Source organism: Symphalangus syndactylus, chromosome 14 (genome assembly GCF_028878055.3).
Source record: "Symphalangus syndactylus isolate Jambi chromosome 14, NHGRI_mSymSyn1-v2.1_pri, whole genome shotgun sequence".
NCBI lineage: Eukaryota > Metazoa > Chordata > Mammalia > Primates > Hylobatidae > Symphalangus > Symphalangus syndactylus.
Window position 1 is genome coordinate 40,241,869 of NC_072436.2, and position 69,447 is coordinate 40,311,315.

The 69,447-nt window shown below is 48.2% G+C and overlaps 1 protein-coding gene across 7 annotated transcripts; it reads right to left on the bottom strand.

Annotated features, from left to right (window-relative positions):
• Positions 1-4,716: 4,716 nt before the first annotated feature.
• On the bottom strand, positions 4,717-50,584 carry PSD4 (pleckstrin and Sec7 domain containing 4). Of its 7 annotated transcripts, none has more exons than XM_063616616.1 (17): positions 50,201-50,584; positions 24,445-25,488; positions 22,893-23,018; positions 22,525-22,600; positions 21,710-22,088; positions 15,330-15,506; positions 14,782-14,862; positions 14,541-14,653; positions 14,261-14,319; positions 13,964-14,053; positions 12,137-12,180; positions 11,601-11,761; positions 10,288-10,358; positions 10,009-10,172; positions 9,048-9,192; positions 8,706-8,849; positions 4,717-6,791 (listed from the first exon to the last, which is right to left on the bottom strand). In XM_063616616.1, the coding sequence occupies exons 2-17, from the start codon at positions 25,375-25,377 to the stop codon at positions 6,534-6,536; spliced, it is 3,021 nt and encodes a 1,006-aa protein (XP_063472686.1). In that variant the 5' UTR covers positions 25,378-25,488; positions 50,201-50,584; the 3' UTR covers positions 4,717-6,533. The 7 variants fall into 7 exon arrangements, with proteins under 7 accessions (XP_063472686.1, XP_055097398.1, XP_055097397.1 ...); XM_055241423.2 differs by having other exon boundaries at positions 15,330-15,539; positions 50,201-50,501; XM_055241422.2 differs by having other exon boundaries at positions 15,330-15,539; positions 50,079-50,501.
• Positions 50,585-69,447: the final 18,863 nt, after the last annotated feature.

A 69,447-nucleotide genomic window follows, 5' to 3' on the forward strand; every position in this document is an offset into this window, starting at 1 on the left:
AATATGCAAGAAAGTAGAAAAAGAACCAGGAGATAGTTTTGAGATGTGCATTCTTTCGACTCTAGATATTGGGCCCTGGGGAAGCAGTGGAAATCAACAATCCCATTTCCTGCCCACGGAGAGTTTATGTTGCTCTGGAAGCAGAGAGGCAAAAAGAAATGAAGACGGCTGGGTGCGGTGGCTCACGCCTGTAATCCCAGCACTTTGGGAGGCTGAGGCAGGCGGATCACAAGATCAGGAGATTGAGACCATCCTGGCTAACATGATGAGACCCCGTCTCTACTAAAAATACAAAAAAATTAGCTGGGCGTGGTAGCGGGTGCCTGTAGTCTCAGCTGCTCGGGAGGCTGAGGCAGGAGAATGGCATGAACTTGGGAGGCGCAGCTTGCAGTGAGCCGAGATTGTGCCACTGCACTCCAGCCTGGGCGACAGAGCGAGACTCCGTCTCAAAAAAAAAAAAAAAAAAAAAAAAAAAAAAATGAAGAGGAGAGAGGAGAGGAGAGTTACAGAGTTTCATGTGATAGAAACTGAAAGAGGAAGACTTAGGGAAGACTTCCTGGAGGAAAGGGCATCTGCATATTAGTTGGTTTTCTCCCCATCATCCATTCCTCCTACCCTGTCCTTCCAGTACTCAGAATTTCTCCACAGCTGGTCCCTATGTTTTGGTGGTGTTGACTTCACTCTCATCCTCTCCAGAAGTGGACTCTGATCTCCTTAAACCCCTGGCCCTAGTGACTGGCTCAGATATGGGCACATGGCCCAAGACAGGCTGCTACAGGAGACTATTCCTAGATTTGAGTTTGAAACTTCCAGGAAGCAGAGAGTCACTTTCTGCTAGATTTGCACCAAGGAAAGGGATCTTGAGAGCTCCTGGGGCCATCTTGGAAGCATGAGGGTTGTTCCTGCTCATAGGCCTGGGAGATGGAGCCCCCAAAAGAACAAGGGAGAAAAGGGGCCTTGAATCAGAGTGAAGCCCGAGATGAAGCCTCACCTGACCTGGATACAGATTATTCAGCTATTGGAGCCAATCAAAGTCGTTTTCTCCTAAAGCTTGTTTGAGCTAAGATTTGTTACTTGCAGGCCAAGGCAGAGCCAAGTGCAAAGCTACCCAGCATCCAAGCAGGATGGCATGCATGAAGGCAGAGCCTAAGCCAGAGCCCAGAGGAGGAGGGGAGCAGACGTGGGGTAAGGCTGGTGAGGCTATGAATTAATAGCTAACCTCACAGGTGTTCCTTCTGTGCCAGGCATTGTTCTGAGATGTTTACGTGCATAATTTCACTTAATCTTCATGAGGACCTTACGACATAAGTAGTGTTATTATCCCCATTTTACAGAGAAGCAAACAGAACATAAGAGGCTAACTGGCCACGGTCAGATGGCTAGAAAAGCTGGACTCAATTCCCGGCAGTCCCACTCAAGGGCCTGGCCACTGGGGCAAGATCAGGCTGAGCCTTGGTGTAGGGTCTGGTAGATGATCACATAGATATCAAGGCCAAAGGTCGCTGAGAGGTGATGGGGGAAGAAGGCTGAGAAGGCATTGGAGTTGATGACTGAAGCCATCAATTGCCCTGGGAGGTGGCATTTCAGGCAAAGGTGGGGTGGACGCCGATTTGTAAGGTGCGAATTAGAGCCAGGTATGAATGGGAACCTGGTAAGGGCTGGGAACAGCTGGCAAGCCCACACATCCTGCGAATTCATCACAGAAAGCAGGGAAGCCAGGCTCAGCTACGGAAAGCAAGAGAGTCTAACATCAGCTTTGATTTTTGCTCACGATGGTGTTTGCAAGGCATGATAATGAAGGGGGTAAAGAATAGGCTCAAAGAGCCCCAGTGGGCCCATGAAGGAGAGAGGTCTGTGGCAGGCAGGAGAAGAGGAGCCAGTGTGCCGGCTGAGGGGAACGGTTGGTCACAGGCTTATGGAGAGCACCTCTTCCTCTGGAGAAGGGAAGATGAAGGGAACAGGTAAAGGTGCAAGCCACGGTTAGCTGGTGAGGGGGCATGGGCGTCGGAAAAGCTGAGGGGCAGAGGTGTTGGCAGAGGGGCCAGTGGGGAGGACAGTAGCCATTCAGGAAACCCTGAGGACCTGTGGGCATGCCTGCTCAGCTCAGCAGGAGGAAAAAGGACCCGCTATGGCCAGGTTTTCACAAGGTTCTGGGATATTGCCTTTTTTTCTTTTCGTATTTATTTTGAAATAATTTCAGATTTACATATAAGCTACACAAATAGTACAGTGCATTTGCAGGCCATATTCTGACCCTACCCATTGGCCTTACTTATTTAAGGCATTTCGTCTTTTTTTTCTCTTTTTTCTTTTTCGACAGAGTCTCGCTCTGTTACCCAGGCTGGAGTGCAATGGTGCATCCTCGGCTCACTGCAACCTCTGCCTCCTGGGTTCAAGCCATTCTCCTGCTTCAGCCTCCTGAGTAGCTGGGATTATAGGCATGTGCCACCATGCCCAGCTATTTTTTGTATTTTTAGTAAAGACTGGGTTTCACCATGTTGGCCAGGCTGGTCTCGAACTCCTGACCTCAGGTAGTCTGCCTGCCTCGGCCCCCCAAAGTGCTGAGATTACAGGCGTGAGTCACTGTGCCCAGCCAGATAAAAGCTCATCTTCTTAAAACAAAATCCCTAGGCTGTCCTCCAAGCCCTGAGCTTGGCACTCTTCTCTTTAAAAATTGCACGCACTGGCCAGGCACGGTGGCTCACGCCTGTAATCCCAACGCTTTGGGAGGCCGAGGCAGCTGGATCGCTTGAGGTCAGGAGTTTGAGACCAGCCTGACCAACATGGCGAAACCCTGTCTCTACTAAAAAATACAAAATTAGCTTGGCGTGGTGGTGCCTGCCTGTGATCCCAGCTACTCGGGAGGCTGGGGAAGGAGAATCTCTTGAACCCAGGAGGCGGAGGTTGCAGTGAGCTGAGATCGCACCATTGCACTCCAGCCTGGGTAACAGAGCGAGACTCTGTCTCCAAAAAAAAAAAAAAAAGTTGCACTGCACGTTCACAAAAAGCCACTCTCCTTGGCTGCATTGGAGACCCTGTATGATCTGGCCTCAGGCCACCCTGACGGCCCTGTTTCCCTCTGCCCCCTCACCCCGACCCTCCAGTCCTGCTCCTTTCAACCCCAACACATTCCATATGTCTCCGTCTCCAGAAGACTCAGACCCTCCTAAGGAAAAAGGTGCAGGTCTTAGTGATCTTTTTGTCTACCCTGGTGCCTGACAAGCAACAAACAAATGTCATCAGCAGAGAGCCAGGCTCAGCTAAGATCATGAAAGCCCAGGAAGCAGTTATATCAGGAGTATCAACCTGGGTCACAGCAGGCCCAGGCCCCTGGAAGCTGAGCTTCCCTATATGGGAAAGGAAGAACTAAAGCCAAACTTCAAGTGCCCTTCCAGAGCCTGAGCTCATCACCGAGAACCTCTGTCTGTCCCTTCTCTTGCAAAGAGAAGGACACAGGTGGGAGAGGAGCATGGGGTGGGAACAAGAAGTTCAGACATAGGCCTATGGTGGTTTGATCTGTTCCATACCTAGGATGGGGACTGGGGCCTGCTCAGCTTTCACCTTCCAGGGCTACCTGGAGCAACCCTGTGGGGAGCTGTAGGCTGTCCCGATAGACTTCTGAGATGTCTTTCTTTCTCTCCATCTGCAGGAAGATGTCAGAGCCCCAATCTTTTCCCTAGGAGAGGCTTCCCTAGATGGTGGGAGTCCTGGCCTAGGCCACTGTGGGTTTTACGAAGTTGAAGGTCCTGGTTTGGTGATGGCACAGGGGCACACATAACTTCCTGCCTTTCAGGGAGCACAGCTCAGCTCCACAGCAGGACACCTGAGCAGCCAGAAGCTAGAAAGATGCAAGCCTGCCTCCAAGTGGTCACATGTCATAACTGCAGCCCAGAACCCAGACCCTCCAGGCAGAGGTGCCTGGGCAGCATTGACTATGGGAGGCCAGGCAGCCACCATCATCTGGCTCTGAAGATTCCACGTGCTCAGGTGAAAGAGAGGTGCCGGTTCCACATGAGCAAAGGAGCATCAAAGTGTCACACACACATGCATTCAAACTTTCACCTTTTATCATGGTTTTAGAAATAAGGATGCATAGGCCGGGTGCGGTGGTTCACGCCTGTAATCCCAGCACTTTGGGGTGCCAAGGCAGGCAGACTACCTGAGGTCAGGAGTTCAAGACCAGCCTGGCCAACATGGCGAAACCCCATCTCTACTAAAAATACAAAAAATAGCCGGGCGTGGTGGCACGCACCTATAATCCTAGCTACTTGGGAGGCTGAGGCAGGAGAATTGCTTGATTCGGTGGAGATTGCAGTCAGCCAAGATCACACCATTGCACTCCAGCCTGGGTGACAAATGCAAAACTCCATCTCACAAAAAAAAAAAAAAAAAGGATGCGTGTTCAGTGAGGTCAAATAACCTACTCCATTTAGTTTGTTAGCATCAGTCTTGGGCCAAAAGTCATGTCCACCTGATGCTGGGATTCCACCTCAATCAAATGAGGCAATTGGACTTTACGGCAGCTAACTGCTACTTACACATCAGAATTACCCAAGGAGCTTTAAACATATTTATCTATCCCTCTGACCCAGGCTGATTGAATCAGCATCCCTGGATGTGGGCTGGGAATGTGTCTTTTCAGCACACTTCCCCAGCAAGATAAAAGTGCATCTGTAAACTGAGAGCAGGAAACCAGTGGGCAAGATTGCCAACTCATGGAGTCAGGGACATGTTTAATTCATTTGTGAATCCCCTGGTACTGGCACATAGAAAGCATTCCATATTATTTGCAAAATGAATGAATGAATAAATGAGCAAGTAGGTGAATGATTCTGAGGTCTCCTCCAGCTTTGACGGCCTGTGACCGTGTGACTCCTGCATATGCATGAACACACAGACACAGACACTACACACATGCACAGACACACATACACACTTGGAGCAAAGAGGGATGAAGCCTGCCACACTGCAGGTGGTCCTAGCTGCCTGACCTCCCTTCCTCACACACTGACACACCTCTGTCTTTGTTGACCTGTATTTATTGTGCACCCATTGGGTGCATAGCCTAGCCCTAGGCCCTGGCCGGAGACCCAAACATGGCCTCCAAGGGCCAGCCTTACTTTGTGGAGGTCCAGGCCCCAGAGCTGGTTACAAGCATGGGAAGGGAGGAGGGTGGCCTGGCAGGAGGGCTGAGGAGGCAGTGCGTCAGCCGGCTGGCAGCAGCGGGTAGCAGAGGCCCTCTCTTGGCGGGCAGCCTACTTGCACACTTGGCTGAACAGAGACAATGGTGGCTGCTCCCTCCGGCCCAGCCTCCTTCCTACAGGCAGAGCCCCAAGTCCATGAGTCTCCGGAACCTCCCTCAGAGAACAAGCCCAGCTGGGAGGCAGCCAGAGGGCAGGATGAGGGGATTTCCCAGGGGAGAGCAGCAGAGACCCTCTGAGCTGCCAGAGATGGGGAAGGGGTCCAGGCACCCCACAGGAAGGAAGCTTTAAGGCGTGCGTAGGAAGGAGCCCAGTAGAGTCTCTCGAGCCTGGCCTAGGCCTCACCTGGTCGCCAGCCTCCATCCCATCCCTCACAACTCTCCTGAGCTGTGGCTCCTGCCAGGCAGACCCCTAAGGGAAACTGTCGCCACCTTTTACCTCTCTATCCTCTCCAGTGGTCAAACCTAGAGAACCTCCTTCCCTGCTGTGTTGGAACAAAGACTCCTTGTTCCCAGGGTTCCAGGGTTCCCTGCAAAGCTCTGGAGGCCCTACCCCTCCCAGCCCTCACTCATGCCTCAGCTCTGCTCTGTTGATGAGCAGTTGGCTATGTGTGACTGTTTCATCTGCTTCAGGGGAAAGGAAGACTGTAGGGGGAAAAGAGACACAAGGAGACAAAGGCACAGGGCCCCACAGCCTTGCGGAGCCCTTGAAGCCCCCTGAGGTCCCTGCCCAGAAGGCTGTCCCCTCAGTGGGCAGGACCTTAGCCACCCTGCTCCCTGGGTCACAGGAAGCTGGTTAGGAATTTCTCAAGAGTCCCTGATTCACTCTCCTGGGGCCTCCCCAAGAAAGTCACCTAATTCCCAGAGCAATACCATCCTCGGGGCTGTGGCTCCCCTGGCTGGGCTGCCCAGGGGCCTCTGCTGCCCCAAGCTCTCCCCTAGAAGCCAAGGGCACACCACATAAGCACTGGTTCTCAAACAAGTGCTGAGTTCCCAGCAAGTCTAGGAAATGACGCCACTCTGGATTCTGGGGCCTGGAGGGTGACACGGGCTGAGCTCTGGGAGGAAAGTCAAGTCCTCAACCTCACTCTTCCCTTGGGCGTGGCCAGGGACTGGGGCTGCAGAGGGACTGCCATGGGGGTGGTGGGGAGCACAGCAATATTAGGAAAGCTTCAGTGAGCACAAGAATGAGGGCCACAGGGAAACAAGGTTTGTCCTTCAGCAGGGAAAGGAGGTGCCTCATCCGTCATGGTGGACTCATTGAAATAAGTCTCCTCCAGGGAGGTTCATCTCAGGTCTACCCTAGAGCAGTATCTCTGAGGTGGTGCTGGCTTCACAGCTGATTGCGGTTCCGCTTGGGGATGATCTTCCGGTAGGTTCTGCGCTCTGAGATGTTGCGCTTCACCTTGGCCGTGGTGGGAGCCTCATCCTGGTGCAGGGTCGGGCTTGAGTGGGACTTCTTTAGGCTGAGCTTGGGCTCCCAAGTGCCTCCAGCTTCCCTCCCCAGCTGCTCCTCCCACAGGTCCAGAGCGTCGGAGGGGCAGTGCAGGCGGGCCACCAGCAGCTGCACGTAGGTCTCGTAGCGGGTTTTCTGCAACACACAGGCCCCACCACCTTAGCACCATCCTGGCTCCAGGTTGGGAGGAGGCTAGAATCATGAGGGACAGCTGACAGGTACATGAAGCTATGGCAATACAGACCTTGACAGGAAGAGGGCTGGACCAACAGTGAGTGTCAGTATAATGCTTGGGCAAGCAGACTGCAGAGCACACCTCTGGATAGTGTTACAATGACACATATCAGCCCAGCCCTGTTCTAATAATAACCAACCCCTTGGAGTGCTGTAACTAACATCCCTATGCCATGTTCCATCTTTGAGGCACTAAAAGATGTGTCACCCACAATGCCTGAGATCTTTGCAGCCCTACACACAAACAGCTCACATCTGTACAGCCCTAATTGCATCTAAATAGCATTTTAACAATTGGCATCTGTGGAGCATGATGCTAACTACCCTCATCTGCTTAACACTGTACTCCTAAGGCCGCTGCAGCTAGCATCCTTGGGATATGGTTTCCAGTTTACAAAGTGCTTCCTCAGCCTCCATCCCATTGGATCCTCATGCCAGCCCTGGGAGGGGGAACAAATCATTGTGGAAGGGAGGGCTGGTGCCTTGCTAAAGGTCCCAGCTGGTCAGTGGGAGGAAGAGGTTGGGTCCTCACAGCCACACCCTGAGGCCTCTGAGAAGTGGGGAGTTCACAGCCATGGATACAACCAACAAGCCAAGGGATAGTCTGGGACCTTGAAAGACAGGTAGAGGGGCTGCATGCAGGCACAGCGGGGACAGGCAAGAGGCGATGTTGATTCCCACTTCCTGGTCTCTGCCTCTGGGTGGCCTCTGATTCCCTCTATTTTCACATTGCATTCAGCTACCCTTCCTGCCCAGTGGACCCTCACCCTAAACAGGCACCCAGGACCCCTGAAGCAGGCACCCAGTGTTAGGATCCCAGATGAACTGACGTGACACCAAAGCAGAATTGGGGAGTGTGGGTGGATGGGTGAGGGTTGGGGGAGAGTAAGGGATAAAACACTTAAACACGGGCTGTAAAGTCAACAAAAGTCATTACTGGCCAGGGGCAGTGGATCACACCTGTAATCCCAGCACTTTGGAAGGCTGAGGCAGGCAGCCCACTCAAGGCCAGGAGTTCAAGTCCAGCTTTGCCAACACGGTGAACCCCTGTCTCTACTAAAAATATAAAAATTGTCCCGGTGTGGTGGCTCACACCTGTAATCCCAGCTACTCGGGAGGCTGAGGCAGAAGAATCGCTTGAACCTGGGAGGCGGAGGTTGCAGGGAGCTGAGATTGAGCCACTGCACTCCAGCCTGGGCGACAGAGCGAGACTTTGTCTCAAAAACAAAAAGAAAAACAAAACAAAACAAAAAACTGTCATTTCTTAGTTAAGACCATAAATGGGGCATTTAGAGCAGCATGTAAATTTACCAGATTTGGACGAGTAGTTTAATTTCTCTGTGCCTGTTTCCTCATCTGTAAAATAAGGATAACAGTACCTACCCAGAGCTGTCAACTGAATGAGACCATCCACGCAAGGAAGACAAGCTCCATAAATACTACCTATTAATATTTGGTAGGTATTAGAAGGAACAATTGAGCTAAAATATAGTTTTTCCTTCAACTTGGGAAAAGCCAAATATACTCTTAGGAGAAAGAAAACTATAAAATAACGTCTGCTATGGGTGTTTCCAGACAAACAGCTGCTATGTGCCCCCAGGACAAGAGGTGAAAGGCCTAAGTGCATGGGGACACGCGGGTGTCCATGTGGGAGCCCCTGCCCCTTTGCAGATAGCGCACACGGGCCCCGCCTTCACACAAGCGCCTCTCCCCGCCCGGCGCGGTCAGGGCAGTGACGGCTGCAGGGACCGAGGCAGCCACGAGAGGGCGGAGAGGGTCCTGCGCAGCGGAGGGGAGGTGGGCTCTGCCGCTCACCTCGTACTCCAGGTACTCCTTCCGCAGGCGATACTCCTCCAGCTCGCGGCTACGGCCCCGCCGCTCCGGTAAGTTCCTCTGCAGATCCATCAGGTCGTCCGAGGCAGCGTCCAGGCAGTTCTCGTGGGATCGATGCTGCTCCTCCTGCGAGCAGCAGGCGGTGAGGGACGCTGTCCCGGGCGTCCTGTCCACCGCTTTCCGGGCCCGGGTGTGCCGCCCTGCTGGTCACCTCAGTTCCCAGGCCAGGTGCGCAGCCCGCCTCCAGCCTCCCTGAGTTAGTCCTGGGGCTCCAGGTGCACATTCCCAATTCCACCGTACCCCACCCCTTCCCGGAGGCCATACCAGGGAGCTCTGGGCGGGGCCCACAGGCAGGATGGGCCGCACGAATCTGCGCTGGGAGCCCACAGCGGCGGGGAAGGGCGGCGCGGAGTGCGTGGCCGCAGCCAAGTTGATGCGCGCGATCCAGGAGCTCATCTCCTTGGCAGTGCTGGGGTAAAGGAGGTCGTTGGTCCCCGGGGACACAGAGTCGGTCCTGTTACCCTCCTCCCGCCCCCTTCTGTGGTTGGTTGCACAGCTGGCCAGCTGCTCAGGACTCAGCCTCCCATAGTTAGAGCCCTGCCACTAGCAGGGCACTCGACCTCTGACCATGGCTTTCTTATCAATAAAGAGGAAAATCTGGAGGCCGGGTGCGGTGGCTACGTCTTGGCAGGGGGATCACCTGAGGTCAGGAGTTCGAGACCAGCCTGGCCAACATGGTGAAACCCCATCTCTACTAAAAATACACAAATTAGCCAGGCACGGTGGCGCGCGCCTGTAATCCCAGCTACTCGGGAGGCTCAAGCATGAGAATCGCTTGAACCCGGGAGGCGGAGGTTGCAGTGAGCCGAGATAAGAGTCACTGCACTCCAGCCAGGATGACAGAGCGAGACTCTGTCTAAAAAATAAAAAATAAAGAGGACAATCTGAGGTGACAGATTTTATAACAAATGCCAAATATGATCAATCATTAGCAACTTCCCAGAATCCTGTGTTCTGAACTGGGAGGCTTTATCCCACTGACAAGGAAAAGGCATACTTTGCTGGCAAAGTTGGCCAAGGATGGGGAGGAAGCAGGCAATGCCTGGGCTTCATCCCTGGTCCCCAGCTCCTCTTCCTGCTGCCGCATTCTAAGAATTTCTGATCAGTATGGCCATTCCCACCAGGACCCCCTGGGGCCCACAGGCCTCAGGTGTCAGCAGGGTCAGGGGAAAGAGAATTAGGGCAGGGCGAGGACTTGCCACAGTCTCCCACCCCAGGGACTTACGGTGCCTGGAAGAGGTACAGGCGCCAGTCAGCCGTGCGCAGCTGGAAGACGTGAGGCTTCTTGGTGTAATCGGTGGCGGGGGTGGCCAGCGAGTGGTGCACCCCGACAGGCTCATCCACCATCTGCCCCACCAAGCTTTCCCCCTCCAGGCAGTGGTCTTCTCCCTGCCACCAGTCACAGGGGCTCAGAGAAGAGGTTATCATCAGCTGCCCACCCTCCAGACAGTTCTGGGCCTCTCTCAGTCTCCCATTCTAACAGGGGTGTTGCCTCCTTTCCTACCTTCAGGAAGTAGAGAACCATCCCTCGCAGTAAGGTGTGGAACATCTTCCAGCCACGCTTGCCCCATGGTGCTGTTCCAGGAACAGAACACAAATGTAGGTGGGGGCACCAGCATCCAGACACACTCAGACACACGCAAGTGTGCATATGCCCCCTGCGCCTCACATCACCCCCAGTATCTCACCAGGATGCACACAAATGCAGAACATGCTAACACAAGAAAACACATACAATCGTAGACAAACATATAGAGCCTCTCCACACACGGGCAATCTCCCCTGGAAACAAAACCATAGAACCACTCACATCCAAATATAGATATTCGTACAGATCATCTTCTCTCCAACTCCAAACACACACCCACTACCCCAAGTAGTGGCAAACACCCAGGCACAAACACAACTCCTTCCAGACAGCTTTCTAGTCCCTGCAGGATGATCTTGACCTTGCATACCCATCTAGAGGGGCTCAAGGGCGCAGGGCCCAGCTTTGGGGTGTCCCTCCCTGTGTACCCCACTTTGAGCACCACCTGCCCTCTTTTCCCCCTACCTCTCCACCCTGGTCTTGTGTGGTGAGATCCATTCTAAGCTCCTTGGACAAAAGGCAGCCCTAGAGCCCTGGCGGCTTCACAGCCAATGCCAGTTCCCATCCTGGTCGCCCCACCCTATTCAATCTGTGCTTGCACATTAGTCTGCTGAGATCACCACTCTGGTCATGTTGGTGCCCTAATGAAAAGCCTTCAGCTGCCTGCCGAATAAGGCCCAAATGCAGGCCCTGGCATGTGTACCTCTCTTTCACACACCCCATGTCCTGAGCAAACTCGGCTTGCTGTTTTCTCTGTGGGGGATGCCCTCTGCCCAGCTTCCGAATTCCAGACCCTCTTCTCCTCCAAAGTTCAGTGCAGATACCATCACTTACCAGAAGCCTTACCTCTCCCTGTCGCCACATCCCGCTTCCAAAACAAAACCAAAAGCCTTTTTCTCCTCACTTGATTCAGCCCCTAGACACTCAGCTCTTGCTACATTTTTTTCCCAGACATTGACACACTTGTCTAATCTCTACCTTACTACAGGGACTCTGGGGCCCAGGAATAACTAGGCCTGTTTTGTCTGGGTTCTCCTACCTACCCTCTAGTGCCTCACACAGCATCCAGCACATGGTCACTGTTCAGTATGCATTGAGGAAGGAACATGGGCTGGCTGCCTGTCCTCAATGCGGGCAGTCTCTCTGCACACCTGTGCATGCATTGGCACAGGTCCCTGAGTTGGACCGCTCCCAGCACGCCACCCTGTTTGTGAGCAGCAGACACTCACTCTTCTTGCCGTCTGCATCTTGATGCATCTTCCGAGCCAGGATGCCCTGCTTGTAGGTGGGCACCGTGGGATCCTGAGCCAGCTGAAGGAAGGGCTTGCTCATCTTGCCAGCTGGCAGGGACGGCTGGGCCTTCTCAGGTCTGGCTGCATCTTCTTCATCCCTGAACATCAGAGAATCGGGCTGGAAGTGCTGACTACGCAAAGACCACTGGGAGGTATCCATTGTCTCCCAGAGCCTTAGCAACCTCTCTTTTCCTGGGAAGCCACACCCCAGGACCTCCCACAAGGAGTCCTCCTTCAGAGTGAACCCATCAATTCCTGAAAATTCTGCCATACCCCACGCCCCACTACCTCTGGCCCTCTGGTATTACCTGGGCTCCTCTATCTCTTTCCCCAAAGCCCTGCCTCTGGCTTTGCCCCACTCTGAGGGGAGCACTATCTGAGTTTCTCTAACTCTCGGGTGGGTGACAGAGGGAGGACAGCCCAAAGACAAGGGAGAGGGGTGAGGAGGAGAGGGGAAAAGGAGTCTCACTCACACGGCCCACTCGAGCTTCTCACTGCGGATAGACCAGTAGAGGGCCTGGAACAGAAGCACACGGGTGGGCAGGGGAGCCTCAGGGCTGTGGAGCCTAAAGTCTCTTTGTCTGGCAGAGGTAGGATAGGGGCATATGTACAGCCTGCCTCCTCCACCCACAACATAGGTGCCCTTCCTCCTTGAGTAAGCAAGCGTCCATCCATCCGTCCGTCCGTCCGTCCGTCCGTCCATCCATCCATCCATCCATCCGTGCAACAAAGTATTTCTGGAGTATTTCCCAGCGACAAGCACTATGGTGGGTGCTACAGACATAAAGATGACCTGCCGGGCACGGTGGCTCACGCCTCTAATCCCTGCACTTTGGGAGGCTGAGGCAGGTGGATCACTTGAAGTCAGGAGTTCGAGACCAGCCTGGCCAACATGATGAAACCCCGTCTCTACTAAAAATACAAAAAATTAGCTGGGCGTGGTGGCGCGCACCTGTAATCCCAGCTACTCAGGAGGCTGAGGCAAGAGAATTGCTTGAACCTGGGAGGTGGAGGTTGCAGTGAGCCGAGATCACACCACTGCACTCCAGCCTGGGCGACAGGATGAGACTCCATCTCAAAAAAAAAAAAAGATGATGACCAAGGCAGACAAGTCCCTGTCCTGCCCATGCTTAGTGAGGACTTAACTAGTTCTCATGGAGGAGAAATGCATTACCTACATGGCATCCTACTGGGAGGGATCTGATGGAGAAGAAACTGGCTGACCAATCCCCACAATAAATGTGCAGTAAATGAATGAATGATGCGCTAAAAGTTTGACGTATTAACATATCTCACTTGCTTCTATAGCTCTTGCGGTGCCTAGCAAGAAGTCTGGCACATAGTAGGTGTTTAGTAAATGTTCATGAAGTACAGCCATGTACCATATAACAGCATCATGATGGTTCAGTCAAGGATGAACTGCATATATGATAGTGGTCCCGTAAGATTATGATGGAGCTGTCCTTTACAGGTGTATCATTTTTAATCTTTTCTGTCATGTTTTTATTGTACATTTTCTATGTTTAGATATACAAATACAGCACTGTGTTAGAATTGCTTGCAGTATTAAGTACAGCAGCATGGCATACAGGTTTGTAGCCCAGGAGCAATAGGCTATCCCATATAGCCCTGGTGTGCAGTGAGCTGTACGTCTAGGTTTGTGTAAGTTCACTCTATAATGTTCACACAATAGTGAAATTGCCCAACGATGCTTTTCTCAGAACACACCTTCATTGTTAAGTGATGTGTGACTGTGATGAAACAGCAAATGATTTTAATTGCTTATAACACACATGCTGTGTGCCAAGCACCATGCTGAGCACTTGGCAGATTTTATTTCATCTTGAGAATGGCATGGTAAGTGGTTAATACCCTCAGGAAGAACTTGAGTAGGCCAAGAGGGGTCAAATTGCCCAAGACTAGAATTCAAACTCAGGAACACCAGGCTCCCAAGTCTGAGCTCCAGACTTTCACCATGTGTAGCTTTGCTCTTCTCAGACTTTGAAGGGGTAAGAATGACTTGAAAACTCAAGAAAATATTTTAGGGGTCCCAGTCTCAGAGAGTCTGATTCAGTAAGTCCAGCACAGGGAGCCTGCAGATTTGCATGGCTAACAAATTACAAGATGTTTCTGATGCTGCCAGCCAGGGACCACACTTTTACTAGCCCTGCAATAAATAAGCCCTGTTCTCTCAAGGATATTTTGGCAAAGCCAGTCCCAAGCTCAGCATCTCCTTTGGAACAAAGAACCAAGGCTCCAGGTCCTACATGAGGCTCATAAGAAGACCCCGTGGCACATACCTTCAGCAGCTCCTTGGGGAAGTTCCCGCCGTCCCTCAGCCCATTCAGGTTGGTTATGAATTCCTGGCAGCTCATGCTCTTCCCAATGTTCTATAGCCACGGAGAAGTGGGATGACTCGAGCACACACCCCATCCCAATAGAATAACCCCCAGCCAGCCACCATGGAACCCTTTCCAGCTCCCCAGGCCCACATCCCTCAGGGGTGTTCCCTGCCCGGTCTCAGGCCTCTGGTCTTCTCCTCCCCGCACCCCTTGCCACAGCCTCAGTTCCCACAGGGACTCTCTCCACCGTCTTACCTGTCCATGCAGGTCTGTGTTAAGGAGCATGATTGCACATGTCAGGGTGTGTACCGAATCTGCCCCAGAGACAGGTGAGTGGAGAGAAAGCTCATTGGAACCAGGGCTCCTGTTTCCTCTGCCCACACTGCGTGGGGTAACCTCAGAACCCCTGGAATGCTTCCATTCTCCACAGCCCCCAACACACTCCCACCAGTTCACTGTCACCTACTGAACTCCCAAGCAGACATGGGTACCCCAAAGTTTCCCTGCTCTGCTGTCAGGGCCAGCCCCTCCCTACCTACTGAGGGGAAGACCCCTGGATTGCAGTGGTGGAAGCGTCTGGAGAACTGGTAGAGGATTCGCTCCCGTTCCTGAGTCTCCCCACTGAGCACCAAGGCCTGGAGGAAGCTCCTGCAAGGAGGGCCAGGGTCAAGGACAGAGCCCAGGAGCTTAGGGCCAATCAGATCCCAGCCTCAGGCTGGTGCCATTGCCCCATGCCATCCTCCACAGCCTCCCCAGAGAGGGCCCAAAGACATTACCGGAGGGCTCGGTCCAGGCTCTGGCCTCCAAACTGGAAGAAGGACAAGTACTCCTCAGCCACAGCCCTGCTGAAGTCATTGCTGCAGAGGGAAAAGGGGCATGCAGTCTGCACCAGGGGCCTGGGCTGGGGCCACAGATGCACTGGGGCCCCCAGGGCCTGCACACATTATGCGGTGGGACTGAGCAAAGGAAGGGCGCAGGCACGCTGGGCCTTGGGTCCTGACAGGACAAGGGGGCAGCCAGGGTCTGGTATGCCCTGCTACCCCATTCAGTGTACACTGGGAGACACTGGGAGAGACCTGTGAAGTCTGGTTGGCAAGGCAGTGGGGCCCAAGGACCAAGGGTGTGGAGAAGAGGTGACGCGGTGTGACCATGACTGACAGGAAGCAGCAGATACAGTGAGGGTATGGGGGAAAAGTCAGGAGGGGAGATGGGAAGGGAACCGGCCAGGGACGGGAAGGGGAGGGTGGCCAGTGGAGGGAGCCCTTCAGCAGCTCCTCCCTGGCTGCCTCAGCCTCCAGCCTTCCCCATGCTCAAAGCCCCTTACTTCTTCTGCAGGTATGCAGCCACTTCAGACTTCCGGAAGCCCTCCAGGTGATAGAGGCGTGAGGCCAAGTTCCAGGCTACCTTGTTGTTCCTGACGCCATTAGCTAGCTTGTCTCCAGCTGGTGGTCTCTGGCCTTCCTCTGGGGACTGTGCTTGGGGCATAAGGCTCCCAGGAAGCCTAGAAGAGTTCATCGGTGTCCTCAGATTCTCACTTGAGATAGACATGCAAGAGCTCTGGGTCAAGTGTTCTTGCAGGTCAGTTGTGGCAAGAGTTCCCTGAGCTCAGTGCCTTGAATGGTGGGGCCTGCCTGGAGGAGCTGGACCCAGGCCCTCACTCAGGGAAGAGACAGAGTCACAGCCAGACTAACTTAGCCTGGCCTGGGACCAGGAGAACCCCGAGAGGAAGGTATTCATGCAAGGTCTCCAGGTCTGGGGCCCTGCGCTTTCTCAGGTAAAGCACAGCCATATTCCGAGTTTATCTCACCTCAGGTTGCAGGTGCATCCCTGTCAGGCCCCTAGCATTGTCTTCTCCAATGCAAGGCACGTGGGATTGTCTCCCTCACCTGTCCTGCGGTCCTCCTATACCTCCCTGTCCCTTCCCCACCTCCCAGCTCTGGCTCTAGCCTCCACTCCTAGATCTGGAGCCAAGAAACCTGTAAGGATGGGCTGAGAACAGGAAGCTAGGTGGGCTCTAGTAATGGCAGCAGCTGAGGTAGTTCAGGAGGTGGTCCTCAGCCTCTCCCTTCCCCCACCTAGCAGCCTGGATGACAAGGAGACTGGGTGGTGACCTATGACCCAGTGTGAACAGGCCCGGGTGACCCTCAGCCGACTCAGTACCTCCAAGTCCAGCACTAAGACTCTCAGATGTCACTCAGTCCAATCTTTACCTGACTCTTCTGTTTCCCCCACAATGTTACAATCAAGTGTGGGGTATTCTAGTTATTTAAACATTCATTATCCAAGTGACACAGTTAGGAAGTTGAACTGGTAAGCAGAAGACACCATAATATGAAAACATTCCAGGGGGCTGGGTGCAGTACTCACGCCTGTAATCCTACCGCTTTGGGAGGCCAAGGCAGGTGGATCACTTGAGGCCAGGAGTTCCAAGCCAGCCTGGCCATCATGGCGAAACGCTGTCTCTACTAAAAATACAAAAATTAGGCAGGGTGGTGCATGCCTGTAGTCCCAGCTACTCGGGAGGCTAAGGCAGGAGAGTCACTTGAACCCAGGAGACGGAAATTCCAGTGAGCTGATATTGCAACACTGCACACCAGCCTGGGCGACAGAGCAAGATGCCATCTCAAAGAAAAAAAAAAAAGAAAGAAAACAGTCCCTGATAAACAGATATATAACATTAGAATTCACTTAAACACCCTCACTATCTAACACAGCTGAGTCAGGGTTAATGGGAGGGTTAACCCCATGCCCATCACAAGGTCCTTGGGTGATGGCAACAGAATGTCAATCAGTGCCAGAAACCAAAGAACCATCTTCCTTATGCATCTGGAAACTAGGCTACCCCGTGGAGAGGTTCAGAGGCTTGGTAGCCAGAGAAGTTCCAGCCTCTGAAAAGGGAGGGTTCTTCATGCCAAAAATTAAAGTTCACCCAACCCAAAACAGAAGTAAGTAAATCTAACTAAAATGAGAACATAATTTCATAGTAAATAATGAAAAGGTTTAATTGGAGCTTTATCTCCGTAAATGTACAAATAAGTTTATTTAAATCTTATAGTAAACACAATGCCTAAAATTTAATTTTCCCAGCACGAGTTTCCTGGCTGGATAAGACATCTTGTATTCTTGCTTGATTTTCACAGTAAGATCATAAAGGCCATTAAAAACAGTAACAGGCTGGGTGCAGTGGCTCATGCCTATAATCCCAGCACTTTGGGAGGCTGAGGTGGGAGGATTGCTTAAGCTCAAGAGTTGGAGACCAGCCTTGTGGTCTGCTGGGCAACATGGTGAGACCACATCTCCATAAAAAACAAAAATAAGTAAAAATTAGCTGGGTGTAGTGGTACATGCCTGTGGTCCCAGTTACTTGGGAGGCTGAAGTGGGAAGATCACTTGAGCCTGGCAGGCTGAGGCTTCAGTGATTCATGATTGTACCTCACACTCCAGGCTGGGCAACAGAGTGAGATCCTGTCTCAAAAAAAAATAATAATAACAGCTATTTTGAAATATAATTCACATACCATCCAATTCACCCATTTAAAGTGTACAATTTACAGCCAACTGATCTTCAACAAAGCAAACAAAAACATAAAGTGGGGAAAGGACACACTTTTCAAAAAATGGTGTTGGGATAATTGGCTAGCCACAAGAAGGACACACTTTTTCAACAAATGCTGTTGGGAGAATTGGCTAGCCACAAGACGGACATACTTTTTCAACAAATGGTGTTGGGATAATTGGCTAGCCACAAGAAGGAGAATGACACTGGATCCTCATCTCTCACCTTACACAAAAATCAACTCGAGATGTATTAAGGACTTAAATCTAAGACCTGGAACTATGAAAATTCTAGAAGATAACATTGGAAAAACCCTTCTAGACATTGGCTTAGATAAAGATTTCATGACCAAGAACCAAAAGCAAATCCAATAAAAACAAAGATAAATTGCCAGGACTTAATTAAACTGAAGAGCTTTTGCACGACAAAAGGAACAGTCAGCAGAATAAACAGAAAATCCACAGAGTGGCAAAAAGTCTCCACAATCTATACATCTGACAAAGGACTAATATCCAGAATCTACAATGAACTCAAACAAATCAACAAGAAAAAAACAAATAATCCCATCAAGAAGTGGACATGAATAGACAATTCTCAAAAGAAGATATATAAATGGCCAACAAATATATGATAAAATGCTCAACATCACTAATGATCAGGGAAATGCAAATCAAAACCACATTGTGATAACACCTGACTCCTGCAAGAACGTCCATAATCGAAAAATCAAAAAATAGACATTGGCATGGATGAGGTCAATAGGGAACGCTTCTACGCTTCTGGTGGGAATATAAATTCATACAACCACTATGGAAAACAGTGTGGAGATTCCTTGAAGAACTAAAAGTAGAACTACCATTTGATCCAGCAATCCCACTACTGGGTATCTACCCAGAGGAAAATAAGTCATTATAAGAAAAAGATACTTGCATACACATGCTTATTGGAGCACAACTCACAATCACAAAAATGTGGAACCAACCCATATGCCGATCAATCAACGGGGGCATAAAGAAACTGTGGTGTGTATGTGTGTGTGTATATATATATATATATATACACACACACATACACTATTATATATTCAATTATATATAATTGAATCACATATATGATTGAATATGCATATGTTATTGAATATATATATATATGATTGAATACTACTCAGCCATAAAAAGGAATGAATTAATGGCATTCACAGCAACCTGGATGAGATTGGAGACTATTATTCTAACAGGAATGGAAACCCAAACATCTTATGTTCTCACTTATAAGTAGGAGCTAAGCTATGAGGATGCAAAGGCGTAAGAATGACACAATGGACTTTGGAGACTCGGGTAAAGGGTAGAAAGCGGGTAAGGGATAAAAGACTATAAATAGGGTGCAGTGTATACTGCTCTGGTGATGGGTGCTTCAAAAACTCACAAATCACCATTAAAGAACTTATTCATGCAACCAAACACTACTTGTTCCCCAATAACCTATGGAAATAAAAATTATAAAAAAGAAAGAAAAGAAAATTCAAGTTAAAAAAATAAAATAGGCCGGGCGTGGTGGCTCAGGCCTATGATCCCAGCACTTTAGGAGGCCGAGGCGGGCAGATCACAAGGTCAGGAGATCGAGACCATGGTGAAACCCTGTCTCTACTAAAAATACAAAAAATTAGCCAGGCGCAGTGGCAGGTGCCTGTAGTCCCAGCTACTGGGGAGGCTGAGGCAGGAGAATGGCGTGAACCCGGGAGGCGGAGCTTGCAGTGAGCCGAGATCATGCCAGTGTACTCCAGCCTGGGCCACAGAGCGAGACTCCATCTCAAAAAAATAAATAAATAAAATAAAATAAAATAATAAAGTGAGGTCAGGAACGGCGGCTCAGACCTGTAATCCCAGCACTTTGACAGCCTGAGGCAAGTGGATTCGAGAGTTCAAGACCAGTCTGATCAAGAGTTCGAGACCAGCCCGGCCAACATGGTGAAGCCCCCTCTCTACTAAAAGTACAAAAATTAGCCTGGCATGGTGGCACACGTCTGTAATCCCAGCTACTCGGGAGGCTGAGGCAGGAGAGTCACTTGAACCCGGGAGGCAGAGGTTGCAGTGAGCCAAGATCGCACAGTTGCACTTCAGCCTGGGCAGCAAGAGCAAAACTCTGCCCCAAAACAAAACAAAACCAAAAAATAAAGGGTACAATTTTATGATAATTTATATTTGCATACTTTTTTTTTTCATAGTTCTCCCTCATCTAAGTATTATTTTAGTAACAACACTAATTGACTAGGTCATTTTTAAAAGCGTATTTTAGGGCTTTGTCAGTTGATTGTTCGAGTAATTCTCTTTAGATGTGACAATTTGTTCTTTATTTTTATTTTCTCCTTTTCCATTGTTCACTGGACAATCTCTTTTGGTTCGTGACTTGTCAGTGGTTTTCCATGTGATTTGTGAGGTCTTTCAGCATCACTTTCACAGATCTTATGAAATCATATGTTTTTTGCCAGGATTTGTAATTACACTTTTCTGTTAGCTTCTGTTGTGCTTCTCCTGCATTGTGTAGTGTTCATGAGCCTCAAGAGGCAGTGAGAAGTCACCAGCAAAGACCCTGACCCGTCTGTGTTAGGTGGAGAGGGTGCTTAAGTGAAACCTAGTGTTATTTGTCTGTTTATCAGGGAACGTTTTCATATTATGATGACTCCTGCTTACCGGTTCAACTTCCTGTGTCACTTGGATAATGAATGTTTAAATAACTAGAATACCTGATTGTAACGTTGTGGGGGAAGCAGAAGAGTCAGGTATAGATTGGATTGAGTGACATCTGAGAGTCTTAGTGGTGGACTTGGAGGTTCTGAGTCGGCTGAGGGTCACCGGGCCTGTTCATACTGGGTCATAGGTCACCACTCGGTCTCCTTGTCATCCAGGCTGCTAGGTGGGGGAAGGGAGAGGCTGAGGACCACCTCCTGAACTACCTCAGCTGCTGCCATTACTAGAGCCCACCTAGCTTCCTGTTCTCAGCCCATCCTTACAGGTTTCTTGGCTCCAGATCTAGGAGTGGAGGCTAGAGCCGGAGCTGGGAGGTGGGGAAGGGACAAGGAGGTATAGGAGGACCGCAGGACAGGTGAGGGAGACAATCCCATGTGCCTTGCATTGGAGAAAAAATCCCTAGGGGCCTCACAGGGACACGCCTGCCACCTGAGGTGAGATAAACTAGGAACATGGCTGTGCTTTACCTAAGAAAGTGCAGGGCCCCAGACCTGGAGACCTTGCATGAATACCTTCCTCTTGGGGTTCTGCTGGTCCCAGGCCAGGCTGTCAGTCTGGCTGTGACTCTGTCTCTTCCCTGAGGGCCTGGGTCCAGCTCCTCCAAGCCCCACCATTCAAGGCCCTGAGCTCAGGGAACCCTTGCACCTGCATGGACTGCACCATTAGGTCTATGACATGAACCACTGCTGGTTCCTGCTAGTCCCGTTAACATGACTCACATTCAGCCAATTAGAAAACAAAACGCCTTTTTCAGTGTAGAGATCCCAGGGGCTGATAGTCTTGAGGCAGCATTCTGGGACAAGTGGACATCAAGGTTGGTTTCTTAGTTGGCCTATTCCTACCTCTGGTCACAGTTCTGGGGTTACACAATCCTATGTTGGGCCCCAAGATCCATTCCCTTGGTCCCCATCAAACCTCTACTTGATGAGATCTGAGCCAGTGCCCCAGGCCTAGGTTCTTTGGTGAATGCGTCCCAGATACCTCCTGAAATTCAAAGCAGTTCATAATCCCCACATCACAAGCTCTGACCTTGCACTTCCCTGGCCTGCCAGCATGGCTCCAGTTTTTCTGGGCAGGCACACGCCCTTGCTCAGGTTCCTTGGGCACCTCCTCCCCTTCCTCCTCTCCTGGTCTCCAGCTGTGGATGCTTCTTTTAAGGCCCTGCACCAGCACACTCAGATCTCGCCTCCACATGTATAAGTATCTGCTGTTTTGTTTCTGATGCCTCTGAACCTTACGGTCTTTCTCAAAACTCTTCCTGGTACCCAGTCATATAATTCTTGCTTAATAAATATGAGTATGTTTAATTCCAATGTGCATTTCTCACCCTCCTTCCAGACTAGAATTTTCTTAAATGCATCCATAATTAGGAGCATGAGAGCCAGTTAGTCTGAGACTTACTGTTCTGCAGAAGTCAGGTGAATGTCAGGCTGGACGTCTCCAGTCTCTGCAGGCCTGGCTGTTCCTTCACTCTTTACTTCCTCGGCTGGTTTGGGGGCCTCCCCTGCCTCCTCTTTCTTCAGGGAACTTGGCTCTTTCCCATCCGTCTCCAAGAGTGAAGACTGTGAAGCATCTAGTGTCCACTTGGGCAAAATGCCTGAGCTGTGGTGTTGAAGTTGCGGGCTGCCCTCCTGGGACGATGCAGGGCTGCGCCTGGGACCAGGGCCTCTGCTCTCAGATTCTGGGCTGCTAGGCTCTGGAGAAGAAGCTGGGCTCCTCCAGGGGTAGGGGGCCAAGGTGCAGGGAAGAGATTCCTGGGGTTGCCCAGCCTCCCTCTCATCTGAGGAAGAACATGAAGTGAGGCGGGCACAGGGCAGGAGGCAGGAGAACAGCTTGGGCACCACCTCCAGAGGCTCCCTCCCTGGGGCTCCTCCCCTGGAGCCTGGCAGCATGCCCTGTCCTCCCTCAGGCAGTGACCTCTCCCACTTGCAGAGGCAGCAGACAGCGGGCTGCCGGGACTCAAGCCTCCAGGCAACTAAGGGCTCAGGACCTTTGCTAAACCATTAAGACCCAAGGGTAAGAAATGCCGGGCCTTTTGTACATTTCCCTCATTTACTTTTAAAGAGGCAGGATTTAACCCCAAGTCTGCCTGGCTTAAACACAATATAATAGGGCCCATTAATGGCAACCATGGATCCAAGAATGATCTTTGTCCTCACTCCAAATTCCAAATCCTCCCAGGACCCAATTTCCCAAACCCCCTTATTAGGTCTCACCTCTGTCCTGGGAGTTAAGAGTCACCTGGGGCCAAAAAGGACCTCCTTTCTGCCAGCCCTCAGGGCTGAGAGAGGCCTGTTGAGAGAGGCAAAGGCATTCCCATGAGCCCTGGAGACACAGAGAGGTGGATGGGGGAGAGGCCAGGCAGGGAGAAGGGGAAAGGAGGGGAGGGGAAGGATGCCATGAGTAGGCAGAAGCCCCTCCGTCCTCCTCCCACCCAGGCTGGAGCCTCAGTTCAGAAGGGGAATCCTGGATATGAGAAGCCCCACATCCTAGGATTGTTGGTGCTAGGCCCTGAAAATGAATGGGCTCATATTCCTCTTCCAAAGAGGGAGAAAGTAAGGCCCAGAAAGGGGAAGCGACTTGCCCAAGGTTGCACAGGATGTGCAGCAGGGCCAAGATCAGATCCGACACATCTTGATTCCCAGGTCAATGCTTCGTCCACACACGGTGCTGCAGATGGAGCAGGACCAAGCCTATCTCCCTGAGAAGTCTAGAGAGAGACAGAGGAGAGAAGCAGAGGAGAGGTGACTAGAGGAAAATTGTTCCCAGGGCCTTTCTCAAATCCCATGAAGCCTCCTCCCTTCACAGTCTGCCCAGATGGCCCTGCCTCAGGTGGTGCCAGCCCAAGGAGGGGCTGTGTTTTAGGGAGGGTGATAGCCCCAGGCACTGGGCTGGGTGGGCTCTGCCTTCCCAGACAGGAGCCAACCTGCAACTTATAGCGTTCCCAGGCTTCCCTCTGAGAAGTCAGTGCTTAGAGCAAGAAAGTCCATGGTGGGTGCAGTGGCTCACTTAATCCCAGCACTCTGGGAGGCCCAGGTGAGTGGAACACCTGAGGTCAGGAGTTCAAGACCAGACTGGCCAACATGGTGAAACCTATCTCTACTAAAAATACAAAAATTAGCTGGATGGGGTGGCACACACCTGTAATCCTAGCTACTTGGGAGCCTGAGGCAGGCGAATTGTTTGAACTTGGGAGGTGGAGGGTCAGCCGAGATGGCACCACCGCACTCCAGCCTGGGCAACATAGCAAGACTCCGTCTCAAAAAAAAAAAAAAAGTCCTGAGAAAATGGACCTCCACAGGCACAGCCCTAACTGCCCCACACTGGGGGCCCTGGCCCATGGTGGAGGGGACTCCCATCAGTACCCAGGAGTTTATCTGATCTTGGGGCTCCAGTGACAGAGCTGCTCTAGGTAATAGAGCTGATCTGGGTAATAGCTCTTCATTGTTCTCAGGGAATTGAGAGATTAGAAAATTACAGCCACACTCTACCATATTGAGTCTCCTTATCTCTTAAGGAGAGGCCTCCCTGAGAAAACTGCGTTCCCTGTTGTCTCACAGAGCATGTCCCCATCCTTAGTTGATATTAAGAATCTCTGCCATTGTCATATGGGCCTGATCTATTGACACTGGACGGGGGAAGAATGACAGATGGTGAGCTAAAAGTAACAACCTGCTGAAATCTGTCAAGAAGAGAGAGGACTGGACTTTTGAAATAGGCATCTCTCTGTTAGGGGCAGAGGTCACCCTTGCAGGCTGAGTGCTGCCCTGTTATGGTTGGGAATATCTTGGAGGTGGGAGGGGAAGAATCTGAGAATGGCCTGGAACATGCTGCAATTGGAGGAGCTGTTTGTTCTCCAAACGTATCTAGGCATAGTCCCTTGGAGCTGGTGAGATAGAGACATTTGTGGACTTAATTATATCAGCTGACATCATGGCATTGATAAAATGTCCTATCATTCTGAAGGTAACACTGGTCCTGATTTTCTGCTCTATTACCCTGCTATATACTGATGCAGGTTATCCCCAAAGCTCTTAGCATCAGAAAAGAATGTTCTGGACCTGGTGACCCCCAAGGAAGACCCTCCCTTCTGTGTTCCCAGTACAGCCCCGGTTGGTACCCAAGACTGGGCTTACCTCACTCTCCCCCTGACCAGGAGGTGCTGCAAGACCCCCCTCAGTGGCAGCCACTGAGGCCCAGCAGATGGAGTGTGGTTTATAGACTGGCACAGGGAATGGAGGGGTACAATGCCCACTGCTAGCAGCGCCGTCCCCCAAATCCGGCTCACTTTCCAGCTCCCACAGCACTGTGTCTTCTGGGAGGGGAGGCTCCAGAGTCGCTGGACTCTCAGGTCCAGTCCTCACACCTGCATGGGAGTCTGCAGCCCCCCAGGAAAAGCGTTCTCCAGAAGCACAGTTCTCTGAGCAAGGACTCTCCAGGAAGAGGGGGTTGCTGAAGAACATGCTCTCCTCCTCAGCTCCCCACTGTGGGGAAGAGTCTGGGGTTCCCTCTCTCAGCCATGCCTGGCCCTCCCCCTCAGGCTCGCTGCTGTCTTCCCCTGAGTCTTCATTCTCAGGTGGGCTGGAGTGCAGGCCTGTGTCCCCGGGGAGGTCCACAGGGGGCCTGGGGAGACAGCATTTCAGCCCAGCCTTGAGCCCTTCCGTCTTCTCCAGCTCCTCCTCCAGGTCTAGGACACACATCTGGGCCTGCAGGATGCCTGCCCAGAACACTACCTGCGTGGACGTGCTCCGGTTCTGCTGTGGGCTCCCCGGTAGATGGCTGGTCACAGGTGACCCTGGTGATGCTGTGCTCTGCCTGTGCTCCCCCTGGGCAGAGCAGCTCCCCAGGTGTGTGAGCTCCACGCCGGAGCCCCAGGGAGGAGCATCTTGTCCGGTAGATTCAGGAGGGTCAGTGGCCCAGGTTTGCTCCTCACAAGGCTCCGGCGGATCCTCATGGCTGCACGTTTCCCTCGGGCACTCTCCTGGGTGGGGCTCCAGGCTGTCTCCCAAGTACAGGTTGAGAATTTCCATGGGCTGGGGGTGGTCAGAAAGTCTGTAGTCACCCATCATCCACCGAGCAAAAGCTGCGCAGGAGTCCCCCGGAGCATCTGCTTTCACAGTCTCACTGTGTGGACTAGAGGGAGCACTGGCCGCTGGGGTAACTGGGAATCCATATCTACCCTGGAAATGCCCAAAGCAAGTGCAGGTTAGGGAAGGGCTGTCAGCCTCTGGAGGCACGTATGTAGTGTGTTAGATGTGTTTGGAGTGTCTTCCCAATCTATGCCTGCTGCTCCTTAGCACTGCCCTCCACAGCCCTGCTGGGAGTAAAGAGTGTACCACATACTCCATCTGACCCCACAATCTCTAAACTTGCACCAGGGCAGCATCTGCCCCAAAGACACCCATCTGTTGGCTGAAGGTAGCCCATGTGCCTTAGCTGAAAAGAACAAACTGGCCAGATCAGATCCTTCTCTTGGGCATTTGGATTGGAGAGTGTGGAGACCGAGGCGGTTGGCAGCAGGAACAGAAGGCAGAAATGCCCTAGGTATCAAGGAAGCAGCTGCAAGACACAAAGGACATGTAAACCAAAGCATGTGGGAGCCAAACAGACACAGACTGGAGGTGAGGAGAATGCAACAGACTCATGGAAGAAGCAGGCACCCATGACACGAAGGCCACAGCCTGCCTTACTTCCACTTTCCAAGGCTCCTATCCTTGGGGCCTTACCCTGTTCACCAGGCTGGCTCACAGGCTGCTTCCTGGTCCTTGTAAGCTGTTGACAGCTTGGAATTTGGCCCAGGTAGAAGCAGCAAGGGGCCTCTGCTTAACTCAGCCCAAGCCCTCATGAAGGGAGGATGGTTCAGCCCTGCTGCCCACCACCCAGCAGACTGCCTGCTGCATGGGGAGGAGATCTCTGCCTTCTAGGGAAGAAGAGGCTGGGATGTGGCAGCAGTGTCTGCCTGGAGCTGCCTCACATCTGCCCGGAGCTGCTGTGTGCACAGGATGCACTAACACTCTGGGTGGGCCCTTATCAGATGAGCCCAGGAAACTCGCAGGGTGTTTTCTAGAAGCATGCATCTCCATCCCCTGCATGTAGCCCACCGCTTACGTGGCTCTCAGAGCAGCCCCGCTTCCTCGGAATAGCTGGCTTGTTTTGATCCAAAGCACACTGTGAAGCTTGTAACTTGTTTGTCTCATGGTGCTGGCTCTCCACAAAGTGGAAGTGCAGGGTCAAGTACACAGGTCCTTATGGCATGTCGTAAGCACTCCCCTGGCAGCTGTCTTTTTTTTTTTTGAGACAGAGTCTCACTCTGTCACCCGGGTTGGAGTGTAGCGGCACAATCTTGGTTCACTGCAACCTCTGCCTCCTGGGTTCAAGCAATTCTCCTGCCTCAGCCTCCCGAGTAGCTAGAATTATAGGCGTCCACCACTATGCCCTGCTAATTTTTTTTTTTGTTTGTATTTCTAGTAGAGATGGGGTTTCACCATGTTAGCCAGGCTGGTCTCGAACTCCTGACCTCAAGTGATCTGCCCACCTTGGCCTCCCAAAGTGGTGGGATTATAGGTGTGAGCCACTGCACCCAGCAGCTGTCTTTTCTTATTTTCCCTTTGCCTCATTTTCTTCACTCACAGATTCCTATCTTGAAGGCTTGAGTGTGTGCTTGTGAGCTGTATTAGAATATTTTGGGAAGCAAGACTATTAACAAACACACACATGCTCCCAATTTATAACCATGTGTGACTTCCAGATACCCAAGAACAACAGCCCCTTCCACATGCAGTTAACCAAGCCTGTCCCCACCCACCACTCCCCCAACCTCGCACCTGAAAGATGAGCAGTCCCCTGCGTGTCCCTGTTTAACAGATGAGGAAGCCTTAGCCTGAGTCTGGCTTAATGACTCACAGATGGTGACAGGGGCCAGACTCCAACCCCAGACCATCCACCCTCCGGTCTGCAGCTCTCTCTGCCCTGTCCCTGCTCCAGTATGAAGAGAGTGAGCCCAGGTGGCCTCGTCCAGGGCCCCAGACCTCACACTGAGGTCCTCCCACAGGCAGCCTGTAGGACAGGAGCTTGACTGGCATGCCCGGCCCTAACCAGCACACATAACAAACCCATGGGGATCAGCTCCTCCCTGCCCAGCACTAGAGAACATAAGCTGAATCAATAGCCACATGGACCGCAGCTCAAACCCTCGTCTTGCCACATACAATTGAGTGGATGAGCCTGGAAAGTTCCTTAGCATCGGGGAGCCCCACTGCACAGGGGAGCTAGGGTTAACGGAGGTGATTCACGCAGCCTTCAGCCAAGGCTTGGCCCACTGTTAGACACTCAGTAAGTGGTAACCCTCAGCACTCTCTCACCAAGGTCAGGGGGTCCAGCTGTTATTCAAGGTCACCTAGAAAACATCGCTTTGCCCCATGCCTTTATCTGGAGGGCACCTGAGAGAAGGAAGGAGGGCCAGTATGCATTTCGGTTTCTTATTCACTTTGGAAGTATCCTTTTTCTAAAAGTGCCTCCAAAAGGAAATCTCTTTCTGGGTTTTTACCCCTCCCTCTGACCCAACCCCTGCATTCCTGTTTTAGAATAACAAGAATCTAGACTTGCTGGATGACGGCCTCAGGATTCTGATGTTTCAGCCCACCCGGAATGGCCCCTGACCGGCCTTCAGGGCCCTTCCACCTGTTAGTTATGGCAGCCTCCCCAACAGGCTGACTTCCCAAGAGGGGGCCCTTTCTTATATTTAATCTTGTACTTGATGCTCTGAATCAAATGGATCAGATTTGGTCTTGTCAGAGATGTTTGAACCAGAGCGGCTCCATCTTGAATAGGGGCTGGGTAAAATAAGGCTGAGACCTACTGGGCTGCATTCCCGGGAAGCTAGGCATTCTAAGTCACGGGATGAGATAAGAGGTCGGCTCAAGATACGGGTATCCTTAATCCAGCAGCCCAAGCTGCTGCTCCGCCTATGGAGTAACCATTCTTTTATTCCTCTACTTTGCTAATAAACTTGCCCTCATTTTATGGATTCACCTTGAATTATTTCTTGCACGAGATCCAAGAACTCTCTCTTGGGGTCTGGATTGGAATCCCTTTCCATTAACAGTCTTGCCTTTCATTCTTCTCCCATGGATCCAGCCTTCACTCATCATTCTAGGATCTGCCTTTCCACCTCACACCACTACCTCCAGGTAACAGTATGTATGGTTTACTCCTTAGGTCCATACCACTCTCTGTTCCCCATGCAGCTGCCCATTGTCCACCCTCAGTGCTCTCTGGGCAAGAGGACTGAGACGGTTCTACTTCCAAGGTAGAAGGGATGAGGAGCCTCAGGACCTATTGTCTATACTAGGGAAAACACCCTGGACCCCAAATCTCCCTCCCCAAACCTGCCTGGTGGAGCAACCGAGTGTGAGCAAAGAGGTGACTCACCCCACCACATCCCACTGCGCCTCCTCAAGACACCAGCCCATGGGGTATAATAAATGACTAGGAAGACATGTTTATTTAGAGATAGAGGGGAAAGCTGGGGAGAAGCACCTGGTTTACAGGTACCAGAACATAAGACATCCCTAGCTCTACTCAACTGCCTCCCTTCCCAGACCCCAAAGCCACCCTCCAGGTCTCTGTGAAGTCCTGGTCTTTGGGCCCAAATAGTTCTCCTGCTATGTACAACCCCTGATCCCTTCTCCTGTTCTCATTCACCCAACCCCACACATTGCACCTGAATGAGTGCCAGCCTCATGGCCCTATGGGCACCAGAGTATTTTGCCAGGATAACGCCAACTGACCTTCTTTCACCATCAGTCAACTCACTTGGCAAGAAATGTTCCCGTGCCTATATGGGAATGGGAGTGGGAATGCGGGGCTGGGCCTGCTAGAAAGGGCATCCTGAATTTTTCATAAGATGAGAGGAAACCCCACTTGTCTCTCTTTGCACATATGTACTTGCAAATAGATATGTATATTTACATAAAGCAGCCCTGTAGGTACACGCTAATGCTGATGCTAGAAATAAATGAGGATTGGACATGCCTTCCCAGATAAAAACCAGTGTTCCTTGCTGGGTTTTTTCAGAGGAAAAAAAATAAATACCAGAGGCTGCAGCAGCTTTCCGAGCAAAGAGAGGAGAGCAGATCTCTGGGGCCTGCAGCACCTGAGGAGCCTGGGAGGGGTGAGGGTGAGGAACTGGTCAGTGGAGGGGAGCCCAAGGCAATGGAGACAGGAAGGGTGGAGACAGATCAGGTATTCGATGGGGACAAGGCATGTAGTTTGACTGGCTACGACATTTTTTTTTTAGGCGGTATCTTGCTCTGTCACCCAGGCTAGAGTGCAGTGGCATGATCTTGGCTCACTGCAACCTCTGACTCCCAGGTTCAAGCGATTCTCCTGTTTCAGCCTCCCAAGTAGCTGGGACTACAGGCACCTGCCACCATGTCTTGCTAAGTTTTGTATTTTTAGTAGAGACAGGATTTCAGCATATTGATCAGGCTGGTCTCAAACTCCTGACCGCAGGTGATCCACCTGCCTTGGCCTCCCAAAGTGCTGGGATTACAGGCATGAGCCACAGCACCTGGCCGGCTATGACTTTTTAAACCAATTAAACTCAGTGTGACTATACTCCACCCTTCGCTTTTACCTTCTGAGCATTTATCCCGGTGTGTAGTTGCCAGTGTGTTTATCCACATGGTTCTAGTTTGCCTAGAAGGTAAGCACCAAGACGGCAGGTTCTTCGTGTTTCCTGTTCACCACTGTGTCTCAGTATGAAAATATTGAATGGCATAGTCACATTATGTAACTGATTTGTTAACCACTCCCACCCACAAAGCTCTGGGGGCATACTTTAGTTCAACTGGATTCGAAATTTAAAGATCAGCATTGACTTGAGGGGTTTAGATCAAGTGGATTAGAAACTTAAAGGTTAGCGTTGACGTGAGAGGTTCAGGCCCGCCTGTGACTTGAGCTGGGGTGCGAACCCAGGTTACGGCTCTCTTAAGCATCACTCTCTCCTCCTGCCCACTGATCAATTCTCTTGGACATTCCTGAATTCACTTGAGTCACTCGAACTCCTGTGCGGCGCCTCCTTGGCTGAGAGTCGGCATTGTAGAACATTTGTGAAAATAAGAGAGGAGATGGCTAGATGAATGGACAGACAAATGGAGAGACACACTGATGGGATGGATCCTCAGAACTCTCCCTCCACAACAACCAGGCCAGAAGACTGCGGAGATCGAGGCTTGGAGAAGAGAGTTAGCATCATTATAACATGAAGGCTTCCCCGTGGGGGCCAGTCTGCCCATGACCAATCACCTCATCCTCCCCTCTCCAGGAAGCCCAGTGCTCCAAGGGCAGTGCTCCCCCAGAGGTAGGTCCCTACCGGGTCAGCAGCCCAAATGTCCCTATGGGTCTTGGCTCCCAGGCAGCAACCTGAACAGAAAGGAGGACCCATTCAATCGTCTTGTTTGTGCTCTCCACTTGTGGAGGGGGCACTGTATAACTGTGTGTTTAAAAGATGTCTTCCTTTTTTTTTTTTTTTCAGTTGCTCTTACCTGAATGGAAAGGTAGGATGACCTAAAAAGTGAAGTCACCTCCTAAGGCCAAAAAGGCAGTCCTACCTGTCACCCAGGTGAGGGCGGTCTGATCTCGCAAGGGTGGAGGATGGAATTAGCCTTTGATCCCTGAGGTAGGATGGCACCCTCTAGGCAGAGGCAGGCCAGAAACTGGGCAGCAGAGCCCAGGTCTTATGCATCTAAAATTTTCTTGGTTTACTTGTGTTTTTCCACCCCGGTGTTTAGTAAAATCTCTCTTGAAATCTACTGTCTGTTATCCCATTGAGAACAAAAGCAGAAGGAAAGGAATCCGCACGCAGCAAAAGAATCGCCACCTGCCCCATCAGTTGAGTTCTGTTACCTCTACATTAAAGTGGCCCTTCATTTTTTCTGAGCACTGAGGTGTCTCTGAAAGTTTAAGGAGGGTTCAGAGAGGAGGGAGCAGGGAGGGAGCTGAGGTGGGGAAGAGAGAGCACCGCTCCACTCTGCTGCCCACCAGCCACTCTTCTTGAGCACAGCTGACTACATTTCAGAGAATCTTCACCACGGTGGGGAGGGGGTGTATGTTTTTCATGGAGAATACTGCAGGGGCTAAGCCTTGTGTCCCTCTTGTGGGAGGTGAAGGACACAGAAAGCAGTGGCTGAGGGACTAGAAAGCAGAGTCCCTCCCACCTGCCCCATCCCTGGCTTCAAGGCAATTTCTTTTTGACCCTAGGGGGCAGGAAGGAACCCAGCTGACACCTGGCACCCGGACTGTGCTTTCTAACAGTGAGTTTGTTTTTCACCCTCAGCCTGGCATTGCAGCCTTGTCCTCTGGCTGAAGAACCGGGAGACCCATCACAGAGGCTGGGGTATGAGCCTGCCCTGAGTAGGAAGGTGATGTCCTTGGGTGCCCTGCACTGACCACCCTCCTTTGCCCACTTCAGGGTCATAGTGAAGAACGCAGAACAAAATCTCATCTTAACTCTACAGCTGACAAGCCATGTGGCTCTGGGTGAAAAACTCCACCTGGTTCCTTTTCTGTAAAATAAGGAACTAATACCCAATAAAGCTATACTTCACAGGTTTGTTGTAAAGTTGGAATGGGTCTGAGTGCTGGGCCTGGCCCTTGGTGGGTGCTCAGGAAATACCGTGTCCTGCTCAGTTTAACTTTGTTGTTTTGCTGTCCATTTAGAGAAGCCAAAATTAACAAAAACAAACAGCCCTCTTGGTCAGGCTCAGCTCTCGGCCTCCTCAAGGAGTCAGCCCTGAGCCTTCATCCACAGGGTGCCTGTCTCTGTTTCCCTTTTTGAGCTTCCAGACTCAGCAAGCAAACACTCCCTCCTTTTACCCTGGAAATGTTTTCCCTCCTATGGAAAAAGTATGAAGGCCTCTGGCCGGTCCAAGGACTCAGGAGGTGACCTGTCCTGTCCCTCTGCAGCTCAGGAAGCTGCCGAATTACAGATGTTGCTGCAGGCAGGAACCATGAGTGGAACTCCCTGTCCTGGAGCTGCAGGACAGAGGCCTCTGTCTGAACCTGGGGTCTGAAGCACCATGAGAGAAATGATTCGAGAAGGCCCCACATCCTGCCCACACAGAAAGAGCCATCATGCAAATTTGCGCGCGCACACACACACAGAGAGAGAGAGAGACAAGGCAGTGCTACTGAAGGCCTGTGGTGAGGCCAGCAGAGGCTCAGGAAGGGAGCAGAGGATGGAGGTCTGAGGTAGGCAGAGAGTATCCAGGGGAGAGATCACGGGGGTAGGGACAGAGTGCCAAGGGGACCCAGGACAGCTGCTGCCTGGGGAGGACAAAGACCCCTAGGGGGCTGGGGCCAGGCTGGGCCTCTCCTCCCTGGGTCCTCTCACCCCACATCCCTCACCCCTTCTGTGGGTCTCTTCCCCTTCCCCAACAAAGAGCTCAGCAGCCCGGGTCCTGATCCCCATGCTAGACGGTTCCTTGTCTATAGGAGGAGGGTGCCATGGGATGCTCTAGAGTCCTAGGCAGCTGGGAGACAGGCCTGCTTGGGGCCCACTTTTTAAAGCTGGGGCAAGGTCTGATGAATGGAGGAGTATTTATCATCAGCTGATGACAGGCCACCCTTCCCTGCATTCTAGCAGAGGAGTGACTTCAACTGTGGGATTTTAGACCCTGGAATAAGGGGGGAATGGCAGTGTCAGGGACTTTCCCTCCATGCAGCTACCTTCACTATAACAGTAATGACTGCAGTGGGCCTTAGTGTCTCACACAGGCGCACTTTGAGAGTTCAGTGGTTCCTGTTGCCCATCAGGACAACAGGCCTAAGCCAGAGCTAAACCAGTAAGGAGGGTCCCCTTACCTCTCCTCGAGCTTCTCCAGGATGGTCCTGGAAGGCAAGATGAAGCTGGGAGTCCCCTGATGGCCAAGTGGACTCTGAGCTCCTGCAGCAACCACACCCAGAGCTGCCCCCACCCCAAACCCAGGCCGTCCAGACTCCCTATCTCCAGAGTCTAGGGTCGAGGATCACTTGGGGCCTTTGGCCACAAAAGCCCCCACTGGGTACTTAGCTAGACCAGTCACTGGGGGCGCAGTGACACTCACAAGAGGATTAGCAAGGAGATTCCTTCACCTTTCACTATTGCAGACCTCCAGGGGCTCTGCGGGGAGCCAGGGAAGGGAAACAACAGGAGTCCGTGGGGCCAGGGCAGGGAATCAGAGAAGGGTCAGATGAGGAGGGGTAAGCTGAGGGAGGAGAGGGACAGGATGCAGAGCAGGAAGGGGGAAGGAGGGGCCTAGCCTAGCCCAGGCTTATGGCAGGTGCACACGGCACTGCCAGAGCCCTCGCCTCTCCCCTGCCTACCTGCCCCAGCCCCTGCCACAAGGACCCACATATGACTCTCCACATTCCCTGCTCCCACAGGTTCCACCAGCCCCACCCTAGGCAGGCCCACTTAGCTCACCTCCAAAGGACCCAAGAAGGGATGGCTTGGCCTGGGCTCCCCAAGAGCACTTCCTGGCTCACAGTCGGCTTGCCCAGTGAATGTGGCTGTGACGGCTGGAGCTTCCGACTTCCGCTCCTCCTCACCACAACACACACCCCTCCTGCTCCCCGCCGCCTCCCCAGGGTTCCCTAGCTGCTCAACACCTCACACTTCCTGCCCACAAGACAAGAGCCTCTCCTCCTAGGCCCAGCACCTCCAGCTCCCTTCCCCATGCCCCTGCTCCTTGGAGACCCCCACCCTGCACACCAGCCTAGAAAGAGCCTGCCATGGTGGAACTGGCCTCTCCCTGCCATGCAGGGGCCTGGGATTGAAAGGGGAAGGGGCCAAGGCCTGGTCGGTAAGCAGGCTCCACCTCCTTCCTCCCTGCGGTTCTGCCCCAGGTTCTCAGTCTTGCTCTGGCTCTCGGTCCCCTGCAGGGCACCTAGTGAGAGACAGGAGGGCCCTAAGTTGGGCAATTTCTGGTTTTTAAACAAATGACATTTCAATTTTTGTGTGACTATGTCTCATGTGACTGTTAATAATGCAAGTGATACAGTTGCCTTTTAGTTACAAAGTGTCTCCCAATAGCACTTCAATCCCTCCTCACACCTACTTTATGAAGCATTAATAAACCCATCATACAGATCTGGAGGCAAGCTCAGAGATGCTAAGCCACTGCCCAGGGTTGCACAGCTGGAAAATCACAAAGCTGGGGTTAGAATACAGAGCCTGTGACTATATGAACCAATGGACCTCCATTCCCCATGGCTGAATTCCCAACACATGTCCTCGGGACACAGGCCGCAGTGTCCACAATTGTGAGTGAGGCTTGTGGGGAGCGCACTCACCATGCCATTCTCCTCCCTCCACACAATCTACTTCCTCAGCATCAATGACCATCAACTTCTCTGCCGAGGCTCCACCACTCCCACCCTCCCTGAACTCTTGTCTTCATGATTCCAGCTGACCCGGAGACTCCCTCACTTGCATGTCCACACAGCAGTGTGGACCAGCCACCCCGACCCAGAGTTGAGAGGGTCGGGCTCTAGCTCACCCACAGCCACACCCATCCCCGCAGGGTGCAGAGTCCACAGGAACATACCAACATGGAGCCTGTGCACCCTGCTTCTCCACCACACTCTGAGTGCCCCAGATCCTGAGATTCTCCACTTCTGGGGCCCAAATGGCCTCCTCCCGGTGTGGGCACACTGCACCACTGCCCTATGCAGCCCGAGACTGGGTGGAGTGCTGGCAAGAGTCCTGATAGCGGAGACGGGGGCAGGTAGAGAGAGCACGAACCTGTGGGCAAGTCACCCACCCACATGCACGTGTGATACAGAGCAGGGTGGGGAAGAGAAAGGGAGGTGGAACTGTGGCATGGGCCAAAGGCTGGGGTGGGCTGTGCTGTGGCAGCAACATTCAGAGGCGGCTAAGAATCCTCCTTCAAACCTGGACCTCCAGGCCACGATGAAAGTGGGAGGTAGGAGAATTAGGTAGGAGAATAGACACTTTTTTTTTTTTTGAGACAGAGTTTCACTCTTGTTGCCCAGGCTGGAGTGCAGTGATGCCATCTAGGCTCACCACAACCTCCGCCTCCCAGGTTCAAGTGATTCTCCTGCCTCAGACTCCCAAGTAACTGGTATTACAGGCGTGTGCCACCATGCCTGACTAAATTTTGTATTTTTAGTAGGGACGGGGTTTCTCCATGCTGGCCAAGCTGGTCTCGAACTCCCGACCTCAGGTGATCCGCCCGCCTCGGCCTCCCATAGTGCTAGATTACAGGCGTGAGCCACCGCACCCAGCAGGACACATTTTATATGACAGTTTGTGAGCCTTAGTCTTAACTTTCATGTATTTGGACATATCAGATGGGGTCCTCCACTCTCTACTTTCTGGGGCTGGCAAATGTTGGGGACATACTTATCTCACCAGCACTTCAAACTCAATGTTTATAAGGCAAACCTGGTTCCTTCTCTTCTCCAAGCTCTTCTTCCTCATATATTTCAGCTTTTACAACTCTCTGTCTCCATCAGGCTGGGTAAGTCAGAAACCTGAAGTCACCAAGACCTAAATGCAAACCCTCCTCTCCGGGCCCCAGCCTCTAGGGGTGCCTCCAGAACATGGCCAAGGCTCAAAGTCAGCACCTGCTCCGTGCAGGCTCTATGCTACAAGCCGCTGACCTATCAGGAATAAAACACATGACCCCTGTGGAAGCTGAAGCAACTCCATCTTGGAAGCTAACCTGCCACATTGACTTAACTGAGTGACCCCAGTTCCAAGGCAGGGCCTCTACAATTTCCAGTCTATCTATTGTTCCCTGTGTAAGAGCAGTTTGTAAGTGCTACCCATAGGTCAAACAATCTTAATGATATCACACTTCAATTGTCTTGCAAATCCCATCTGAACTGCCCCTACCCTGTGGTATACGAGCCCCGGGTTTGGGTGCTAATGCAGGGATCCACCATCTCCTCTCATCGCCGCCTGAGACACCTACATGGCTTCCGTTGGAAAGTCCCCTAGCTTTCTCAGCCTCTTTCTTCAACTTCTCAGCTTCCTCAGACTTTGGGGTAGGTAGGTTTGCATAGGCCTGTCTGCTGCAGAACAACTCCTGTTCTCAGGGAGCTTCCAGTCTACTGACAGAGAAATAAAATAAACAATCGGACTCATGAATCAAACTTTATCATAAATTGTGAGAAATGCCTGGAAGAAGCAGAGAGAAATAAGAGAGGAGCGAGGGTGAGCACACTGCCATGGGAATTCGGGAAGGCCTCTGAAGCTGCACCATGTCCTGGTGAGGAGGGTCCAGCATGGAAGGACATTTTCGGCTTCTAATTCCTTCCCTGAGGTGGGAAATGTCTCCACATTTCCAGGGAATAGAAAGCAAGCCAGTGTGGTGCAGAGCAGTCCCAAGGGCCCGGGGGGTGTGGGAAAAGATGGGGTCAGGAGGGGCAGGGCCAGAATCCACAGGCACCCCAGTGGCAAGACAGGGTACATTTTTTTTTTTGAAACAGTCTCACTCTGTCACCCAGGCTGGGGTGCAGTGGCATGATCTCAGCTCATTGCAACTTCTGCTTCCCGGGTTCAAGCAATTCTCTTGCCTCTGCCTCCCAAGGAGCTGGGATTACAGGCATCTGCCACCACATCTGGCTAATTTTTGTATTTTTAGTAGAGACAGGGTTTCATCATGTTGGCCAGGATGGTCTCAAACTCCTGACCTCAAGTGATCCACTTGCCTTGGCCTCCCAAAATGCTGGTATTACAAGCATGAGCCACCATGTCAGGCCCAGGGTGCATTTTTGTTTGTTTGTTTGTTTTTTGAGATGGAGTCTCACTCTGTTGTCCAGGCTGTAGTGCAGTGGCGCGATCTCGGCTCACTGCAACCTCCACCTCCCAAGTTCAAGCGATTCTCCTGCCTCAGCCTCCGGAGTAGCTAGGACTACAGGTGCCCGACACCATGTCCGGCTAATTTTTTGTATTTTTAGTAGAGACGGGGTTTCACCATGTTAGCCAGGATGGTCTTGATCTCCTGACCTCATGATCCGCCCGCCTCGGCCTCCCAAAGTGCTGGGATTACAGGCGTGAGCCACCGTGCCTGGCCTTGTTTGTTTGTTTGTTTTTGAGACAAAGTCTTGCTCTGTCTCCCAGGCTGAAGTGCAATGGTGAGATCTCGGTTCACTGCAACCTCCACCTCCTGAATTCAAGGGATTCTACTGCCTCAGCCTCCCGAGTAGCTGGGATTACTAATGTGTGCCACCACATCCAGCTTGTTTTTGTATTTTTAGTAGAGATGGGGTTTCGCCATGTTGGCCAGGCTGGGTCTTGAACTCCTGCCCTCAGGTGATCCGCCCACCTTGGCCTCTGAAAGTACTGAGATTACAGGCGTGAGCCACCATGCCCGACCCCCAGGGTGCATTTTTAAAGCAGATAAATGACAGGCCAAAGAGTATTTGTGTATTTACTTTAAAGATCATCCATCTGCTATATGGAGAATAGATGGATCTGTCTGCTGCATGGAGAAGAGATGGTAGAGGCTACGTAAGTTCAAGGAGACCAGTCAGGAGGCTCTGTGAGAGTCCAGGCGATGGAGAACAGTGGCTTGGCTGAAGCAGTCATGGCAGAGAAGGGAGGCATAGGGCTGGGAATGCATATAGGGGATGATTATAGAACCTGCTGTTTCATTATATTCGAAAGGTCAAGATAGGAGGGGAAGTCATGGGCAACTGCCAGATTTCTGACTTAAGCAACCAGATGGGCGGTAATAATGGCATTTGCTGAAATAGGAAAGAACTGGGAGATAAGGCTCAGGGGAGAAAATCCAGAGTTTAACTTTTATTTATTATTTATTTATTTTGAGATGGAGTTTCACTCTTGTTGCCCAGGTTGAAGTGCAATGGTGCTATCTTGGCTCACCGCAACCTCTACCTCCTAGGTTCAAGCGATTCTCCTGCCTCAGCCTCCCAAGTAGCTGGGTTTACAGGCGTGCACCACCACGCATTTTGTATTTTTAGTAGAGATGGGGTTTCTCCATGTTTGTCAGGCTGGTCTTGAACTCTCGACCTCAGGTGACCTGCCCACCTTGGGCTCCCAAAATGCTGGGATTACAGGCATGAGTCACCGTGCCCGGCCCAGAGTTTAATTTTTAAATATTAGATTTGAACTACCTGTGAGATATTTCAAGTAGGCAACTGAAAAACGCACCTGGAGCCCATCTGAGCTTGGAGAGGGAAGGTGGTGCCTACCTGGGATGGGAGGGGACAAGTCTGTAAAGAAGACTGAAAAGGGACTGTCACAAAGGTGAGAGAAGCAAGGGGAGAGCCATGTTGTCATAGAAGACAAGAGGCAGTTACTTCAGACGGAGGAAGTGGTTGGCTTGGTTGATTGCTGCTGAAAAGTGGAGGAAGATTAGAAGCGAAAGTGATCTATATTGAACATGGCCAGAAGTTATGGACAAGTGGGGTTGGCAGCAGATGCGGAGGCAGAAGCCAGGAGACCAAGAGGTGAAGTGTCACCTCCTCAAGTCCGGGCTTTGCCCCCTCCAGTCCGGGCTCTGCCCCCTCCAGTCCAGACTTCCTGGTAACCCATGGCTTCCTGAGGATGAAAGGGAGGCACCAGTGATCTTCCCCCTTCCCCAAGTCCAGGCCCTGCCCCTCGGCTTAGTTATGGGTTCCCATCCTCCCCTTGACCATGAACTCCTCCAGGGCAAGGACTGGCCCATGTGCTTTACAGCAGAGTGCCTGGCTCACAATTGCTCCACAGCCATTTGATGAATGAATAAAGGTTGCTCAGCCTCTCTTCAAGACTGTACTAAGGGGAATGGGACCTGCCTCTCCCTGTTCCTTCCACACAGTGGGTCTTGCATATGTACGGTGTCTGTGTGTGTGTGTGTGTGTGTGTGTGTGTGTGTGTGTGTGTGTGTTGGGAGTTCCCTCCCCAGCCTGTCCTCCTCCCCACAGCACAGAGGACACACAACACGGCAGACACACAGCACAGCCAGGCAGCTCTCCTGCCTCCCTCAAGGTAAGCTGCTTCCTGTTTGCCTGTAGAAGAAGCTGCTCAGCACAGGTGGCTTCTCCACACTGAGCACAGACCAGGGAGTGGAGCCCACCTTCCAGGAGGGGGCCCTGGGGATTTCAGCACACAGCCCCTCCTGGGAGGTGAGGGGAGAGAGAAGAGAGGCCACCAATGAAAGAAATGGCACCTGACATAAACCCCGTGACACTTTCCTGAGGACCCCAATGTGTTGACACCAGATCCTCTCCACGCATCATCTCTAGTTCCTGGGGGTCTGGGGTCAGGGTGAGGGGCTTTATCTCCAGGCTGTAGACCAGATGAGGAGACAGAGGGTCAGCAGTCACTCTGGCTTGCACAGGCAGGAAATGGTAAGGCTGGGATTGGACTTAGGCCGGTGGAACCTTCCCAATGCACTTTCTGCTGTACCCCGTTACCACTGCATGCTGCAGAAATGAAAACCCAGGTGGGGATCAGGGCTTCTTCCCAAACGAACAGAGCTAGACAAGGTAAGCCTGACTCACGTCTCCCAACTGGAAGTTCAGGAAAACCCTTGTGCTAATGGAGCTGAAATATTGTCCTGGGGCAGGGTGAGAGAGGAGGACTGAAGCATCCAAATGGGCTCCAAAGTAGTCTCCATAAAAGTCCTATACTTTAGAGAAGGCTGAGAGTGAGGCGGCCACATGCTCCTTTCTCCAGAAAAGGCCCTGTTCCCTCCCAGCTGTCTGACCTCCACAAGCCTCGGCCCTGGAGAAGGGCAGACAGAACACCTGCCTCTCCGTCCATTCCTCTGCCTGTTTGGATGTTTACAGTCCCACTGGCCAGCTCAGCTGTGGGCTCCCAGGATTAGAGCAGGTAGGTAGGGCTGGGCCAGGGCTTCCAATGACTGGGCACGTGGCAGGGCCCAAAGGTTCCTCTCTTTGCCGCCTGTGACCTTAGAGTGGGAGGGAGAAGTCTCCTAGAGGCAGGGAAAAGAGGAAAGGGAGAACAGCCCAGCCCAGTGCTGACATCACCAACCTCTGAGCGCATGTGTGCACTGGTGCTGCCCTGGGTATTCTGGAGAAGGGCAGGAAGTGATTATAAAAGTGAATGACAAGCCTCCATCTCCGCACTTGTTTGCCCAATCCCGTACCGATGCAGTGACCTTGGGAGGCTGTCCTTACCCGCCCGTGGCCAGACAAATGAAGCACACCCAGTGTCTGTGGACAGATGGCCAGGGACGGGGCCACCCAGGTCACAGCTCCCTGGCTCTCCTCTGCCCCAGCACAAAAGCTCGGCTCAGACTCTCTCTCTCAAGGTCCTTCTCCTGGGCTCTTTCCCAGCTCTTTTTTAGATAAGCCCACTTGTTGTAGGTCTGTCCTTTTCACACGAGCAGTGAGTTGGGCACTGTAGTTATTCATCCCCTCTCCCCCAGCCCCTTGGCACCAGAAGTCACCCACGAAACATCTGCTGAAACACATGTGCATGCAGTTACCTATAATGGCAGAAATGCTCACAACCTCAATATCCATAATAGAGAATGAGATAAATGAATAGATTATTGGGTAACCATATAGCCATATGGTGAACCTAGGCAACCTTTAGCCATTTTGTTTTTAAGGAGTATCTAATGAAATGGAAAGATGCTCATAGAATTTTGTTAAATAAGAAAACTATTTATAATTTCACTATGGTCCCAAGTTTTTGTTTTGTTTTGTTTTGTTTGTTTGTTTGTTTGTTTGAGATGGAGTGTTGCTCTGTCACCCAGCCTGGAGTGCAGTGGTGCGATCTCGGCTCACTGCAACTTCTGCCTCCCAGGTTCAAGCAATTCTCCTGCCTCAGCCTCCCAAGTAGCTGGGACTACAGGCGCAAGCCACCGTGCTCGGCTAATGTTTTCATTTTTAGTAGAGACGGGGTTTCACCATATTGGTCAGGCTGGTCTCGAACTCCTGACCTCAGGCGATCCACCTGCCTCGGCCTCCCAAAGTGCTAGGATTACAGGCGTGAGCCACTGCGCCCGGCCTATGGTCCCAATTTTTAAAAAACTTGTTTGTGTTTGTGTATTTAGGCAACAAAACTTCAAAGCATTGATTGACAGTAGCTATCTGTGCCTGACAACAGTATACATGATTTCAATTTCTTCATGCTTGTTTCATATGTATTCAGTTTTTAAAAATAAATATACTTTATGTTTGTCATCAGCAAAAATAATAAAGTTACTGTTTCTGCCCCCTCCCTTTCCACTACTGAGTTAGGTACATGGCCTTGAACTTTAACTATCTAACAAGCCAGCTACTACTTTTCTTGGCTCCCATGTACATGTGAATAAAACTTTTTCTTCTGTTAATCTGGCTTTTGTCAGTTTAATTTGCAGGTCCCAGTCCCTAAACCTAAGAAGGAAGAGGAAAAGGGTTATTTCCTCCCCTACCTAGGGTTAGGATAAAGCACCTACCCCAAGATTACCTTCTCCATGAACCCACAAATCTGAGGCTGTGTTTGCCTACATGGATATGTGGTACACACACTAAACATTAATAGTTAAGCATTTATTTGAATGTGCACTAGAATAAGATACAGTGTAGCCAGCCTGTGATTTAGGAATACAGTAAAGTCGAAAATATCTACTTTATGTTGTTAAGTATATGTATTCACAGAAAAATATTAAATATTATTTAATAATATAATAAATATAAATAAATATCAAAACTCTCATCTCAAAAATTATAGTAGGGATATGTAAATGAGCAGACACTTTGTGCAGCTGGATCTGACCTTTGCAGCATTTTCTCCTTTGGAGAAAGAGCTGAAAGTCTTCCTTATAAATGCTCATTAGCCCTGATTGGCCACCAATCACTGAATATGAATTCAAGCAGGTATGATTTGCAAAAAAGCAAAGCTCTGGCATTAAATAGAGAACCGGTATGCTCTCATAAAGTGAAGGAGGAAGACAAACTCAGAGCAGGACATTTCCTGGGCCTTGTAAAGGGTCACGTATTCCCCTGGGGAGGCTCATGCTTAACCCTGCCCATAGCAACAATGCCCTGAGCTTCGCAGTGCCCTCTGCAGCAGCAGGAGCTGACCCACGCTCTATCCATTGTCACCTTCAGAAGACAAAAGGGACAGCTGGTTTGGCAGCTCCTAGCAGGAAGAGCGCCGGGGCCTCAGAGCTCATACCCCAGGAGGAGAGCCTGCACACCTAAGCTTCCTGGGGCCATTTCCCTCCTCTCTGACTCAATATATCTATGCATCCTCCAAGGCTGCACTGAGAGCTCCAGAAAGGCAGAGTCCATTCATTGGGCCTTATTGTATATATCCACCTCCCATCCCTCCCCTGCCCAGGCTCCACAGCAGCACAGAGTCCGTGCCAAGAGGATAATTTCCAGAGGCTGTCAAGCCAGGAAAGGGCACAGTTCAAAGGGGCACCACATATTCTTGTCAGCTCCTCCCTGTAAACCTGCCCCATGCTCTGTTCCTGATGGGCATCTCTCGCCCTCACATTCTTCTGTAAGGACCTCACTCAGTTCCACATGTTAACCTCCCACCTACTCACTAAAGGCTCACAATTCCCTCTCTAGCCCAGCGTCTTAATTACCAGCAGGAATCTTCTAGTTGGATGTACAGCAGAGCATCAGACTTCGCAGCCTGCTCACACGCCCGTAAGCATCCTTCCCATCCCATGCCCATGCCTGCCCCTCCCAGGACCTGTCTAAACTGGCATCACATCCACCAGCTTCCCAAGTTAGCAACCTTGGCACCAGCCCAGGCCCCTCTCCCCTCATGGCTTTGGTGCCCAGTCCTGCTGGATCCTCCTCCCCTGTGGGTCCCTGGGCTCCACCAGCTCACAGAGCACCTCCTCGCTTTTCTGGAGGACTGCAGCAACTGCCTGCCTAATTCTCCACTGGGAGATCACTCCTGCCCTAGAAAATATTTACCTGGCACCCTCCTCCCCCATTCCCCAACAGTGCCCCTAACTGCTTCTCTCTTCCATTGCTTTAGGGAATGTCCAACCCTGTTATCTCAGACCCCTCCAGCCTCTCCTATGACCACACACCACCACACCCTGACCTATGGCCCCAGCAGGCAACGGATCCATCTCTAAATGTTCTTGGCATGTTCACACGTCCTCTTGGACAGCTCCATTTCCTTCCCCAGTCCTCTTTATCCTTCGAGGTTCACCCCATAATGCCAATTCTCCATACAACCTTTCTAGACCAGTCCAATAGGAACTGACTATTACAATAATTCCATAACTCTAGCTACAGAGTACAGTGCAGCAATTAGAAGCAACAAACCAAGAGTACACACCACAGTCAAATAGATCTTCTAAAAAATAGTGCTGGTGGCTGGGTGCAGTGGCTTATGCCTATAATCCCAGCACTTTGGGAGGCCGAGGAGGGTGGATCACGAGGTCAGGCGTTCAAGACCAGCTTGGCCAAGATGGTGAAACCCCATCTCTACTAAACATACAAAAATCAGCCAGGCACAGTGGCAGGCACCTGTAATCACAGCTACTCGAGTAGCTGAGGCAGGAGAATCGCTTGAACCTGGGGGGCGGAGGTTGCAGTGAGTCGAGATCACACCACTGCACTCCAGCCTGGGAGACAGAGTGAGACTTCCTCTCAAAAAACAAAACAAAACAAAACAAAACAAAACCATAGTGCTAGTTAGCCAGGGATGGTGGCTCACACCTGTAATCCCAGCACTTGGGGGGGCCGAGGCGGGCGGATCACTTGAGGTCAGGAGTTTGAGACCACCCTAGCCAACATGGTGAAACCCCATCTCTACTAAAAGTACAAAAATTAGCTGACCGTGCTCACTTGAACCCAGGAGGCGGGGGATGCAGTGAGCCAAGATCGTTGACAGAGCAAGACTCTGTCTCAAAAAAAAAAAAAAAAAGTGCTGGTTTTAAAAAGCAAGAAAAATTTAATGATTTATAGCACGAAGCAATTGTGACCCCATAAAGACGGGGTCTCATTCTGTTGCTGAGGCTCTAGTACAGTGATGCTATAATAACTCACTGCAGCCTCAAACTCCTGGGCTCAAGTGATCCTCCAGCCTCAGCCTCCCAAGTAGCTAGGACAATAGGAGTGCACCACCACACCTGGCTAATTTTTTTTATTATTACCTTTTTTTTTTTTTTTTGTAGAGAAGAGTCTTGCTCTGTTGCCCAGGCTGGTCTCGAACTCCTGGCCTCAGGCAATCCTCCCTCCTTAGCATCCCAAAAGGCTGGGATTACAGGCATAAGCCACTGTGCCCAGCTCCATAGTGCAATTTATGTAGGGTTAAAAATACATGCATATATAAATCAATATCATATATCTTTCTAAAATACATCCAAATCTAAGGATAAACTTATCATAAATATGTCGGAGTAGCTGCTGCTCATGAGGGTAGGGTTAGAGGGTAAGTGTGAGGGGAAATCACTGGGACTAGGAATGAGGGACGAAGAGGAAACGATAATTCAATAACGACAACAAAAATCCAATTGAAAACATAGGCCAAGTAGATGAACAGTCCACAGAAATACAAATAGCTTGTAAGTCCTGTAACACCACTCACTAGAAAGAAATACCTATTAAAACTATAGCATGATGGCATTTTTTTCATCTGTCAAATTGGCAAGAACAAAAAGCTGATGATACATCAAGCTGGCGGAGCCGAGGGGAAAGCAGCACTCTCCTAAGTACAAAGACATGCGTGCCTTTGGAAAGCAGGCTGGCAGTAACTTTTAAACCACATTTATGAATCCCTCCTGCTGAAACAGTCACAGAACTGAGATTACATAGATACAGGTATGCTTAATGTGTTATTGTCCATCACAGCAAACAAACAGAAATGGGGGAAATAGCTTATAAACTCACAGTGCACTGGCTAGATAAATATGGTAGCCCATTCAATGAAATATAGCATCATATATGTACTTAAAAACGATGAAGGCGGGGTGTGGTGGCTCATGACTATAATCCCAGCACTTTGGGTGGCTGGCCAAGGTGGGAGGATTGCTTGAGGCTAGCAGTTTGAGACCAGCCTGGGCAACATAGTGACACTCTCATCTCTACAAAAATTACAAAATTTAGCCTGGTGTGGTGGCGCCTGCCTGTGGTCCCAGCTACTGGGCAGAGGGCGGGCAGGGCAGGGCACGGAGGTTGGAGGATTGCTTGAGCCCAGGAGGTCGGGCTGCAGTGAGCCATGACTGCACCACTGTACTCCGGCCTGGGTGACAGAGTGAGACCTTGCTTCCAAAAAAAAAGCTGGGCGTGGTGGCTCAAAGTGCTGTAATCCCAGCACTTTGGGAGGCCGAGGTGGGTGGATCACGAGGTCAAGAGATAGAGACCATCACGGCCAACATGGTGAAACCCCATCTCTACCAAAAATACAAAATTAGCTGGTTGTGGTGGTGCATGCCTGTAGTCTCACCTACTCAGGATACTGAGGCAGGAGAATCACTTGACTCGGGAGGCGGAGGTTGCAGTGAGCCAAGATCATGCCACTGCACTCCAGCCTGGCGACAGAGCGAGACTCCATCTCAAAAAAAAAAACAGAAAGATGAAACCTGTCTATATGTCTTGAAGCAGAATGACTAAGTATATTAAGTTTAAAAAGTGCATACGTAAGTATTATTTCCTACTATTTATATTTTTAAAAAAGAAGAAGACAAGGAAGGTATACATACATATAAGCTTCTTTACAAATAGAATATGTCGCTCTGAAAGTATTCTCAAGAAATTGCCCCCGAGAATTGGAGATGACAGGACAGGAGAGGGAAAGAGATTTTTCACTGTGTACCTTAAGGGCTGTTTGCATTAATATTTTAAAAAGATTTTTGAATACGTAAATATTGCCTTTAAAAATATTTTTAAAGAGTGTTAACCTGTGTAAGTTCTATCTTTTTTTTTTTTTTTTTGAGACAGAGTTTCACTCTTGTTGCTCAGGCTAGAGTGCAATGGCGCAATCTCGGCTCAACACAACTTCCACCTCCCGAGTGCAAGCGATTCTCCTGCCTCAGCCTCCCGAGTAGCTGGGATTACAGGCATGCGCCACCAAGCCTGGCTAATTTTGTATTTTTGGTAGAGACAGGGTTTCTCCATGTTGGTCAGGCTGGTCTTGAACTCTCAACCTCAGGTGATCTGCCTGCCTTGGCCTCCCAAAGTGCTGGAATTACAGGCGTGAGCCACTGCACCCGGCCAGTACTATCTTAAAAACATCTTTTTTAAAGAAGGAGAGGAGTAGAATGTGCTCAAACCCAACAGCTGTCTTCTCTCTAACCATCTGTTGTCATGCACTGTGGACAAAACCTGCCCTCCTGGTCTCATGCGATCCTCCTGCTTTAGCCTCCTGGGCACAAGGCTGAGCCCCGGCTAACTGGATCTGACCCACTGACCTACCGCACCCTATGTAGTCCTCACCCTGCACCCGCATCCTCACCGTGGTCTGAGACCAGTATTTGTGGAACATGCCATATGGCCACATCTATTTTACTTTATTTTATTTTATTTATTTATTTTTGAGACAGAGTCTTGCTCTGTCGCCCAGGCTGTGATGCAGTGGCACAATCTTGGCTCACGGCAACCTCTGCCTTCCGGGTTCAAGTGATTCTCATGCCTCAGCCTCCCAAGTAGCTGGGAATACAGGCACGAGCCACCACGCCTGGCTAAGTTTTGTATTTTTCTTTCTTTCTTTTCTTTTTTTTTTTAAATAGAGATGGGGCTCCACCATGTTGGCCAGGCTAGTCTCGAACTCCTGACCTTGAGTGATCTGCCAGCCTCGGCCTCCCAAAATGCTGGGAGTACAGGCGTGAGCTACTGCACCCAGCTGGCCACGACTATTTTATAAAGGGACAAATTTCATTTGCCAATTAGGAGCTTCTCCAAAAGTTAGGGCAGTCAGAAGTCCATTTTGGTGGACAGAATCTCTTCAAAATTTGGGCCCAAGGTTGGCTCTCTGACATTGTTACAGCATAGTATGAGAGCACTTGGCTCAAAAATGGCACCACCTGATGGCAAATTCTGATCCTTCACTTACCACCCATGTAACCTTGGCCAACTTTCTTACTCGTTCTGGGCCTCAGTTTTCTCATCTGTGAAGTGGGATCATAATAGTATAAACCGCATAGACTTGCTGCGAGAATTATTTGTGTTACTGCACACAAGTTACCCAAAGTAGGGCCTGGCATGTAGTATGTGTTCAATAAATGCTAATGATTTATATGCTCTTGGGCTGGTTTGTTTTTTTAAGAAAAACCTGCTAATGAGATCATCTAATAGTTTTAAGGATGAAAATAAAAATAGATTATTGGAGTTTTCCCGGAAGGCAGGTTTTTTCTCATCTTTCATTCCCTGGGCATTTATTAGGTTGGTGCAAAAGCAATTGTGGTTTTTGCCATTAAAAGTAATGGCAAACATCACAATTGCTTTTGCACTAACCTAATACTAAATTTGAAAACCTCAGGGTCTGCTGCCCATATAATTCTCATTGTGTGGCACCATGTTATTATTATTATTGGTTTATTTTATTTTATTTTATTTTATTTTCGAGGCAAGGTCTCACTCTGTCGCCCAGGCTGGAGTGCATGGCACAATCTCCGCTCCTGCAACTTCCGCCTCCTGGGTTCAAGCGATTCTCATGCCTCAGCCTCCCGAGTGCTGGGATTACAGGAAAGCACCACCACTCCTGGCTAACTTTTGTATTTTTAGCTGAGATGGGATTTCACCATATTAGTTATGCTGCCCATAATGTTTTGAAGGATGCAGAGTGTGAGTAAGAAAAGCAAATGATACCTCTCCTACCAAAAGACATGCTCCCCATCTCTGTTGATCACCTCTTGCCCTACTTGGCATAAACCACCAGGCCTGTCCATAAGTTGGAGATTGTAAACTTTCCTGCCGCAGCAGTGAGGGGCACCATCTGCTTTCCTGGGTGCCTTTGGTCAAGGCTGAGCCCTACCCCAGCCTCCTTTAAGACGAGTCTCTGAGATGCCTGCTCCCCACCCCAGAGCCACACTGATCTCCTCCCTGTTCGTCCAGCATGCCCAGCATTTTCATGCCTCGCTCTGGCTTCAGGGCCTTTGCACTTGCTGTTCCCTCTGCCTGGAATGTTCTTCCCCCAGGCAGTCACATGGCTATGTCCCACATTCATTCAGGTCTCTGCTCAAATTTCATCTCAGCACAGCCTGTCCTGACTACTCTGTTGAACACAGCAGCCCCTATCAACTTTAACCCCTTAAGCTGCTTTGCTTTTCTTCAGATCCTTCATCTGACACAACATTAAAATTGCTATGTTGTTTATTGTCTGTTTCTCCCACAAGAAATAAGCTCTGTGAGATGAAGGATTGTCTTGTTCACTGATGTATCCTTAAAACCTGGAATAGTGCCTGGAACATACAGGCCCTCAATAAATATTTGTTGAATAAATATACAAATGAGTGAGTGAGTCAATAGACCATGTTTTCTAGGAATCTTAATCTCTGTCTTAGGTTTAAGCTTCCCAATAAGAAACATACTCTTAGAGAGGGGCTACTCACCACTAGTTCATTTCTCACTGATCCTTTATAGGCAGCTTATAACTCCCTGCTGATAGGAACAGAGGGGACCTCATTCTGTGTCCCTAGATTTTGAGGACCTGAACATGAGACCATTTTCCCACCTAATTTAGAAAGTCTGTTTGCTACACTTTCTAGTTAAGGCCCAATTTCTCTTATACGTTTCACTGTCATGCCCCATATCCCTTTTTGGGAATTTTTCAGTTTTGTTTTTTCAGCATTTGTTGCTCTCTGAAATAATTCATTCAGCTGCTTACTTGCTTATTTTCTCTCTCCAACCCATATGCAAATAAGAGCAGTAGTATTCGCAGTGCCTACATGCCTGATTCGTAGTTGACACTCAGTAAATATCTGCTAGATGAATGAATGAATGACTCTTCTTTATATGCTTCACATACAGGAAATATCACGTCTGGAAGAAAATAATGAATCATTTGGCGCTACACACTGTCTAAACCTGACCTTGGTGTGTTCTTTATGTAGAGAGTCTCATGGACATCCAATTAGTTGCTAATTAACATTCAATCAGCTCTGGGCCTCAGGAGGGGCCAAGCCTGTGGTTCAAGGGCAGATGGGGCTTACTTGCCCAGTCTTCACTTTGACACTGGCCCCCTGACCTAGACATGCAGACCATGGACACAGATCTGGCGAGTGCATTGACCAGAGCAGCAAGTCCATCCTGCAGCGTGGAAAAATCCAGCAAAGAACTCACATTCTTAGCTCCACCATCCTATGGAAAAGATGAGCTAGACAATTCTAGAGCCAGAAAGAAATCCTAGAGGGTTATGAGTTTGTCAGCTGAGCAGACACTTTTTACCTTCCCAGAAATCTCTGCTATTTTCTTGCTAGACACACCTAGGAGAAGGGCCAGCACCCAAGGGGACAGAGAAGAGTTGCCTGGTCCTCTAGCCCAGTGCACTCCTGGGGGGCAGCTCCTACCAAGCAGGGGCCAGCCTGGCCTGGTCATGAGCACCAGAAACCACTGAGGCACTGGGCCATGAGAGATTAGGAGCAAAGCCCTCAGTGTCGCCTGATTCTGACACTTGGATGACTTTAAGGGCTCCTCCTGCTCGCCAGCGGGGCTTGGAGCCAGGATCCAACAGCGCAGCTGGAGTAGCCCGCAGCGAGAGAGCCCAGGCTGATTCTTTCAGTGGAGAGAGCGTCCCCTTGCTGTCCCAGTCTCCGCCACTTTGTTAGGCTGGATTCTCAGGGGTCCCCTGCTCGCTCTCAACCCTCTTTCTGGTTCCAGAGACCCTTACCCTCAGCGACAGCCGCTCCGCAGGTGCTCACCGGCATGGCGAGACCGGTGCATGGCACACAGTCTGTCGAGGGCGGCGACGGCGGGGGGTGCCCCCGCCCAGGCCTCCCCATGATCCCTTACCCATTTCCCGCCGGGCTCCTGCTCCGGCCTCCCGCCGGCACGGGCGCCCCATGGCCCCGCGCCCAGGCGCCGGCTGGGAGCAGCGAGAGCTGCGGGGCCTCGGCTGCGCGGGGGGCTGGGCCAGTCCAGCTCTGGGCGCTCACAGGAGGGACTCGGTTTCCGGGACTGCAGGCTGGCGGGCGGGTGGCGGCGCAGGGCGGGGAAGGGCGGGCTGAGACCGGGCAGGGGTTGGGGGTGGCGGGGCGAAGCTGTCGGACTGGTCTGACCGCGGTGACGCCGGGCTGGGCCGCCGGGCAGGCCGGGTACCTCCTGCACGCCCCGCACGGCACTGTCTGACCTCACGGCACTGTCTGACCTGTGCGCTAGCGAGCTGCAGGCACTCCAAAGCCCTCTGGTTATTTTTCCAGTACCTAAACCGGAAACTGAGGCCTGCCCCAGATACGTGCAAGCCTTGAAAGGGATTGTTTGGAGTCCTTACAAACCCCTTGTTCATTTACTATTCATTGGGCACAAGAAAAAGTTGCATTATTTGATTTCCAAATTTCAGCTGTCTGTAACTGTTGACTTACAGTGAACATTCACTAGTTGGTTTGGGGGTTGGTGGCATAGAAGCAAATAGCTGTGATTTTACACTTAATCTATTTTAGCAAACATATGCTCAGAATAGGTTGTCATTGGCGAGAAGCTATTATTTTTCAATATCACCCTTGATGTCACTATCTGGTTTCTATTTCTGTAACTATGTAAGGCACCATATAATGACATTTTGAGTTAAATGATTCCATATTTCCTGTATATTGTGAATAAAAGTTCTCCAAAAGGAATCTTCCAGTAAGCAGTTTGTAAACTGGAGAGACACAACCTTTATTGTAAAACAAAGGTGCCCTTCCAAAGAACCAAAGGGAAGGTTCAGGTTTTATAGCAAATGGTCCTACACAGGTTTCCTGTGCAAATGAAGGTTTGAAATTTGCTTAGTTCTGACTGCTTGACAAGGCTAACTTCTGATTGATCAATACATCTGAGTCCTGACTGTGTGATACAGCTGAGCCCTAATTGGCCAAGGCAGGTGAACTCTGATTGGTTGGTTCAGGTGAGCTCTGAAAATCCCAGAAACAAAAAGGTGCTGGTTTTCAGAGAGCTCAGCATATGTGACCTTTAGTCAGCAAATGACCACTCGGCTCTATTGTAAATTTAGGCCAATACGGTCCTGTTATTTGACATGTAAAAATGGAAAAATAAAATAAAATAAAACAGATTTAGGCCCACTTAACCACTCAAGATCCATCTTGAAGAATTGGCTCTTGAATGTTCACATTCATTCACAATATCTAGTGAACATTTTAGCTTCCCTAGGAATTGGCAACCTAGAGAGGTTCATTTCTTGATTTGATGCTGCTAAAATGAAGCTGACTAGGCTCTCTACAAGCAGTAACAACCATGACAACACCTAATATTTATTGAGTGCTAGGCAATAAGCTGTCTTAAAACATTGAATCCTCATGGCAACCCTACGAGTTAGGAAGCTTTTCACATCATGAGGAAACTGAGGCACAGAGAGGCTAAGTAACCTGATCAAGGACACACGGACATGCAGTCAGGCAAAACCCAAAGACCATGCTCTAAATCAGCAGTCTGCAACCTTTTTGGCACCAGGGAGGGACTGGTTTCCATGGAAGGCAATTTTTCCACAGAGTGGGGAGGTGGGAGTGGATGGTGTTTCAGGATGATTCAAGCACCTTACATTTATTGTGTGCACTTTATTTCTGTTATTATTACATTGTAATATATAATGAAATGATTTTATAACTCACCATAATATAGAATCAGTGGGAGCACCAAGCTTGTTTTCCTGAAACTAGACAATCCCATCTGGGGGTGATAGGAGACAGCGACACATCATCAAGCACTAGATTCTCATAAGGAATGCACAACCTAGATCCCTCACACACACAGTTCACGATAGTGTTTGCACTCCTATGAGAATCTAATGCCGCAACTGATCTGACAGGAGGTGGAGCTCAGGTGGTAATACAAGCAATGGGGAGTGCCTGTAAATACAGATGAAGCTTCGCTCGCAATCCCCCACCCCCAACATGGTCCTAACAGGCCATGGACAGGGGATTGGGGACCCTTGCTCTAAATCAATGTGCAACACTACTGCTTAGTCTTTTTAGATGGGGATCTGATGCTAGGTTTAATAATCCTATAATTTATTAGTTCATTTATTCACTCTACAAATATTCACTTCAGTATTCACCTACTGTATATATGCCAGGCACTGGTTAAAACAATGCACTGAACACTCCACAAGCTTGCAGCTAGCAGGGAATATAAGCAGTAGTGTGAGGTACACTGGTAAATTGTAAACTTGGGAGGCTGAGAGGGGTGTCTTTGAGGGGGGAAATCCTGAAGGAGGGAGCCACAAAGAACAGAAGCCCAACAACTACGTGCAAACTCCCTTAAACTCTTGGCAGATTCCTGAATGAACAATGCACGGAGCAAGAATCTAGATGACCCCAAGGAGAACAATAGTGAGCAAAGATCTGAGCAGTTAGTTGCTGTCTCTGGGAAAGTTCCACCATCTGAGAGGGACTTGGTTCTACTGGGCTTTCCACTGAAACCCTAGAATGACCACCCCTTAGCAGGAAAGACTGCATCCCAGCATTAACGGATATACCCTAGAATTAGGGACAAAACCAAAAGAAATTCATCCAAAGTGCAAAACCAAATCTCCACAAAACCAAGGTGAGTTTTCAGTAATTTAACTTACTGTTAGAACAAAACTTGACACTCTTCAAAGGAAAATAGAATGCAGAGCATCTACAATATATCATTCACAATGTTCACCATATGACAAAAAATTATTAGACATTCAAAAAAGCAGAAAAATGTGAGCCATAGTCAAGAGAAAAAAATAAATTGAAATAGACCCACAGGTGACCAAGATATTGGGATCAAAAGATAAGGAATTAAAAACAAAAACTATGATAAATATGGGTAAAAAACACTTCCAGCAAAAAAATAGATATAACAAGTAAAGAAATCAGGCGTTTCAGCAGAAATATAACCATTTTTAAAATAAAGTGCCAAAAGGAATATAAATAAATCCACATCGATGAAGGTGATATCTGTATCTCTTTATTACCCCAAAATGAAGAGACATCCCAACTTTTGCCCTCTGGGGGAAGCCTGGGCAGGTTTGCCAACAGCCCGTATGTAAGTTTGGGGCCTCCTAATATTAGGGTCCCTTTGTTTTTTTTTTTTTTTGAGACGGAGTCTCGCACTGTCCCCCAGGCTGGAGTGCAGTGGCACGATCTCTGCTCACTGCAAGCTCCGCCTTCCTGGGTTCACGCTATTCTCCTGCCTCAGCCTCCCAAGTAGCTGGGACTACAGGTGCCTGCCACCACACCCAGCTATTTTGTATTTTTAGTAGAGACATGTTTTCACCGTGTTAGCCAGGATGGTCTTGATCTCCTGACCTCATGATCCACCCACCTCGGCCTCCCAAATCGCTGGATTACAGGCGTGAGCCACCGCGCCTGGCCAGGGTCCCTTTTTATAATGTACTCCACTGTGTGTTCAGGTAACACATGGAGCTCATCACAACTCCCTGTAGAAAGTGGGGCTCAAGGCTGGGCGCGGTGGCAGGCGCCTGCAATCCCAGCTACTCTGGAGGCTGAGGCAGGAGAATTGTTTGAACCTGGAAGATGGAGGTTGCATTGAGCCAAGATCGCGCCATTGCACTCCAGCCTGGGCAACACAGTGAGACTCTGTCTCATAAAAAAAAGAAAAAAAAAGAAAAAGTGGGGCTCGAGGAGTCTGTGTATTACTCTGCTACTGCTGTGAGTAATAAATTGTCTTCCACCAACTTCTATTAGAATCTATAAAATTGTGATGGGTTATCTAGTTAGCTTGCAAGCAGAATAATAACTCAGACCCTTTCACAGTTACTGACTTAACAGAGATAAAGATAAAACTCTTAAAAGCAACCAAATAAAAAAATGTACATTGCATACAGGAATGACAGATAATTTCTCATCAGAAACCATGTAGGCCAGAGGACAAAATATTGTTTTGTTTGTTTGTTTGAGATGGAGTCTGGCTCTGTCTCCCAGGCTGGAGTGCAGTGGTGGCAAGCTCGGCTCACTACAACCTCTGCCTCCCAGGTTCAAGCGATTCCCCTGCCTCAGCCTCCCAAGTAGCTATGATTACAGGTGCACGCCACCATGCCTGGCTAATTTTCATATTTTTGATAGAGACAGGGTTTCGCCATGCTGTTAGGCTGCTCTCGGACTCCTGGCCTCAAGTGATCCCCCAGCCTTGGCCTCCCAAAGTGCTGGGATTACAGGCATATGCCACCAGGCCGAGCCAGAATGGAATATCATCTTTAAAGTGCTAAAAGGAAAAAAGCCAGCAACTTATAGTGCTTTATCCCCTAACAAATTTGTAAATAGGAAGTAAGACATCTTCAAATAAATAAAATCTGACAGTATTATATGAAAAGTAAATAAATTATTCAAGACAAAGGGAACGATATTAAATAAAAATTATAATCTACAATGAAGCAATGAAGAGCAGTGGGAATGATAAATATATGGATAAATAAAAAATACTTTTTCACATTTGTATTAAGTTATTTAAAAGTTCATTGACTAAAGAAAAAATAGTAAGATTTTGGGAGATTTGTAACATTTGTAGAAGCAAGATGTGTAACAAGAAAAACACAAAGCACAGAAGGGGAAGAAAAATGGAAGTACACTGTAAGATTTTTATGTTGTGTATGACATTTTATAATATTAATTCAGACTAAAATCTGGTAGGAGATATAAAAATTATCACTGAAAAATAGCTAACCCAAGAGAGGTCAGGGAAGTAAGAAAAAATTAAGAAGAGGGAGGATACATAAAACAAATAGCAAGATAGAAAATATATCAATAATTACACTAAATACCCCAAATAAAAAATAGACCTGTCAAATAGGCTAAGAAAACAAGACCAAACTATACTGTGTTTACAAGATACACATGTTAAATATAAAAACCTAGACTAGTTGAAAGTAAAAGTACAGGGAAAATATACTATATAATATGAATTTTAGACAAAGTAGGATTTAATACAAGCAAATTACCAGAAATAAAAATGGTCATATTAAAATGATAAAACGATCAATTTATCAAGGGCATGGTGGCTCATGCCTGTAATTCCAGCATTTTGGGAGGCCAAAGCGAGTGGATCACCTGGGGTCAGGAGTTCGAGACCAGCCTGACCAACATGGTGAAACCCTGTCTCTACTAAAAATACAAAAATCAGCTGCATGCAGTGGCACATGCCTGTAATCACAGCTACTCAGGAGGCTGAGGCAGGAGAATTGCTTGAACCCAGGAGGCGAAGGTTACAGTGAGCCAAGATGCTGCCATTGCACTACAGCTTGGGTGACAGAGTGAGACTCTGTCTCAAAAGAGAGAAGGAAGAAGAAGAAGAACTAGAAGAAGAAGAGGAAGAGGAAGAAACATAACAATCTAAATGTATAGGAATGTAACAACAGAATTTCCAAATATGTCAAGCAAAAATGGAAGTAGAAAACCCACATAGTTGGACATGATAAAACCCGTTTCTCAATAATTAATAAAACAAGTATACAAACAATTATTAAGGATACAGATTTGAACAACATAATTGTTCAACTTGACCAAATTGACATCATATAATATTACACCACCAATGGCAAAATACATATTCTTTTCAACTGCTCATGGAATATTCACCAAGACTTATGATTCATGAATTATAGAAGAATCTCTAAATTTCAATGGAAGAAATCATAAGATCATGCTTTCTGACTACCACGGAACTAAATTAGCAATCCATAATAATATCCTATCTAAGAAAATATCCAAATGTTTGGAAATAAAGCAATGTACTTCCAAATAACACATAGGTCAAAAAAGAAATCACAGGAAATATGAGGGAATCCTTCAAATTAGAATGGCATAAATATATAAAAACAATCAATGTAACAGAATTAAAGTGTCCTAGTATATATCTACACATCTTTTGACAAAGGTGTCAAGATAATTCATGAAGAAAGAAAAGCCTTTTCAACAAACAGGGCTGGAGCAACTAGAAATCTATACGATTAAAAAAATGAACCCTGGGACTTGTATCTAATATATAAATAATACTTATAACCCAATCATAAAAAGAAGAATTCAATTTTAAAATAGGCAAAGGACCTGAATAGACATTTCTCTAAAGTAGAGAAATTACCAATAAACGCATGAAAAGATGTTCAACATCATTAGCAATCAGGGAAACACAAATCAGAATCACAATAAGATGCTAGATTGGCTATAATAAAAAGTACAGATAATAACAAGTATTGGCAAGGTTGCAAAAAATTGGAAATCTCATATACTTTTGGTAGGTTTGTAAAATGGTGCAGCCACTTTGGAAAACAGTTTGGCAATTCTTCAAAACATGAAACAGAGTTTCCATATGACCCAGAATTTCACTCCTAGGCCTGGGAGGCAGAGGAGGATGGCTATACAGAAGACTTCAACAATCGTTCTCCCCACAGGAACACCAAATTTAACAACGATCTATGTAAAAAAAAAAAAAAAAAAAGCCTTCATAAGAACCAAAATCAAGGCCGGGTGTGGTGACTCACCAGCACTTTGGGAGGCTGAGGCGGGCGGATCACCTGAAGTAGGGAGTGCGAGACCAGCCTGACGAACATGGAGAAAACTCGTCTCTACTAAAAATACAAAATTAGCTGGGCGTGGTGGCGCATGCGTGTAATCCCAGCTACTCGGGAGGCTGAGGCAGGAGAATCGCTTGAACTTGGGAGGCGGAGGTTGCAGTGAGCCGAGATGGTGCCACTGCACTCCAGCCTGGGCAAGAAGAGCGAAACTCCGTCTTGAAAAAAAAAAAAAAAAAAAAAAGAACCAAAAATCAGGTGAGCATCACAGTACCTGGTTTTAACTTCATATCACTGAAAGACGCATTGAATAGGGTAGAAAAGACGGTTTTGAATTACCTATGTCACCCCTTCCCCATCCCCCAGCAGCAGCCATGTGGCACAGGGAGAGAATCAATGAGCATGGAGGAGGGATAGTGCAGTGATTGCCGGACTTCGCATTGGAACTCAGCGATGCCCTGACACAGTGGAAAGCAGCACCAAGCAGAACTTAGCTGAAGCACACAGAGGGAACATTTAGACCAGCCCTAGCCAGAGGGGAATCGTCCATCCCAGAGGAAGGAACTTAAGTTTTGGCAAGCCTTAATGTCATGAACTAAAGGTCTCTGGGGTCCTAAATAAACTTGAAAGGCAATCTAAGCCACAAGGACTGCAATTCCTAGGCAAGTCCTAGTGCTGTTCTGGGCTCAGAGTCAGTGGACTTGGGGGGCACATGACCTGGTGATACGCCAGCTGGGGAGGCCAAGGGAGGGCCTGCATTACCCCTCCTCCAATCCCAGGCAGTGCAGCTCACAGCTCCAAAAGATACTCCTTCCTTCTGCTTGAGGAGAAACGAAGGTATAATAAAGAGGATGTTGTTTTGCAACCTGGATACCAGCTCAGCCATAGTAAGATAGGGCACTATGCAGAGTCCTGAGGCACACATTCCAAGCCCTAGCTCTCAGATGACATTTCTAGATATACCCTGGACCAGATGGGAAATCACTGCCTTGAAGGGAAGGATCTAGTTCTGGCAGGATTCATAACCTGCTGAGTAATGAGCCCTTGAGCCCTGAATAATTAGCAGCTGTAGGCAGGTAGTATACACGGTGGGCCTTGAGTGAGACTCAGAGCCATGCTGGCTTCAAGTGTGACCCAGCACATTCCCAGCTGGGTAGCTATGGGAAAAGACTCCTTCAGCTTGAGAAAAGCAGAGGGAAGAATAAAGGAGGGGACTTTGTCTTGCAGCTTTCGAGTTTATTTAGGATCCCAGAGACATTAAGGCTTGCACCAGATAGACTCTTGAGGTCCCTGATTCCAGGCCTTGGCACTTGGATGGCATTTCTGGACCTGCCCTGGGCCAGATAGGAGCCCACTGCCTTGAAGGCGAGTGAGTCCCAGGCCTGGCAGCATTCACTATGAGCTGACTGAAGAGCCCTTTGGCCTTGAATAAATATTGGCAGTAGCCTGACAGTATGCCCCAAGGCCCTGTGGCAATGGTGGCCATAAGGAAAGACTCCTCTGCTTATGGAAAGCAGGGGGAAAAGTGGGAAGGACATTGTCTTGTGGCTTGTGTGCCAGCTCAGCTGCGGTAGACTAGAGCACAAGTTAGATTTCTAAGATTTCTGACATCAGGCCATTTCCTCCAGACGACAACTCATCGCCCTGAAAGGAAGTATGCAAGCATGGCTGGCTGCAACACATGTTGATTGTAGAGCCCTACGGCCTTAAGCCAACAGAGATGGTAGACAGGGAGTGGTTACAGTGGGCCTTGACCCAGTGCCTTGCTGGTTTCAGGTCTGACCCAGTGCATTCCCAGTTGTGGTGGCCACAGAGGTGCTTGTGTCCCACTACCCCCAGCTTTAGGCCACTCAGCACAGAGAGAAAGATTTTGTTTGTTTGGGAGAAAGTAAGGGAAAAGAATAAGAGTCTCTGCCTGGCAATCTAGAGAATTCTTCTGGATCTTATTCAAGACCACAAAGGTGATACCTCTCTGAGTCTGCAAGAGCCACAGTGTTACTAAGCTTGACATGCCCCCTGAAGCAGATATGACTGCAGTGACCAAAAACTTAGACCACAACACCCAAATGCTTTTTAAATACCTGGAAAATCTTCCCAAGAAGGATGGGTACAAACAAGCCCAGACTGTGAAGACTACTATATGTACCTGATTTTTCAATGCCCATACACTGATGAACATTCACAAGCCATCAAGACCATAAAGGAAAACACGATCTTACCGAATAAGGGACAAAATAAGGGATCAGGGACCAATCCTGAGAGACAGAGATATGTGACCTTTCAGACAGATAATTCAAAATAACTGTTTGAGGAAACTCAATGAAATCCATGACAACACAAAGGAAAAATTCGGAATCCTATCAGATAAATTTAACAAACAGATTGAAATAATTAAACATAATCATACAGGAATTCTAGAGTTGAAAAATGCAATTAACATACTAAAGAATGCATCAGAGTCTCTCTTTCTCTGTCTCTCTCTCTCTCTTTTATTTATTTATTTTTTTCAGAGACAGAATCTCTCTCTGTTACCAAGGCTGGAGTGCAGTGGTGCAATCTCAGCTCACTGCAACCTCTGCCTCCTGGGCTTAAGTGAGTCTCATGCCTCAGCCTCCTGAGTAGCTGGGATTACAGACGTGTGCCATCACACCCAGCTAATTTTTGTATTTTTAGTAGAGACAGGGTTTTGCCATATTGGCCAGGCTGGTGTTGAACTCCTGGCCTCATGTGATCCGCCTGCCTCAGCCTCCCAAAGTGCTGGGATTACAGGCATGAGCCACTGCATTCAGCCTCAGAGTCTTTTAATAGCAGATTTGATCAAGCAGAAGAAAGAATTAGTTAGCTTGAAGACAAGCTATTTGAAAATGCACAGATACAGGACACAAACGAATAAAAAAAGAAGAATGCCTACGGGATCTAGAAAATAGCCTCAAAAGGGCAAATGTAAGAGTTATTGGCCTTAAAGAGGAGGTAGAGAGAGAGATAGGGGTAGAAAGTTCAATCAAAGGGATCATAACAAGAACTTTCCAAATCTAGAGAAATAAATCTATTTTCAAGTATAAGAAGACTATTAGAACACCAAGTGGAGTTAACCCAAAGAAGACTACCTGAAGGCATTTAGTAATCAAACTCTCGAAGATTAAGGAAAGAATCCTAATAGCAGTAAATAAGAAAAACAAATAACATACAATGGAGCTCCAATACATCTAGCAGCAGACTTTTCAGTAGAAACTTTACAGGCCAGGAGAGAGTGGCATGACATATTTAAAGTGCTGAAGGAAAAAAAATTTTACCATAGAATAGTATATCCAGCAAAAATATCTTTGAAACATGAAGGAGAAATAAAGACTTTCCCAGACAAATAAAATATGAGAGACTTCATCAACACAAGAACTGTCCTACAAGAAACGCTAAAGTGTGTTCTTCAATCTGAAAGAAAAGGACATTAACGAGCAATAAGAAATCATCTGAAGGTACAAAATTCAGATAATTATTGGTAATAGTAAGTACACAAAAAATAAATATTATAACACTGTAATTGGGGTGTGTAAACTACTCATAACTTAGGTAGAAAGATGAAAAGAACTGTTCAAAAATAATAACTATACCAACTTTTTTCTTTTTGAGACAAGGTCTCACTCTGTCACCCAGGCTAGGGTGCAGTAGTGCAATCATGGCTCACTGCAGCCTCAGCCTCCCTGGCTTAGGTGATCCTCCCACCTCAGCCTCCTAACTGGGACCATGGGTGCACACCACCATGCCTGGCTCATTTTTGTATTTTCTGTAGAGATGGGGTTTCGCCATGTTGCCCAGGCTGGTCAGAAACTCCTGAGTTCAAGTGATCTGCATTTCTCGGCTTCCCAAAGTGCTGGGATTACGGGCATGAGCCACAGCGCCTGGCCTGTAACAACTTTTTAAGACATAGACAGTACAATAAGATATAAATAGAAACACCAAAAAGTTAAAAAGTGAGGGATGAAGTTATAGTGTAGAGTTTTTATTAATTTTCTTTTTGCTTGTTTGTTCATGCAATCAGTGTTAAATTGTCACCAGTTTAAAATAATGAGTTATTCCAGTGAGCCAAGATCGTGCCACTGCACTCCAGCCCAGCTGATAGCACGAGACTCTGTCTCAGTAAATAAATAAATAAATAAATAAATAAATAGTTATACAATATTATTTGCAAGCCTCATGGTAACCTCAAATCAAGAAAACCTACAAAGGATACATGAATAATAAAAAAGCAAGAAATTAAAATATATCACCAGAGAAAATCACCTTCACTAAAATGAAGACAGAAAGGAAGGAAACAAGGAAGAGAAGACCACAAAACAACCAGAAAACAAATAACAAAATGGTAGGAATGAGTCCTCACTTATCAATAATAACATTGAATGTAAATAGACTAAACTCTTCAATCAAAAGACATAGAGTGGCTGAATGGATTAAAAAAAATAGGACCCAATGATCTGTTCCCTACAAGAAACACATTCCACCTAAAAAGAAAAACATAAACTGAACATAAAGAGATTTTTTTTTTGTTTCCATGCCAATGGAAACAAAAAGGAAGCAGGTGTAGCTCTACTTACATAAGACAAAATAGATTTCGAGACAAAAACTATAAGAAGAGACAAAAAAGGTCATTATATAAGAATAAAAGGGCTACTTTAACAAAAGGATATGACAAGAGTAAATATATATATATCCCCAACACTGGAGCACCCAGATATATAAAGCAAATATTAGAGCTAAAGAGGAAGATAGACCCCAACACAGTACTAGCTGGAAACACCCCACTTTCAGCATTGGACAAATCATCCAGACAGAAAATCAACAAAGAAACATCAGACTTAATCTGCTCTATAGACCAAATGGACCTAATAGATATTTACAGAACATTTCATCCAACAGCTGCAGAATACACATTCTTCTCAGCACATGGATCATTCTCAAGGATAGACCGTTTTAGGCCACAAAATAAGTTTTAAAACATTTTTAAAAATTAAAATAATATCAAGTGTTTTCCCTGACCACAGTGGAATAAAACTAGAAATCAATAACAAGAACTTTGGAAACTATACAAGCACATGTAAAGATATTCTATGTTTGTGGACTGGAAGAATCAATATTGTTAAAATGTCCATACACTGAAAGAATCAGTACTGTTAAAATGTCCATACTGCTCAAAGCCACCTTCAGATTCAATACAATCCCTATCAAAATACCAATGACATTCTTCACAGAAACAGAAAAAGTAATCCTAAAATTTATGTGGAACCACAAAAGACCCAGAATAGACAAAGCTCTCCTGTGCAAAAAGAACAAAACTGGAGGAATTACATTACCTGACTTCAAATTATACTACAGTGCTACAGTAACCAAAGCAGCATGGTACTTGCATAAAAACAGACTCATAGACCAATGGAACAGTGTAGAAAACTTAGAAAAAAATCCATATACCTACAGTGTTGACTCATTTTTGACAAAGGTGCCAAGAACATACATTGGGAAAAGGACAATCTCTTCAAAAATGGTGCTAGGAAAACTGGATATCCATATGCAGAAGAATGAAACTTCACTCCTGTCTCTTACCATTTATAAAAATCAATCAAAATTGATTAAAGACTTAAACCTAAGACCTCAAACTATGAAACTACAAGAAAACATTGGGGAAACTCTTCAGGGCATTGGACCAGGCAAAGATATCTTGAGTAATACCCCACAAGCATAGACAACCAAAGGAAAATGAGCAAATGGGACCACATTAAGTTAAAAAGCTTCTGCACAGCAAAGGAAACAATCAACAAAGTGAAGAGACAATCCAAAGAATGGAAGAAAATGTTTACATTCTATCCCATCTGATGAGATTAATAACCAGAATATATAAGGAACTCAAACAACTCCATAGGAAAAAAAATCTAATAATCCAATTAAAAATGGGCAAAAGATCTGAACAGACTTTGCTCAAAAAAAGACATACAAATGGAAAACAGATATGTGAAAATGTGCTCAACATCATCAGAGAAATGCATATCAAAACTACAATGAGCTATCATCTCACCCCAGTTAAAATGACTTTTATCCAAAAGACAGGTAATAACAAATGCTGGTGACAATGTGGAGAAAAGGGAATCCTCGCACACTCTTGGTGGGGATATAAATTAGTACAACCACTATGGAGAACAATTTGGAGGCTCCTCAAAAAACTAAAAATAGAGCTACCAGTGGGATCCAGCAATCCCACTGCTGGGTATATACCCAAAAGAAAGGAAATCAGTATAATGAAGAGATATCTGCACTCCCATGTTTATTATAGCACTCTTCACAATCACCGAGATTTGGAACCAACTTAAGTGTCAATCAACAGATGATTGAATAAAGAAAATGAGGTACATATACACAGTGGAGTACTATTCAGCCATAAAAAAGAATGAGATCCTGGCGTTTGCAATAATATGGATGGAACTGGAGGTCATTATGTTAAGTGAAATAAGTCAGGGATAGAAAGACGAACCTTGCATGTTTTCATTTACTTGTGGGAGCTAAAAATGAAAACAATTGAACTCGTGGAGATAGTGGAATGATGGTTACCAGAGGCTGCAAAAGGTAGTGAGGGAGTGAGGAAGAAGTAGGGATGGTTAATGGGTGCAAAAAATAGTTAAAAGAATAAATAAGACCTAGTACTTGATAGCACAACAGGGTGATTATAGTCAATAATAATTTAATTGTATATTTTTAAATAACTTAAAGAGTATAATTGGATTATTGTAACACAAAGAATAAATGCTTGAGGGGATGGATACCCCATTTACCCTGATGTGATTATTATGCATTGCATACCAGTATCAAAATATCTCATGTACCCCATAAATATATACACCTACTATGTACTCACAAAAATTAAAAATAATTTTTTAAAAAAACTATAAATGAATAAGAAAATGACAAACTACTCAAATAAAATAATGGCTAAAAGAGTTAGACATTTTACTTGTAAAAATCGCAAGTGACCAATAAACACATGAAAAGATGCTCAATATTTTTAGTACAAATTCAAACCTCAAAGAGATACTACTTCATTCTCATAAGAATGGCTAGAATTTAAAATACTGACAATACCAAATATTGACGAGTTGGCAAGGAGCTGGAGCCACTGGTACTCCTTTTTTTTTGAGACCAAGTCTCACTCTGTCGCCCAAGCTGAAATGCAAAGGAGTGATCTCAGCTGAGTGCAACCTCCTTCTCCTGGGTTTCAGCAATTCTCCTGCCTCAGCCTCCCAAGTAGCTGGGACTACAGCTACCACCACCACCACGCCCAGCTAATTTTTGTGTTTTTAGTAGAGACAGTGTTTCACCATGTTGGCCAGGCTGGTCTGGAACTCCTGACATCCACCCACCTTGGCCTCCCAAAGTGCTGAGATTACAGGCGTGAGCCACTGCGCCTGACTGCCACTGGTACTCTTATACTTTGCTGACAGGAGTGTAAAACCATGCAACAACTTGGAGAACAAGTTGCCAATTTCTTGTAAATTGACCTACCTTTTGACCTAGTCCTTTCACTGCTAGGCATTTACTCAGAGCAAGAGAGTTGAAAACAAATGTCCACAAGAAGAATGGTATAAAAGAATACCTGCTCTATGCATCATAGACAAAAACTGGAAATATCTCAAAAGTCCATGGATAATCTGTTATGATTTATTCATAAGTTGGAATACTACTCAACAATAGAAAGGAACAATCTGTTGATTTCTCACAACAACATGGATTAATCTCAAAAGCATTATGTTGAGAGGAAGAAGCCAAGTAAAAGAGTACATACTGTATGATTCCATTTATACGAAGTTCGAAACAGGACACAACCAACCTGTGGGATAAAAGTCATAACAGTGGATACCTCTTGAGTGGGAAGAATTGATTAGAAAAGGACATAAATGCATTTTCAGGAGTTATGGAAATGTTTTACATTTCCATTGGGTGGTAGTTAAATGAAATGCATTTGCATTTGTCAAAATTTATGCAACTGAGAATTTAAAATCTGTACATGGGGCATGTCAGGGTGTAGTGTGGGGCTTAAGGGTGAGCTGAGTCAGGACCAGGATATTCAGATGACCCACGGGCTGGAGACATCTGGTGATACTTGGGTTATAACCTTATTCAAGCAGTTTTATAGTGAGCTTTTACCCAGAGCACTTTTGCGTGTTGTTTAATAGTGATGATAACTCTAAGAAGTACTATGATCTTGGTTTTCTTTCTTTTTTGTTTATTTTAGAGACAAGGTCTTGCTCTGTCGCCCAGGCTGGAGTGTAGTGGCACAATCATGGCTCACTGCAGCCAGGCCTCCGGGGCTCAAGTGATCCTCCTGCTTCAGCCTCTACCCCTGGCTAATTTTTTTAACTTTTTTGTAGAGATGGGGGAGTCTTGCTCTGTTGGCCAGGCTTGTCTTGAACTCCTGGACTAAAGTGATCCTTCCACCTTAGCCTCCCAGAGTGCTGGGATTATGGGCATGGGACACTGTGCCCAGCGTTGATTTTCTAAATGAATGAAACAAGCTTCAGGAAGCTTCAAGAGCTGGTTCAAAATCACCTGGCTATTAAATGATGTAGCTGGACCTCATCCCTGAGAGTTATGATTTCAAACTAGAGACTCTTGCCCCCTTCCACTTGCAAATGGCCTATCTGAAAATCAGCTCTGTCTGGAGCTGGCCCCCTTCCCCTCTGCTCCCTGGAGCACAATCTTCTGAATTGAGTTTCTCAGAAGGGGCGTGGGGGAGGCATACTTTCGTCAGGAGGTTCGCCCTGGTTTGAAAGGGGTACAAGTTCTGTCGAAGAGTTTGATATTAAAGATAACTGTAATTTTAAAGCTCTGCCCTTCTGGAGTGGATGGGCTCTGTGTTTAGCAGAGAACTTTGGTCCGTGTTTGGAGAGCCAAAGGTGAGCCCTAGATGCACTTGGAGTGGCAGGAGGTCGGGAGAAGTGAGATCCTTCACAGAAGACAGCAACAGAACTGTGGGCATTGGGGGCTGGCAGATAGAGAACAATCATAAGCAGCAAGCCAGGCTTGGGGATCCTGCCCTATCAGGTGGTGAGGCTGGGGCGTGTTGACAGTGCCATCTCATATTCAGTGGCTCTGCTATGATCCTTTAATCACTATTTTGAACGTTGTTCATTCTTCCCAGTTAATTCCACCACACCTGCCTCTATGAGGTTTTGTGGCTCTCACAGAGAGGAGGAGGAGTGTGGGGACTTACAGGCTTTTTTCACACACCATGGGTGAACACAGAGACACCCAATTTGTACCCTGGGGCCCTGTTATTCTACCTCAGGAGCAGGAATTATTATTTTCCTAATTTGCCCCACAATACACAAAAAAAGACAAAACTGGGAATATAAATTAGCTATGTAAAAATACTACTAATGACAGCTGGTTTCCATTCATGGCTAAGCACTGTAGGGAGTGCTCTGTGGATGGTCTCCTGCACCTGGATAGTAGGTACTCAATGAAGAAGATTGTTGAATTAATAAGCAGGCACTGGTGTGGGTGGAAATGCCCTTATCTTAATGGAGCTTAAAATGTAGCAGGAAAAAATCTTAAATAAGCACACAAACACATAGCATGGCAGAAGGTAATCTTTTTTTTTCTTTTTTTTTTTTTTGATGGAGTTTCGCTCTTCTTGCCCAGGCTGGAGTGCAGTGGCACCATCTCGGCTCACCAAAACCTCTGCCTCCCAGGTTCAAGAGATTCTGCCTCAGCCTCCTGAGTAGCTGGGATTACAGGCATGTATCACCACGCCCGGCTAATTTTGTATTTTTAGTAGAGATGGGTTTCTCCATGTTGGTCAGGCTGGTCTCGAACTCCCGACCTCAGGCGATCTGCCCATCTTGGCCTCCCGAAGTGCTGGGACTATAGGCGTGAGCCACCGTGCCCAGCTGGTAATCATTTTTAGGAAGAAAAATAAAGCAAAGTACAGAAACAGTAAGCAAAGGAGGTACAGGTGGCTTTCAGGAGGCAAATGCTATTTTAGATAAGGTGGTCAAAAATGACATCTCTGATAAGGAGCCATGGGTGCAGAGGCCTCAATGCAGAAGAAGAAATAAGTCAGATGTATCTCTGGGGTAGAGTATTCTAAGACAGAAGAATAAATGGGAAGTGCATATTAAACTAATATATTTCATAAAGAACTAAAAGTAGAGCTACCCTTTGATTCAGCAATCCCACTACTGGGAAAAGAAGTCATTACATGAAAAAGATACTTGCACACGCATGTTTATAGCAGCACACTTTGCAATCACAAAATCGTGGAACCAACCCAAATGCCCATCAATCAATGAGTGGATAAAGAAACTGTGATATATATGATATATATATATATATATATATCTCAATAGATACAGCTATATGGTGGAATACTACTCAGCCATAAAAAGGAATTAATTAACAGCATTCGCAGTGACCTGGATGAGATTGGAGACTATTATTCTAAGTGAAGTAACTCAGGAATGGAAAACCAAACATTGTATGTTCTCACTGATATGTGGGAGCTAAGCTATGAGGATGCAAAGGCATAAGAATGATACGATGGACTTTGGGGACTTGGGGGGAAGGGTGGGTGGGGGGTGAGAGATAAAAGACTACAAATAGGGTGCAGTGTATATGGCTTGGGTGATGGGTGCACCAGGATCTCACAAATCTCCACTAAAGAACTTACTACATGTAACCAAACACCTCCTGTACCCTATTAACCTATGGAAAAATAAAAAAATAAATAAATTAAATAAATAAATAAATGAATACACTTCAGAATATGTTGGCAGTGAGTTCTCATCAGTTTCAGATAAGGGCCCAGGTGCTCTAGGGAGCACAAACAGCAAAACATTGAATCTTTACTTTAAGGTGCTCAGGGGATGGTTAAAACATACACCTCTGGAAAGACCCCAGAGGAGCCATGCGGATCAGGGGTCTGGGCTACAGGTCCTCATGGAGTTTAGAAGAGAGGGTTATTGAGGGCTGGTATGGACAGTCCTCAATGTCTTCATGGAACAAATTGTCCGAGAGCCTAGCTTTGAGATTTTTGTAGGAACTAGGGGGTGCAGATGGGGAGAGAGAGCACTTAGAAGTGGAGCATGGGGTGGTGAAAGGACAAATTTCAGAGTGTCCAAGGCCTGTTTATGCCTTAGGACAGACTAGAATCCTTACCATGGCCTACTAGGTTAGTAAGATCTAGCCCCAGCCTAGTTCCCTGTGTTCCAACCACAGGCCTGCGTTGAAAGAAAACTAAACTCCTGTGACTTATAATAAATACTGCCAAGGAGGGAAGGCGAAGATGTCAGTGTGACTCCATTGTGGCCTAAGGAAGATGTATCTTGACTCTACACACAGATATACTGATCTTTTGGCAGGAAGCCCCTTGGAGTGGAGGTGGAGCGCTCAGGTGGGGCAGCTTGAGGTCCCTGGTCACTAAGATCTTTCTTCTGCTCTGACTCCAAGCAAATCAAGTTTCCTGAGTCATCTGACTGTGTCAACTGTCCCTGGGAAAGAATGCAGGCATAGCTGGCCCCTGAACAGATCCATTCCCCACCGTAGTGAGTACCTGGGTATTTTATCCATCTCTTTTACGAGTTCTGTCCACTACCCACCAACACACAAAAGTACACATTTCCCTTGTAGGCATGCCACTGGGATTCCTGTGCTGAGTTCCAACATGTGGGTGTGTTCCCCCGGGCGAGGAGGGAAGTGTTAATTCCACACACCAGTCAATCCTACAGGTAAAAGGTCTGCAACAAATAACAGGATGACAGGAAGTGGACTTTAAAGCAGGCACAGAAGACTTAGAATTTCTCGGGTCTCACCCCTTGGAGATTAGACATAGGCAACAGGCAACATTTGGATACTTGTCAGGGGTCAGGCCCCACCTCAGCTTGATTGATAGGTGAATGAAAATAAATTTTTCCTTAGAGTGAAAAGCCTAGAGAGTCTTGAAAAACCAGACCTTCTCTAATTTGAGAGCATGAACCAAACTGATAATTGCCTTGTCAAGATTCTTTCCAGGCCGGGTGTGGTGGCTCACACGGTAATGCTAGAACTTTGGGAGGCTGAGGCGGGCAGATTGCTTGAGTCCGGGAGTTAGACACCAGCCTGGGCAAAATGGTGAAACCCCGTTTCTATCAAAAAAAACAAACAAACAAAACTTTCCAGAGCAGAGTCAGGTGTGTAGAAAATGCTGCCCCCCCTGGTGGATATTTCCTGAACTACTCTTTTAGCTCCACATGAAGGAGACCCAGATGCAAGACGTCAAAGCTAATCTTCCCTGTTTTTAAGCTTTCTCAGGTTTAAAGCTAAGAACCCAATAGATGAGTTTCATTATCTCCAGAAATTTTTATGGAGAGAACTGGGCTTAATGTCAAGCATGTTGAGATTTGCTGTTGTGGCTTAGAGATTTCATAGTTATGTGAAGAGAAAACACAAAATTATTTGGTTTCCCAAAGATTTCCAAGAATTTTACCCCAATTTGACACCCCCTGTTGAAGCCCAATTTATGTTCCCCCCAAAATGA

Coding starts and splice junctions, on each gene's coding strand:
- PSD4 (XM_055241423.2), bottom strand. CDS start 25,377: ATGATGGGTGACTACAGACTTTCTGACCACCCCCAGCCCATGGAAATT. Junction 23,019..24,444: donor CTGGTCAGGGGGAGAGTGAG/GTAAGCCCAGTC, acceptor GTCTCTCTCTAG/ACTTCTCAGGGAGATAGGCT. Junction 12,181..13,963: donor TCCCCAAGGAGCTGCTGAAG/GTATGTGCCACG, acceptor CTTCTGTTCCAG/GCCCTCTACTGGTCTATCCG.